This window comes from Pristiophorus japonicus, chromosome 17 (assembly GCF_044704955.1).
Source record: "Pristiophorus japonicus isolate sPriJap1 chromosome 17, sPriJap1.hap1, whole genome shotgun sequence".
NCBI classification, from domain to species: domain Eukaryota; kingdom Metazoa; phylum Chordata; class Chondrichthyes; family Pristiophoridae; genus Pristiophorus; species Pristiophorus japonicus.
The window spans coordinates 90,916,197-90,988,285 of record NC_091993.1 but is presented as its reverse complement, the minus strand read 5'-3'; positions in this window follow the sequence as shown (position 1 = coordinate 90,988,285).

Below are 72,089 nucleotides of genomic sequence, written 5' to 3'. Positions count from 1 at the left end.
TCTCCACCAAGCGCAGCTCTCCGCCGGCTGGAGTGGCGGCCGTCCTGCAGGAGCCGCTGCTCGGGAATCCGTACCTCCACGACCGAGGTTTTATGTGGCGGTCGGAAGAGAGGGCTGTGGCTGGTGAGGTGACCAGGGTCAGGGACCGGCTCGATGGCAGAGGAGCGGGCTGGATGGCGCCAGGCATGCTGGCGCGGCGCCTAAATTCAGCCAACGTCCGCCATGCGGCCGAAGCCATCGAGTCGCTAAAAACAGCTTTGGGCCCTGACTCTGTTAGGTGCATCGAGGAGGCTCAAGCACGTGGGGAGATCCCGTCCGAACTGACCCCCGTCCGGACGGAATTCCTCATTGGCGCCAAACCCCGGAACCTCCCTCGGGGGCCGGCGCCTCACAACTTGAGCCGCCTCGGGGAAATCCCCTCCGTGCCTTTCAGTTCCGCGCGGAGGGGTTTCCTGTACGGGCTGCTCCTGCACACTCTCAACTTTGCCATCCTCGCCGGCCGTCCGCACACGCCATGGCGTACCATCTTGCCGTCCGGAGGAGGCGGGGGTCACCGATGGAGGGCACTCTATGCGGGAGTCCTCCCACTATTCATCGGGGACTTGGCCTGGAGGGTGGTGCACGGAGCAGTGTCGTGCAACAAATTTTTAAGCCGGTTCACGGACTCCCAGGCTGCCTGCAATTTCTGCGGTCTGGAGGAGTCCGTGTTCCATGTTTTTATTGAGTGCACGAGGTTGCAGCCCGTGTTTCATTATTTAAAGGGGCTGCTCCTGAAATTATGGCTGCACTTCAGTCCCACTCTCCTGATCTTTGGGCACCCTGTGCGGCGGGGAGCGGGTAGGACCGAGGGCGTCCTCGTAGGACTGCTCCTGGGCACGGCCAAGGGTGCCATCAGCCGGTCCAGGCAGCGGGCGGTCGAGGGGTTCGTTCAACCTGACTGCCTGCCTCTCTTCCGCTCTTACATCCGGTCCAGGGTGTCCTTGGAGATGGAGCACGCGGTGTCCACCGGTACGCTCGTGGCCTTCCGCGAGAGGTGGGCACCGGAGGGACTGGAGTGCATCATCAAGCCCGGCAACCAAATTTTAATTTGATTTTACGTTTTAAAGTTTAATTTGTTTTAATTGCTGGTGCTTTTAGTGTCCCCCTCCCCTTTTATAGGGGGCACTGGAGGAAAAAAATTTGATTTTAGTGCCCCAAAAAAAAAAAGAAAAAGAAAAACACAAAAAAAAAACCACAAAAAAGAAAAAAAAGGGCCTTGTAAATGTCTGGTGTGTCATCCAGGTCGGGTGGCACGGATTAATGTTTTATGTTTTTCAGATAAACTCCAAAAAGAGTTTCATGCACAAGGAGCTCGCCTTGGTGCCGTGCTGGACCACATGATCCACCCCGACCAGTCCTACACGGTCCCGGGCCGGACAATCCACGATAACATCCATCTGGTCCGGGACCTCATCCATTATTCCCAGGAGGCTGGTCTGTCGGTCGCCTTCCTATCCCTCGACCAAGAGAAGGCGTTCGACAGGGTGGATCACGACTGTCTGCTCGGAACTCTGCGCGCCTTCGGGTTCGGGACGCATTTCGTCGCCCGGATCCGACTTTTGTATGCCGCCGCGGAGTGTCTGATTAAGGTTAACGGGTCCTTGACGGCGCCCCTTCGCTTTGGGAGAGGGGTGCGCCAGGGATGCCCCATGTCCGGCCAGTTATATGCCGTCTGCGTGGAGCCTTTCCTACGCTTCCTGCGGACGAGGTTGACGGGACTGGCTCTGCAAGGGCCGGGCGTGGAGGTCGTCCTCTCGGCTTACGCCGATGACGTGCTCCTCGCGGTAGAGGATCCCGCTGACCTGCGGAGGATGCGTGAGTGCCAGAAGATTTACTCGGCCGCATCCTCCGCCAGAATCAACTGGGAGAAATGTTCCGGACTCCTGGTGGGTCAGTGGCGGGTGGACTCCCTGCCGGAGGAGCTCAGGCCTTTTGCCTGGAGCACGACCCATCTCCTCTATCTGGGAGTCTACCTTAGCCCCGACGAGGAAGCCTGGCCGGCGAACTGGCAGGAGCTGGAGGCCAAGGTCGCCGTTCGCCTAGGGCGCTGGACAGGACTGCTCCGAGTGCTGTCCTACAGGTGTCGAGCGCTAGTCATAAACCAGCTGGTGGCCGCAATGTTGTGGTACCGGCTGGTCACTTTGACCCCTCCCCCTGCGTTTGTCGCCAAGATACAGAAGAAGCTGGTGGACTTCTTCTGGAACAACAGGAAGCACTGGGTCTCTGCCGCGGTCTTGAGTCTCCCGCTTGGGGAGGGCGGTCAGTCGTTGGTGTGCGTCAGCGCCCAGCTCGCGACTTTCCGTCTTCAGACCCTGCAGAGATACCTTTACGTCGAGCCCCCTCCTAGGTGGCGTGCTCTGGTGATGTATTTCTTCCGCCAGCAGCACGGCCTCAACTACGACACGCAGCTCCTGTTTGTGAGTGTGGGGTCATCAGGACCGCCCTCCGGGAGCTGCCTGTCTTTTACAAGGAACTCATCAGGGTCTGGAACAAAGTCTCCACCAAGCGCAGCTCTCCACCGGCTGGAGTGGCGGCCGTCCTGCAGGAGCCGCTGCTCGGGAATCCGTACCTCCACGACCGAGGTTTTTTGTGGCGGTCGGACGAGAAGGCTGTGGCTGGTGAGGTGACCAGGGTCAGGGACCTGCTCGATGGCGGAGGAGCGGGCTGGATGGCGCCAGACACGCTGGCGCGGTGCCTAAATTCCGCCAACGTCCGCCGCGCGGCCGATGCCATCGAGTCGCTAGAAACAGCTCTGGGCCCCGACTCCGTTAGGTGCATCGAGGAGGCTCAAGCACGCGGGGAGATCCCTTCCGAACTGACCCCCATCGGGACGGAATTCCTCATCGGCGCCAAACCCCGGAACCTCCCTCGGGAGCCGGCGCCTCACAACTTGAGCCGCCTCGAGGAATTCCCCTCCGTGCCTTTCAGTTCCGCGCGGAGGGGTTTGCTGTACGGGCTGCTCCTGCACACTCTCAACTTTGCCATCCTCGCCTGCCGTCCGGACATGCCATGGCGTACCATCTTGCCGTCCGGAGGAGGAGGGGGTCCCCGATGGAGGGCACTCTGCGCGGGAGTCCTCCCAGTATTTATCGGGGACTTGGCCTGGAGGGTGGTGCACGGAGCAGTCCCGTGCAATAAATTTTTAAGCCGGTTCATGGGCTCCCAGGCCGCCTGCAATTTCTGCGGTCTGGAAGAGTCCGTGTTCCATCTTTTTATGGAATGCACGAGGTTGCAGCCCCTGTTTTATTATTTAAAGGGGCTGCTCCTGAAATTCTGGCTGCACTTCAGTCCCACACTCCTGATCTTTGGACACCCTGTGCAGAGGGGAGTGGGTAGGTCCGAGGGCCTCCTCGTAGGACTGCTCCTGGGCACGGCCAAGGGTGCCATCAGCCGGTCCAGGCAGCGGGTGGTCGAGGGGGTCGTTCAACCTGACTGCCTGCCTCTCTTCCACGCCAGGGTGTCCTTGGAGATGGAGCACGCGGTGTCCACCGGTACGCTCGCGGCCTTCCGCGAGAGGTGGGCACCGAAGGGACTGGAGTGTATCATCACGCCAGGCAACCAAATTTTAATTTGATTTTATGTTTTAAAGTTTAATTTGTTTTTAATTGCCGGTGTTTTTTTTAGTGTTCCCTTCCCCTTTTATAGGGGGTACTAGGAGAAAAAAAATAACATGATTTTAGAGCCCCAAAAAAAAACTTTAAAAAAAACAAACACAAAAAAAATACAAAAAAATGGGCGTTGTAAATGTTTGGTGCGTCCCCCAGATCGGGGGGCCACGATTTAATGTTTTTGTTTCCCCCAAAAAGAGTTTCATGCACAAGGACCCCCAGGTCCCTCTGCACCGCAGCATGTTGTAATTTCCCCCCACTCAAATAATATTCCCTTTTACTGTTTTTTTTCCCAAGGTGGATGACCTCACATTTTCCGACATTGTATTCCATCTGCCAAACCTTAGCCCATTCGCTTAACCTATCGAAATCTCTTTGCAGCCTCTCTGTGTCCTCTACACAACCCGCTTTCCCACTAATTTTTGTGTCATCTGCAAATTTTGTTACACTACACTCTGTCCCCTCTTCCAGGTCATCTATGTATATTGTATATTGTGGTCTCAGCACCGATCCCTGTGGCACACCACTAACCACCGATCTCCAACCCGAAAAGGACCCATTTATCCCAACTCTCTGCTTTCTGTTAGCCAGCCAATTCTCGATCCATGCTAATACATTTCCTCTGACTCCGCGTACCTTTATCTTCTGTAGTAACCTTTTGTGTGGCACCTTATCGAATGCCTTTTGGAAATCTAAATACACCACATCCATCGGTACACCTCTATCCACCATGCTCGTTATATCCTCAAAGAATTCCAGTAAATTAGTTAAGCATGATCTCCTCTTCATGAATCCATGTTGCGTCTGCTTGATTGCACTATTCCTATCTAGATGTCCCGCTATTTCTTCCTTAATGATGGCTTCAAGCATTTTCCCCACTACAGATGTTAAACTAACCGGCCTATAGTTACCTGCCTTTTGTTTGCCCCCTTTTTTAAACAGAGGCGTTACATTAGCTGCGTTCCAATCCACTGGTACCTCCCCAGAGTCCAGAGAATTTTGGTAGATTATAACGAATGCATCTGCTATAACTTCCGCCATCTCTTTTAATACCCTGGGATGCATTTCATCAGGACCAGGGCACTTGTCTACCTTGAGTCCCATTAGCCTATTCAGCACTACCCCCCTAGTGATCGTGATTATCTCAAGGTCCTCCCTTCCCACATTCCCGTGACCAGCAATTTTTGGCATGGTTTTTGTGTCTTCCACTGTGAAGACCGAAGCAAAATAATTGTTTAAGGTTTCAGCCATTTCCACATTTCCCATTATTAAATCCCCCTTCTCATCTTCTAAGGGACCAACATTTACTTTAGTCACTCTTTTCCGTTTTATATATCGGTAAAAGCTTTTACTATCTGTTTTTATGTTTTGCGCAAGTTTACTTTCGTAATCTATCTTTCCTTTCTTTATTGCTTTCTTAGTCATTCTTTGCTGCCGTTTAAAATTTTCCCAATCCTCTAGTTTCCCACTAACCTTGGCCACCTTATAAGCATTGGTTTTTAATTTGATACTCTCCTTTATTTCCTTGGTTATCCACGGCTGGTTATCCCTTCTCTTACCGCCCTTCTTTTTTACTGGAATATATTTTTGTGAGCACTATGAAAGAGCTCCTTAAAAGTCCTCCACTGTTCCTCAATTGTGCCACCGTTTAGTCTGTGTTTCCAGTCTACTTTAGCCAACTCTGCCCTCATCCCACTGTAGTCACCTTTGTTTAAGCATAGTACGCTCGTTTGAGACACTACTCACCCTCAATCTGTATTACAAATTCAACCATACTGTGATCACTCATTCCGAGAGGATCTTTTACTCGGAGATCGTTTATTATTCCTGTCTCATTATACAGGACCAGATCTAAGATAGCTTACTCCCTTGTAGGTTCTGTAACATATTGTTCTAAGAAACAATCCCTTATGCATTCTATGAATTCCTCCTCAAGGCTACCCCATGCGATTTGATTTGACCAATCGATATGTCGGTTAAAATCCCCCATGATTACTGCCGTTCCTTTTTCACATGCCTCCATTATTCCCTTGATTATTGTCCGCCCCACCGTGAAGTTATTATTTGGGGGCCTATAAACTACGCCCACCAGTGACTTTTTCCCCTTACTATCTCTAATCTTCACCCACAATGACTCAACATTTTGGATAAATGGTTCATTCTCTGGTTGGTAATCAGTAACTAGTGGGGTGCCGCAGGGATCAGTGCTGGGACCCCAACTATTTACAATCTTTATTAACGACTTGGAAGAAGGGACCGAGTGTAACGTAGCCAAGTTTGCTGATGATACAAAGATGGGAAGAAAAACAATGTATGAGGAGGACACAAAGAACCTGCAAAAGGACATAGATAGGCTAAGTGAGTGGGCAAAAATTTGGCAGATGGAGTATAATGTTGGAAAGTGTGAGGTTATGCACTTTGGCAGAAAAATAATCGAAGAGCAAGTTATTATTTAAATGAAGAAAAATTGCAAAGTGCTAAAGTACAGCGGGACCTGGGGGTACTTGTGCATGAAACACAAAAGATTAGTATGCAAGTACAGAAAGTGATCAGTAAGGCCAATAAAATCTTGGCCTTTATTGCAAAGAGGATGGAGTATAAAAACAAGGAAGTTTTGCTGCAGTTATACAGGGTATTGGTGAGGCCACACCTGGAATACTGCTTGCAGTTTTGGTTTCCATATTTAAGAAAGGATATACTTGCTTTGGAGGCTGTTCAGAAAAGGTTCACTAGGTTGATTCTGGAGATGAGAGGTTTGAGGAAAAGTTAACTAGGTTGGGCCTCTATTCATTGGAATTCAGAAGAATGAGAGGTGATCTTATCGAAATGTATAAGATTATGAGGGGGCTTGCCAAGGTGGATGCAGATAGGATGTTTCCACTGATAGGAGTGATTAGAACTAGGGGGCATAATCTAAGAATAAGGGGCCGCCCATTTAAAACTGAGATGAGGAGGAATTTCTTCTCTCAGAGGGTTGTAAATCTGTGGAATTCGCTGCTGCAGAAAGCTGTGGAAGCTGGGTCATTGAATAAATTTAAGACTGAGATAGACAGTTTCTTAACTGATGAAGGAATAAGAGGTTATGGGGAGCGGGTAGGGAAGTGGACCTGAGTCCATGATCGGATCAGCCATGATCATATTAAATGGTGGAGCAGGCTTGAGGGGCCATATGGCCGAATCCTGCTCCTAGTTCTTATGTTCTTATCATTTCTAAAATTTACTGAAATCTTCTCTCTATCAGTTGGGTATTTTCACCTTTGATTTTTCTTTGTCCTTTTCCATAACTACTTTAAACATGTTATGATCACTATTACCCAGATGTACTTATTTTGTAACACCATTATTTTTGCAAATTCGATAAACAATTATTTTTGTACAAAAGCACATACACAACCCAAACACAATGTAGCCACAGTACTTTCTGCAATCTTTGAGCAGAATAAATTGAATAACTTGTAGAATAGAATGATTCTAAAAATGCAATTCTGTGATCTTCCCTTTTAAAGCTGGCAAATATATAAAACATACAGATAGTCTGACGATATATTTTGGATGCTTTATTTATTACAGTCCTCATCATGCAATGAGCTTTACTGTTTATCAAATGGATCGCTGAGTGGGGCAAACGATCTGACAGCTAAAATATTTCACCTTTAGGAAAATGGTTAATTTGCCAGTTTTGCCAAAAGTTAGTGTGAGAATTCAAGATTAAGCTGTGTAGTATCAGTAGCCTCAACACCGAGAAAGATTTCACAATGGTTTCTTTCCCACGAGCAAGCTAAAAAGACTGTTATTTTGAACGTATGGCAACTATAGTGGAGCAATTGAACAAAATATATTAAGTAGCAATTTTTTTATTAAACTTTAAAAGTGGCAGGACAAGTTGATAAAGCTGTAAAGAAAAATAATACAGGACCTGAGAGTTTGTTAGTAGGCACTCAGAATATAAACAAACACAGAGGTAATGCTAAACCTGTACAAATCATTTGTTAAATTACTATTAGAATATTGTGCATAGCTTTGGCTGTCCTGCTTTATGAAGTATGTCAAGAGCACGGAGAGTACAGAAGAGTTTTATTAAAGTGTTACCAGAGACGGGACACTTTAGTTATGATGATAAATTAAAACAAAATGGGCTTATTTTCATTAGAACAGAGATTAGAAGGATGTCTGAAACAGGTGTGCAAAATGATGATAGTTTTTGATAAGGTGACTAAGGAAAACATATTTTCACTGCTTGATGAGTCACTAACTAGACTACATTTCAAAATTACTTAATTGGCTGTAAAGCACTTTGAGACATCTGAGGTTGTGAAAAGTTCAACATAAATGCAAGTCTTTTTTTCTTTTAGAGGGCATAAATTAAAGGTCATCACCAAAAGAACAAAGGGAGAGGTTAGGAGATTTTGTTTCATGCAAAGTGTTTCTATGACATGCAATAGCTCTACTAGAAACAGTGCTGGAAGCAGAATCCATACTTGATTTTAAAAAGAAAGTGGAAAAAGATTTAAACAAAGAAAAATGGAAAAGGGAATGGGGAAAGAACAGGGGGATGGTATTAAGTGAATAGCTCTCTTGGAGACAGTGGGCTGAATAGTCAACTTCTGTGCTGTGAATAATCACCACCTATCTCACATCAATTGCAGATCTGGTTTTATGGGACAGATGAAATCAATGAAGTAAAAACATTGTTTGATTGCACCAGCCAGGGTTTGACATTCTGTACTTCAAGGAGCATTAAAAAGTTTGTAATGTAATTGAGTAAGTACCAGTTTTGAAAGGCCCCAGTTAAAATGCAAAAGTGGATAATATTTTACTCACTTAACAACAGCTGAATGTTCCTCATAATTGGAATGTCTCAGCAATAAAATATCAAAGCGGCTAGTAAAATCAAAACATCCCATTTTCCAGATTCATTCAGAGGCTTATGTTGAAAAATGCTAATCCTATCCCCTCAGGCACCATGCTATTTCACTCGGATCATTTTCTTGTTACTAAAAATGGAAAATGTCGGAAATATGCAGCAGATTTGTCCACAATTGAAAGTAGAAAGTCAAGCTCAGAACCATTCAAATAAAGGCTCTCCCAAAATGTTAATCTTTCTCTTCAGATGGAGTTGTCCTACTCTGCAATTCCAACATTGTCTGCTTTTATTTCAGTCACAATTTTTTCCTGAATCCCATTTTTTAAATATTTTGAATATTTTATTGCACTCATCTATTTTCTGTCGCTTTTCATTCTGACAATACAGACTTCACTGGTGTGCGTGGTTCTCTTTAAAATGATAAATTCAGTCTTCAAATTCGCAGGTCAACTGTTGGAAAGGTATAACTGCTTCCAAATTCTACCCGTCCCTAACCTTCACATGGTCCATTTCCGACTATTCTCTTCCCTTTCTTTGACTTCTCTGTCTCCATTTCTGGAGAGAGGCTGTAATATTCATGTTATGTATTAATGCTTGGGGGTCATCAGACACCAGAGGGTGCCGAGGTCGGAGGTCATCGGGCTGTACAAATGTGGCATGTGTGCTTGGTCACCTGTATATAAGCTGGGTGTCTTTGTCACGCAGTCACTCTTGGGCTGGAATAAAGATGGATCAGATTGCACTTGAGTGAGTTTACAGTAAGCAGACTCTTGAGTCATTACAATTGGCGACCAGGTAATTTAAGAACCTTCGCATGCACAATGGGCACGGTTGGAATCCTGGAGAGATTCGTGGAGGGCAAGGATTGGACGGATTTTGTCGACCGCCTGGATCAGTATTTTGTGGCCAATGGCATGGAGGCAGAGGCCTACACAGTTAAGTGCACGCCAGTTCTCCTCACCATTTGTGGTCCGAAAATTTACAGCCTCATGAAAAATCTTCTCTCGCCTGTACGTCCGGCGGAAAAAGGGTACGAGGAATTGTGTACGTTGGTGGGTAAACATCTGAAACCACAAGAGGGGATCATCATATCACGCTACCGTTTCTACACGCATGTTCGTGCTGAGGGCCAGGTCGGGTCGGGATTTGTCGCCGACCTGCGACATCTTGCTGAGCCATGTAAGTTCGGGAACATGCTGGAAGACATGCTGCGTGATGTCTTCGTGATAGGCATCAGCCATGATGCGATCCTCAGGAAGTTGTTGGCTGCAGAGACGCTGGATTTGAAAAAGGCTATCGCGACTGTCCAGGCATGCATAACGACGGATGATAATTTGAGGCAGATATTATCGATGAGTCAGAGTTCCACGGCAAGTACTGTAAACAAGATGGCGTCGTTTTCAGGCAGAGCTGCTTACGCGAAACCTGCCACTGCTCAGAGCCTGCCAACTGGTTAGAACCAGATTTCACCCTGTTGGTGTTGTGGGGGCAATCATCGGCCTCATCAGCGTCAGTTTAGACAATACTCATGCAATGGATGTTCGAAAGTGGGGCAGCTTCACAGGATGTGTCCACAACGGAGCAATCATGGTGCGGCTCACCATGTGGTTGATGAGGACCAGTTTAGTGATGGCCTGGATACGCAACCCGAGGAGGAAGTGAATGGACTGTATTCGTTCCTGAGCAAGAGCCAGCCGATAGTCATTAATGTGAAGCTGAATGGCGGCCTGTATCAATGGAGCTGGACATGGGTGCGAGCCAGTCGATAATGAGGCAAAGGACATTCGACAAGCTGTGGGACACTAATGCTGCGAAACCGAAGCTGAGTCCAGTCAATGCCAGGTTGCGTACTTACACTAAGGAACTCATACCGGTGCTTGGCAGTGCAGCAATCGAGGTGTCATATAACGATGTGGCTCACGAGCTACCATTATGGATCGTCCCAGGTAATCATCCAACGTTGTTCGGCAGAAATTGGCTCGAGAAAATCAAGCTGAACTGGAATGATGTCAAGATGTTGTCCTCAGTGGATGATACTTCATGTGCTCAAGTATTGAAAAAGTTTCCTTCTTTGTTTGAACCGGGCATTGGTCATTTTATGGGAGCCAAGGTGCAGATTCACCTGGACTCCAATGCAAGGTCTGTCTATCACAAAGCTCGGTCTGTTCCGTACATGATGAGGGAGAAGATTAAAATTGAGTTTGACAGACTCCAGCGTGAAGGGATCATATCAACTGTCGAATTTAACGAGTGGACTAGTCCCATTGTTCCTGTGTTGAAGAGTGATGGCACTGTCAGGATTTGTGGAGACTACAAGGTTACGATCAACCGATTTTCGAAACAGGATCAGTATCCGTTACCGAGGACTGATGACCTGTTCGCCATGCTAGCTGGTGGAAAGTCATTCGCAAAACTGGATCTGATGTCGGCCTATATGACCCAGGAGCTTGTCGACACTTCAAAGAAACTCACCTGCATCAACACCCATAAAGGACTGTTCGACTACAACAGGTGTCCTTGTGGGATTTGTTCGTCTGCAGCTGTATTTCAGAGGAATATGGAGAGTTTACTGAAGTCCGTTCCTAGAACTGCCGTGTTTCAAGATGGCATTCTGATCACAGGTCACGACACTGCTGAACATCTAAACAATCTTGAAGAAGTCCTACAGCATCTGGACAAAGTGGGACTCAGGCTGAAATGCTCGAAGTGTATATTCATGGCACCTGAAGCCGAATTCCTCAGGAGAAAGATTGCTGCTGATGGCATCAGGCCCACTGATTCGAAAACCAAGGCCATCAAAAATGAACCCAGGCCTCAGAATGTGATGGTGCTGCGTTTGTTCCTTGGGCTACTCAACTATTTTGATAATTTCTTACCAAGATTGAGCACTTTACTAGAGCCACTGCATGTGTTACTAAGAAAAGGCAACAACTGTGTTTGGGGTGCGTCTCAAGATAGAGCCTTTGAGAAAGCCAAGAATCTGCTATGTTCAAACAAGTTGCTTGTTCATTATGATCCGTGTAAGCCTGTGATGCTTCATCATATGGGGTTGGCTGCATACTCCATCAAGCAAATGAATCTGGCAAGCTACAATCTGTTGCGAATGCTTCGAGATGTCTGTCTAAAGCGGAAACAGCTTACAATATGGTAGAGAAAGAAGCTTTGGCCTGTGTGTATAGGGTAAAAAAAAATGCACCAGTACCTGTTTGGTCTTCATTTTGAACTAGAAACGGATCACAAGCCACTCGTTTCATTGTTTGCGGAAAAAAAAGATATTAATACCAATCCATCGTCCCACACTCAAAGGTGGGCACTGACATTGTCTGTCTATGATTACGTCACCTGTCGTAGACCTGGTATTGAGAATTGTGCCAATGCACTGAGTCATCTACCCTTACCCACAACTGAAATGGAGACTCCTCAACCTGCAGATCTACTGTTAGTAATGGATGCTTTTGAGAGTGAAGCAACCCCTGTCATTGCTCAACAAGTTAGGATCTGGACCAGCCATGACCCTATTTTATCGGTTGTGAAACTGTGTGTACTCAGTGGTGATTGGTCTGCCATACATTTGGAGATGCGTGAGGAGACCAAACCTTACAACCATTGCAAGGATGAGCTGTCCATTCAGTCAGACTGTTTACTGTGGGGTAATCATGCCTAAGAAAGGTAGAGAAAAATTTGTACGTGAACTTCATAGCACTCATCCTGGTAATGTCATGATGAAGTCCATTGCCAGATCTCATGTATGGTGGCCTGGAATTGACTCTGATCTGGAATCATGCATGCATCAGGGCAATACTTGCATGCAGCTAAGTAAAGTACCAGCAGAATCGCCGCTGAATCTTTGGTCATGGCCATCCAAACCATGGTCGAGGATCCACATTGATTTTGCGGGCCCGTTCCTAGGAAAGATGTTTTTTGTCATAGTAGATGCATATTCTAAGTAGATAGAATGTGTTATTATGTCATCCAGCACATTTACAGCTACCATTGAGAGCCTTCATATTATGTTTGCTACTCATGGTTTGCCTGACATGGTTGTGAGCGACAACGGATCTTGCTTCACAAGCCTTGAGTTCCAGAAATTCATGAAACTCAATGGCATCAGACATGTGAGATCAGCTCCATTCAAGCCTGCTTCTAATGGTCAAGCAAAGCGTGCCATTCAAATGATCAAGCAAAGTATGAAACGTGTAATTCAGGGCTCACTGCAGAGATGGTTGTCATGTATATTGCTCAGTTGCAGGTCAAGACCTCATACACTTACTGTGGTTCCTCCTGCTGAACTACTGATGAAGAGAAATCTCAAGACCAGGCTTTCTCTTGTTCATCCTGATTTGAATGATCATTTTGAAAATAGACGTTAAAGTCAGCAATCGTGTTGCCGTGTCACGTGACATCTCGGTCAACGATCCGGTTCATGTACTGAACTATGGTCAAGTCCAAAGTAGATCGCCAGCACTGTTACAGCCAAGGAGGGTAACAGAGTGTTTATTGTCATGCTCAAGAATGGGCAAACATGCAGGAAACACCTTAAACTGCGGTACACGGATGAACTGGAACCGAGTGAGGAAGATGCAGTCAGTGACCAACCAACCATTGTTCACTCATCAGAGGACTCTGCTGACATTACTGACTCTGAACCTTCAGTCTCTGATGTGGTCATGACCACTCCCATCAGATTGACTACTCAGCCCTCAGTCTCAACGGGCTCAGAACACTCACCTAGAGCCAAAGTTAAATTGAGACGATCAACTCGTGAGAGGAAAGCCCCAGACTGTCTTAATTTGTTAAGATTTTAAAAGGGGGATGTTGTTATGTATTAATGCTTGGGGGTCACCAGACACCAGAGAGCACCGCGGTCAGAGGTCATCGGGCTGTACGTATGTGGCATGTGTGCTTGGTCACCTCGATATTAGCTAGATGCCTTTGTCACGCAGGCACTCTTGGGCTGGAATAAAGATGGATCAGGTTGCACGAGTGACTTTACAGTAACCAGACTTTTGAGTCTTACAATTCACTATAAGATCACCAACTCCCACAGCTACCGTGATTACACTTCCTCCCATCCACTTCCTCCAAAGCCACTATTCCGTTCTCCCAGATTCTCCATCTCCATCACATTTGTCTGACGATGTCACCTTCCACACCAGTGTTTCCTATATGTCTTTCTTTTTTCTCAACCGAAGATTCCCCTCTACTGTGGAAGATTTCCCACACTTCGACCCTCACCCCTTCCCCTCCCACCCAGAACTATGATACGGGTTGCCTTTGTCGTCACCTTCCACCCCACCAGCCTTCACATTCACTGGATCATCCTCCGCCATTTCCGCCATCACCAGGGTGATGCCACCACCAAACACATCTTTCCCCTCCCCTTTCAGCATTCCGAAGAGACCGTTCCCTCTGCAACACCCTAGTCCACTCTTCCATCACCTACAACACCTGCTCCCCTTCCCATAGCACCTTCCGTGCAAGTACAGGAGATTCAACATCTGCCCTTTCACCTCCTTCCTTCTCACCATCCAGGGCCCCAAACGTTCCTTCAGTGTGCTGTATTCACTGCTCACAATGCAATCTCCTCTACATTAGGGAGCCAAACACAGATTGGGTGCTCACTTTGCTAAACATCTCTGTTCAATTTGCAGTCACTTGCCACTCCCACTCCGACCTTGGCTTCCTACACTGTTCCAATGAAGCTCAACGCAAGCTCAACGAACAGCACCTCATCTTTTGATTAGGCCCTTTACAGCATTCCAGCCGCAACACTGTGCTCAACAATTTCAGATCATAACCACCACTCCAGTTTTCTTGGACAGCAGGTGCTGGTAACAATTTACATCTCCTCTGGACCCATCTTTTTTCTATCTTTATTGTCCCATTACCAGCCTCCTTTTGGCTTGCACCATCATCCGTTTTGTCATTAATCAATTCTGCTCTCCACTCTATCGCACGCCTTCCCTTTTTATTCTTTCATCACCCATCACCCTCTCCTGTACTTTTTCCATGATTCTGTACTTGCTTATAAACTGTTAAATCTCTAACATCTTCCAGCTCTGATGAAAGGTCATCAACCTGGAACAATAATTGTTTCTCTCTCCAGAGTTTCTGCCTATCAAGTTTTGAAAATGCTGAAGATAGATATCTTCTTGCAACCAGGAAAGCTCAAACATTGGCCCAGAAATTGCAGTCGGAGCCTTCCCGAGGGTGCATGCTCTGACCTGAAAAATTTCTACGAATGTATCTAGTGGTCCCGGAGGCGCCTTGGATTCCGGTCGGAGGCCTTCTTTCCACATGCATCACAGCGCATCCATGTCTTCTAGATACGGATGGAGAAGCTGGAGTCACATGGGCCTGGACCACCAATCACTCTGCAGTATTCTCATTGATAATAATGGGAACTTCGATTTTACGAATTCCTATTACTATCAATGGGAATAACCCCCTAAAACACCCAAACACAACATAATAAATAAAAAAAAAACACCACACATATTTAAAATTAATTGAAATTAAAGTTAATTAAATGTTTAGAAAAAATATATATTGGGGAATTTTTTTTAAAATGTGTTTTAATAGGGTTTCAAATAAACTTACCTTAGTGGACACTATAAAAATGTGTATTTAAATTTAAATTTTATATGTTTTAAAACTCTTACACTGGTAAAAGAAGGCTATGCACCTGCTTTTACCAGGCGTAAAAGTTTGAAGGACATCCGCTGGGCACAAGATGGGCAAATAACGCAATCTCGCCCGTGCAAATGTCCTTCTCCCGGGGATGCGGAGGATCTGTCAAGAGATAACTTAACAGATCGGAAAAGCTGGTTTTCGGAGCATTGCGCAACAAAAAACGGCTTTTGCGGGACCTCGTAGGGTCCGTACATATTCTGCACGGACCCGGCGAGGCCAGGATTTCCAGGCCAATGTGTATCTTGTAATTCTGATTATAGTAGGTCCAACAAATCAATTTCAAAGCACTGAAATATACAATAACCAGATTTTAAACTGTTTTCACTTTTGTTACAATAGTGCATGATTTGCTGTAGGAATGACTCCAATGGCATCTGCTGGTAGTTAGACTTGACTTTGCACATCTTGGTTTTTAAATCTTTTGCATTGCAAGTTGCTGAAAGTGCGAGCTGGTAGTGTGGCAGCGAGCGAAAGCAGGGATCTGGGACCTGAGTCAACAGGGCAAGCAGTCACATTGAAGATTGGTGCATGGACTGAGAAGGAAGTGTAAATTAGAGTGGGCGATTTCAATGTCAAATCAGGTACAGAAAGAGAAATCAAGAGAGGGAAAGAAGGACTGGATTAGGAGAGAGAGGAAAAAAGAGACAGAAAGGAAAAGTAAATAAAAATGTAAACATTTTAAATGTCATTTTTAAAATCTCCAACAACAATTAAAATGCTCCGTTGCCTGGCCCACTCTGGAGAAGCCCTACAGTAATCACCAGAACGCATCTCAAGATTCGTTGTGGTCTGCTGGCTGTTCCACCACCTCACCATCATAAGGGCACGGCCTTTACCACAGGCATATGGCGAGCAGCTGAAGAGGGGGAGGAAGTAGAAGAGGAGAAAGTGGAAGGGAGGAGACAAGCCAAACAGTCCATTTCTGCCCGAGCTGTCCATGAACGACTCATCTGATGGCGGTACCAGTGAACGCAACCCTAATTCCATACTCAACAACATAAAAACATAGAAACATAGACAATAGGTGCAGGAGTAGGCCATTCGGCCCTTCGAGCCTGCACCGCCATTCAATATGATCATGGCTGATCATTCACCTCAGTACCCCTTTCCTGATTTTTCTCCATACCCCTTGATCCCTTTAGCCATAAGGGCCATATCTAACTCCCTCTTGAATATATCTAACGAACTGGCATCAACAACTCTCTGCGGTAGAGAATTCCACAGGTTCACAACTCTCTGAGTGAAGGAGTTTCTCCTCATCTTGGTCCTAAATGGCTTACCCCTTATCCCTACCTTCCCTCTTACCTTTCCTCTGTTACTGACCATCACAGCAGCCTATAGGCCACAATGCTGAAATAAAAGCCACTACAGAAGAAACATTTCAATCCAACTTTATATGTCAATCCATCCAATATTACATAACAAATTCAACTAATCATCCTCGTGCATTCCCTTAGTGCCTGTCTTGTGTGTGCCTTTTCCTGTCCTAGTGCTCCTATGAAGTGATAGCCCAGTGGCTGTAGTATGGCTGGTGGAAGGCTGCTGACTTTCAATGGGGAGACAGCAGCTGGTCTTGCAGGACGAGCTCAAGCAGCTCTGGGCCTAGAAGACCCGACTGCGGACTGCACCATCTCGGCATGGGCGGCAGCAGTCTGGGCTGGTTGGCTGACAGGCAACAGCACAGGTACTGGGGCAGTGGCAGTGGTGGGAGGAAAATCCTGTCATCCTGAGGGAGGACAGCAGGTTTGTGCTCCATGGAGACACTGCCACTCACCTGGGTTGGTGCCTCAGTATTCCTAGTAATCAGTTGGAGGACAAATTGCTGTGACACCCTGCAAGCTCCTTTCCACACAGGTAAATGCAGCAACAATGGCAGCACGCTGAGCTTGCATGGCAGTAAGTTGAGCCTGCGTGACAGAAGTCTGAGTACTCAGACAGTGAGTGGCTTCTGCTTGTGCTGCAATGGAAGCTGAGACTTCGGCCATCAGACATTGCATCATGGTTGGGTCCATAAGTGCATTAATGGAGTTGCATTCACTTCCATGTTGGAAATCTTGGGCTCCAAGTTCTGTGCAAATCCCTGTGCAAAGTTGGCGCCGGACTCCTGCATGCTCCTTGACATTGCACTCAGGCTTTCTGGCAGGTCTGCCAATGCACCAAGCATTCCATACTGTGCATACCAGTCAGTGTTCTTCTGTAGGCCACCCCAGCGCAGTCCTCATTTGAGTCCTCTGCAGCAGACCTCATGTGCGACCTTGCCCTCTTGGAAGCTGGCACCTGCACTACCCCTTCCCCCTGACCTGGCTGCAGGCCTCTCGTGCCCTGTGTCTCACGATGTGCAGATCCTGCTGCTAACGTACCCTCTAATCTACGCGGAGTGTCAGTATCTGAGCTGGTGACTGTGAGTGTGAAATTGAGTGACAGTGATGTGTCTTCATCATCAGTGGGCCGAAAACTCCGGCCTTGCCGGCTCCGTACAAAGTGCGCAGGGAGCTGGTTTTCGGGGCACGATGCACAAGCGCCTGAAACCGGCTTTTCCGATCTGTCAAAATTTCTAAAGATGAATCCTCCGCATCCCTGCAGCAAGGACATCCGCGTAGCAGAGATTGAACTATTTACCCAACTCATGCCCAGCGAATGTCCTTCAAACTTTTATGCCTTACTTTTGTAACACTTTTAAAACATATAAAAATTAAATTAAACACTCATTTTTATATTAAAAACCCTGTCCATTAAGGTAAGTTTATTTTAATCCTATTAAAACACGTTAAAACATTCCATATTTTTTCTCAAACATTTAATTACATTTAATTTCAATTAATATGTTACGTGTTTTATTTATTTATTATGCTATGTCTCGGTGTTTTGGAGATTATTCTCATTGATAGTAATGGGAACTCATACATACTGCATAGTGATTGGTGGTCCAGGCACCATGTGACTCCAGCTTGTACATACATATCTGAAAGACATCTCCCCATGCGCTGCGCAGCAAATCTAGGCCTCCCATTGGGATCTTATATTTCTCTGGGACCTCCAGGTACTTTTGTAGATTTTTTTCAGGTCAGAGGCGTTCGTGCGAAGTAGGCCTCCGATCGCAATTCCTCCCCCACCCCCAGTGGCTTTGTGCCCTTCTATTTTGTGCTCCTCCATCAGTGCCTGGCCATGTAGCAGTTCTTAGCTATTTGAAAGGTGAAAGGCACAAGGGTAAGGTTGTGGTGAGGGGAGGGGGAAAGCATGTGTATCTTGTAAATCAGAAGAGATTGTGGGATGAGAGAGAAGTGGGATGTGAGAAGGAGGATTATGTATGAGGGTACTGGCATTTTCTATTCTTTCAGCCCCATGGCTGGCCATGGGCTCAGTAATGGCCCTCCCAATATTGCCCAGCACCGACTCGCCCATCAGAGTCAAGTTATGCAGGCGCGCCTGTCCCCCCTTGGTTAGATCCAGCTGGCGCCAGATGTGAGTCAGCTTGTCTTACAAGAGAAAGGGAATTGTGTGAGTGAGTGTGGTGCAATGAGTTTGGGCGATGTGCCTGTCATGATTGAATAGCTGACAGTATGTGCAAGCTGTGCGATGTGGGTATGAGTCTTGCAGCAGTGGTAAGTGTTTGAGGCTGAGGTGAAGCTATGAATATGAGGTATGATGTTTGGTAACGATTGTTTGTAGGTGAGTGATGGGGATGTGGTGCATTGAGCAGTACATGAGGCAAGTGGTACAGATGGTGGGATATAGCATTTGAAGATGAGTTCACTGACCTGAACCACTCATGTGAGGTCATTAAACTTCTTCCTGCACTGTGTCTAGGTCCTCAGGGCTATACTGCTGGCATTCACCATAACGGGTATTTTCTCCCATTGGATTTTATGCATTTGCCTGGAGGGCCTCCTGTGGAAACAAGACCTCTCTCCTTGGGTCGGCCTCCTGCACTAAGGTGACCAGGGCTGCATTAAAGAACCTTGGAGCATGTTTTCTCCCCTGTTGTGACATCATTGAGGAGGAAAAATAACAACCAGTTGAAACAGTTGTTGCAGGCAAAATGTACCTGCCCCTTAAGAGGTGCCAATTGCCTTTAAGAAATGCAGGCAAGCTTTAATTGGTGCGAACCTGATACGATCTTGAGGCCGCCCCCTTAGCATGCAGCCACTCAGCAATGCGTTCAGCACTGGACTGAATGCCCCAATCACGCTAATCAGCAGGCAGCACGAAGTTAGCGAGTTTCCTGAATTACTTTGAAAAGGCGTGGGTTGATCATGTTTCGTGATCTCTGCGCCCGTTTGAGGGCAAACACATTTTTAGCACAGCACCTTCACGCCATTCAATGCATTTCAATATGAGGCAGCCAGTGTGCTGCTGTTTTCACAAAGCTACTGGTGGAGTGGAGCATCTCAGAAAGCAACTTTTCCATTTCCGCATTTAACCGCACATCTGTCCCTCATCTGAAGTTTCTGTAGCATTTGCGCATAAATAACAGCGAGTGATTAGCCTCCCCATTATTTTTGACAAAAAATGATGTGCCAATATATTAAGAAGAGATTTATTTAAAATATTTCCAATATATTTATAAAAGCACCACAAAATGTGTGTGTGTGCATATGTGCATGTATGTGTTTGCTGTGTGCATAAATGCGTGTGTATAAATCTGTATATATATATTTATGTATGTATGTTTGTATTTCCAATCCCTATAACTGTGGAGCACAGTAGGGTCGCCAACTCTCGTTGGGCATATTCATAAAGATATCTCAGTCATGCCCGCGCTTGGAGGTAGATGGCATGGCTGAGATACTATATGAATATTTTGCATTTGTCTTTACCTCGGAAGATGCTGCCAAAGTCATAATGAAAGAGGAGGTCGTTGAGATATTGGATGGGATAAAAATTGATAAAGAGGAGCTACTGAAAGGCAGGCTGTACTTAAAGTAGATAAGTCACCAGGACCGGATGGGGTGCATCCTAAGATGCTGAGAGAGGTAAAGGTGGAAATTACAGAAGTACTGGCCATAATCTTCCAATCTTCCTTGAATACGGGGCTACTGCCAGAGGACTGGAGAACTGCAAATGTTACACCCTTGTTCAAAAAAGGGTGTAAGGATAAACTCAGTAACTACAGGCCAGTCAGAATTAGATAAGTATCTAGAGAAAAAAGATTTGCAGGGCTACGGGGAAAGGGCAGAGGACTGAAGTGATCTTGCAGAGAGCTGGCACAGGCTCGATGGGCCGAATGACCTCCTACTCTGCTGTAACCATTCTATGATTCTATTCATCCTGTGACCTCCCACCTCCAACCATCCCACCCAGTCAAACAGCCTTTTTCCCCATCTCCAATATTTTGATAATAAATGAATAAAAGTGTTCAATGAAAAAAACATTTTTTTTAATGACCCTATGATTTTTCTCCTATGTTACTCAAAGCAGTGTTAAAGAGATGAATGTTTGATTCCTGGAAACTCCAGGGCAATACCTGGAGAGTTGGCAATCCTGAAGCAGAATTTTCTATACAATTGGCAAATGAGCCAATTGGGATACAGGCCTAGTTTTTCTGGTCTAATTTGTTTGATTTTAAAGAATATCTGGGGCCAATAGAGCCATATGTGGGCAAATGCATTCAAATCACAGTAGAATGGGCCCAAATTGGGCCAGTACAGATTTCTGGCGCACACACCAGAGGTGCGCCGCTTTTGTAGAACTCCAAGGGCGCCAAAAATCTTCGGGCCAAGTTTGGCCGCTCCCCAGCCTCTCTTCCATGCTGGCATAGCGTGGCAACTGAAAACAGTGCCGGGACCTCTGCACATGCGCGCTAGTGTGCGCACATGCGCAGTAGCTCCTAGCCCCCAGAATCTGAGAGTGTGTGATGCAGGCTGTGTGGGAGGGGCCGACGCTCACTGTCTCTATCCCGGGCCGGCCGCTGCCTTCCCACGCTGAGGGCTACAAGAGACAGATTGGTGGGGGGAAGAGTTTTGATCGGGGAGGGAGGAGAAGAGTTTTGATGGGGGAGGGAAGGGGAAGAGTTTTGATCCGGCAGGGGGTGGGGAGGTGGGTTGTGGCGGGGGGAAGAAATTTGATCCAGCGGGGGCAGGGGGGGGTGGGGGGAGAAAAGAATCTTTAAAGATTTTCCAGTACTTTAATATCTAGCTATCTTTACTAAAGATATACTCAGTTTAATCAGGCTGGTATCACCTATATCCTGTCCAGTCTCGCTGCTTGAGATTTAAAAAAAAAACTAGCATTCCTATCATAACACAATCATTTGGAGGCTACCTGCGCTGATCTCTTAATTCACCGCAGGGTTTTTCAGAACGTACAAAAGTGGCCACTTACTCTGGCCTAACTTAGTTTGGAGTAAATTTTAGCTGGCTAAACTTGCTTAAATGGCCAAAACAGGCGTAAGTGGCTGGCAACGCCCCCTTTTGAAAAAAAAACTGAACGGAAAAAAAACCTAATTAACTCACTTACACTGGAGCAACTTTAATGGGAAGAATTGCGATTTTTAAGTTACTCCAAAAAAATTTAGTTGCTCCAAAAAAAACAGAGCAACTCCTGGGGAAACTTGGGCCCAATAAAGCGAATACGGTTTGTTTGAACACTGCCCAAATATCTAGCATTCAATTGTTGGCAGGAGTTGGTGGGGGCAGGGTGGGGGTAATTTTCTCGAAACCATTGTCAATACAGACACTCAGGGAAGCATTGCTGTGCACAGGCTCAAGAAGAGGTATAGATTTTTTTTCCAAAAAATATAATTTTGCAGGCAACACAGAGACTGCCTGCATTCTGATGCTGTGGCAAGCCCCCTCGGCCTGCTGTATTAAACTTTGCCCTCTTTTCAGCATGTCTCCTCAGTGAGGGGCAAGCAGCTCATCTCCAATATGATAATGACCCCAAGATCACAAAGACATTTGGGATCAGGGGTCCCACTGTCCTAACAAAATATCCATTCCAATAAATATAGCTAATATTTATACTGTGAATACTGTGCATTCCTTTCTTTATTCTGTCGGTTTATATCAATAAGTCTGGGTTGAGGCTGAAAAAAATCTTTATTCGCCTATGTTTGGGTCTTGCCAGCTTCATTGCTCATTACTGGACTGTATTCAGCTTCTTATTCTCCAGAGGGACAGGGCACCCAATTGAATTCAAACTACAAATAATCACGTAATCCAGTTGTGCCATGCCAAAAATGGGAATACAAGGTCTTTTTTGTTTGATTTATTTTGTACTATGCCAAACATGCTAAAGTGAAGACAGGGCTTTAGATGTTTCTGATGATGTGATATGGGGCCCAAGTTTCGGGCCGTGCCTAGAATGGCGCAGCCCCGACCTGGACGCCCATTTCTCGCGCCACAAAGTGCGCCTCAAAATAACTTACAGATTCTCCGGCTCCCTACTGGTCCTCTGGAGCCGGGGGCGGCGCAACATGAGCTGTAGAGGGCAGAGCTAGGTCCCTGCGCTGAAAACAGTGCCGGGACCTCTGCACATGCGTGATACAGTGGGCGCGCATGTGCAGTAGCTCCAGGCGCCCAAAACAGTGTGGGAAGGGCCAGAAGCACGCAGCCCCTAGCCCTGGCCGAATGGCCTCACTGGGGCTGCGTGCATAAAGCTGCCTCCCATGACCAGCTCCTGCTTCCTCCCGACCCGACTCGACTCCCGCTTCCCCCCCCCCCGCCCCCGGACCGGACCCGACTCAACCCCCCGGACTGGACCCGACCCGCGCTCCCCCCATCCCCCCACTCGACCTGACCTCCCTCTCTCTCACTTCCCTCCCCCCCCCCCGACCCGAACCGAACCGACCTCCCTCCCACCACCCCCCCGACCCGACCCGCGCTCCCGACCCACCCCCCCCACCCGGACCGGACCCGACCCAAACTGACCTCCCTCCCCCCCGCCCCCGAACCGAACCGACCCGACCCGCGCTCCCTCCCTACCCGAACCAACCCGACCTCCCTCCTCCCCCCACCGACCCGACCCGTGCTCCTGACCCCGGACCCGACCCGACCCAACGCCACCTACCTGTAAATCTGGTGCTGGGGACGGGCCCTGACCGAAGTCTTGGGCCCGGCCGGACCCGGCCCGTTCAGCCTCCCTCCCCCTTCTCCTTCCACCCCACCCCTTTCTCCTTTCCCCCTCCTTCTCCCCCTTTCTCCTTTCCCCTTCTCCTTTCCTTTCCCCCCCTTTCTCTTTCTCCTTCTCCTCTCCTTTCCCCCCCTTTCTCTTTCTCCTTCTCCTCTCCCCCATCCCTCCCCCTTCTCCTCCATCCCTCCCCCTCTGCCTCCCTCCCATCCCCCTGCCCCCCTCTCTCCCTCTACCCCCCTTCTCCCCCTCCCCTCGCTCCATCTACCCCCCTCCTCCCCCTCCCCTCGCTGTCAGAAAAACAGACACTGACAGACAGAGAGTGAGAGACACACACAGACAGACAGACAGAGAGATAGAGACACTGACAGAGACACACTGGGGGGGGGGGGGGGGGCGGCATCCCAGCACACTGTTGGAGGGCTCCCGGTGCTGCAGTCAGTAAGTAGAAAATGTTTTATTTATTGATTTAAAAAAAAAATTATTTCTTCTTAATTTTTTTTGATTGATTTATTGGTTGATTTATTGATGTTTTTATCATTTATTATTGATGATGGCTCTTTATTTGTAAAACTGAAGTGTTTAATGTTTGTAAACTTCCCTTTAAACCCCCCCCCCATTCCCTACGCCTGATTTGTAACCTACGCCTGATTTTCTAAAGTGTAGACAAGGTTTTTTCGAGCGCACAAAAATCTTCACTTACTCCATTCTAAGTTAGTTTGGAGTAAGTTTTCACTGCCGAAACTTTGAAAACAGGCGTAAGTGGCCGGACACGCCCCCTTTTGAAAAAAAAATTCTGTTTCAAAGTGAAACTGTTCTAACTGACTAGAACTGGAGCAAACTAAATGCCGAGAATTTGAATTTCTAAGATACTCCGTTCTACACCAGTTGCTCCAAAAAATCAGGAGCAACTGAGGCCGAAACTTGGGCCCATAGTAACTGCTACAGTGTAGCACTGCCATGACACGCTTGAACTTGGCCTTTTTGGCTGCCTTTTACCACTATTGATTGAAAGAAAGAATTCCTTCGTTTTATTTTTGATGCCTATTTATAATTTAGACAATTCCTCTGCAGATTCCATTGTGTGTTTCTTAATGCTCTGCAGTATTGCTGGTTTTCATTACATGCAATGGATCTAGTCTTCAACACATTTTTGACATATAAACCTTGCTTACAGTACGTGGGGCTAGAAATTCGGTAGGTTAGCACTTCCCATTAGCACCTGGGAGGGTGGGCACTAACGGGGCGCTAAAGGATTAACGACCAGCATGGTGAATGCAGCGACACACGCGAACTTCAGTGCCGGTTTAGCGCTGGTGCTAACTCGTAGCACCTGTGCCTCTAGTGTCTCGCAGGTCGTGACATCATACAGTGAGCAGTGCCCAGTTAACGCCCCGGATGTAGAATTGACTCTCGCTCGCGCTGACAACACCTGCAAGAGGAGGCATTGTGAATTCGGCTGGCTGCGTAGGGTGCTGGAATTAAAGGGAATGGTTTTCAGTTAGCGCAATCTGGTGCTTGCGCTAAGTTTTTCATGTTTCACTGGTGCAAAGTGTCCAAGTGCTCCACTTTGTGAGAATGTTTGGGGCTGTAATAGCAGTTGCGCAGATCGCTTTGCAAAATAGAACTGCCACCAACTAGCTTGTGCAGCATCATTGGCCCTTCACTTTAAGCGAGGGAAGCAGACTCTAATGCCGTTACCAAGGCGCTCGAAATTGTTTCGTGCTCTGCCGCTACCTAAGAGAAGTGGTTAGCGCTTGATTTAGCACTCCACTTCCCTCTTGGAGCGCTAAAACTGAATATCGCTGGTGTTATATATGCAGACTCTCTGTGTAGTCACTGTATAGTTGCATAAGATGGAGACTTGTTACCTGATGTACTTGCAATAAGGTTTACACTGTGTATATAATATGCTGGCACCACTAGAGGGTGCAACTGGTGGAGGCCGGGGTTTCCTGCCCCTGTGGCAGAGGCTGTCCACCAGAGGGCACTGCGGTGGGAGACCTAAGGGTCAATTGCATAGGTGTGCAGGGCCCAGTATAAAAGGCTGCCCAACATGCTTGTGCCTCACTCTGGAGTTACAAATAAAGGACCAAGGTCACTACAGTTTGAGTACAACACATTGCCTCGTGGAGTCATTCATAAGTGCATTACAGACATAACAGCTTGAGGAGAGAATGATTAGCACATGGCACTACTTCTCCAATTTTTCAAAATTCTATGCCCCAACTGGGATGCTACAGAATTTCTAGCCCTTGATACTTAAATTGTAGTAGCAACATCATCACAGTGAAAAGGCACAAAGGAGCTCAGATCAAACTTGTTGATCTAATAACATGAAACAGAATACAAATAAATAGAATAAGCCTGCCATTATATCACTTCTTTAAAACTGAGTTCTATTTTTTCCATGCATTTTAAATGCAGTTTTAATCCAGAAAGCCTTCAAGCTAATAAAATAAATGGTTAGTAGAAATTTTAGCAATTCAAAAAACGGTCACATTTAAAGGAAAGAACTTGCATTTATTTAATGCCTAAAAAGCTTATCAGCCAATGAAGTGCTTTTGAACTGTAGTCACTATAGTTATGCAGACACATGCAACAGGCAATTTGCGCACAGTGAGGTCCCACAAACAGCAAAAAGATGAATGGCCAGTCAATCTGTTTTGGTGGTGTTGTTTGACGTGGTGAAGGAAGGAGGAGAGGGGGAGAAAGTAGGCCTGGATGCCACAGAATTCCCCTGTTCTTATTTAAATTGTGCCATAAAATCTGCTACATCAATCAGAGTTCTTCCTCCCCACAGAACACAACAAGTAATTTATACCATCTATTTATAGCAACCAGACACAATCTTTTATTTTACAGTCTATGTCAATATTACTACTTAGATGTGGGAGTTTTTTTTATGATGCAGCGTCTGTGGTGAATAATTACAATCCTTCACCGGCTTATTGATTCAAGACCTGTGACATTTGTGGCATCAGTGTAATAGTTCCTCAGGAGGGTTCAACAATCAGGATCAATAAGATGGAAATTGGCTAAATTTGCAAATACACTAAACTGATGAAATGAATGCAATCCACTGGGGGTCATAGTAGCAGCCCCGCACAGCCCACTTCTATCTTCTTCAAAAAATCCACAAACAGGACTGTCCTGGTCAACCCATCGTTTCATCCTGTTCATGCCACATCAAACTAATTTCTTCCTATCTCAACTCTATTTCTCTCCCCTTGTCCAGTCTCTTTCTACTTATATCCGTGACTCTTCTGATGCCCTCTGCGATTTTAACAGTTTCCAGTTTCCTGGCCATAACCATCTCCTTTTCACCATTGACAGCCCATTTGTCTACACCTCTATCCCCCACCAGGACATCCTAAGCGATCTCTGCTTCTTCCTTGAACGGAGGCTCAATCAGTCGCCATCCACCACTGCACTCCTCCGCCTGTCTGAATTTGTTCTCACATTGAACAACATCTCCTTTGACTCCACTCACTTCCTTCAAAAAATAGGTGTTGCTATGGGAACCCAAATGGGTCCTAGCTATGCCTGCCTTTTCGTGGAATATGTCGAACATTCTTTTTCCAGTCCTTTTCAGATCCCCTCCCTCACCTCTTTTTCTGGTACATTGCTGACTGTATCGGTGTCGTTTCCTGCTCTCGCCCCAAATTGGAAAATTTCATCAATTTTGATTTCAGTTTCTACCCTTCCCTCCCTTTCACATGGTCCATCTCCGACTGTTCCCTACTTCGACTTCTCTGCCTCTATTTCTGGGGATAGGCTATTGACCGGTATCCACTATAAGCCCACTAACTCCCACAGCTACCTTGACTACTCTTCCTCCCACCCTGCTTCCTGTAAGGACTCTATTCCATTCTCTCAGATTCTCCATCTCCGTCGCATCTGTTCCGATGCTGCTACCTTCCATATTATTGCTTCCGATATGTTTTCCTTTGTTCCCAACTGAGGATTCCCCTCCACTTTGCGTGGCAGGGCCTTCAACCATGTCCGTTCCATTTCCCGGTCTTGTTCTCACCCCTTCCCCTCCCTCCCAGAACCACGATAGGGTTCCCCTTGCCCAGAACTTACACCCCTCCAGCCTCCTCATTTAACGAATCATCCTCCACCATTTCCGTTACCTCCAGGGTGATCTCACCACCAAACACATCTTCCACTATCCGGAAATTTCAACATTCCGAAGGGTCTGTTCCCTTCCACAACACCTTGATCGACTCCTCCGTCACCCCCAACACCCACTCCCCTTCCCACGGCACCTTCCCATGCAAGCACAGGAGATTCAACACCTGCCCTTTTACTTCCCACCTTCCCACTGTCCCAGGCACCAAACATTCCTTCCAGGTGAAACAGCAATTTACTTGTACTTCTTTTAATTTAGTATACTATATTCGTTGTTCATGATATGGTCTCCTCTACATTGGAGAGACCAAAAGCAGATTGAGTGACCACTTTGTGGAACACCTCCATTCAATCCGTAAGCTTGACCCCAAGCCTCCGGTGGCCTGTCATGTTAATTCTCTGCCCCACTCCCACCTCTCTGTCTTTGGCCTACTACACTGCCCCAATGAAGCTCAACATAAGCTTGAGAAACAGCACCTCATCTTTCAATTAGGCACTTTACAGCCCTCTGGACTCAACATTGAGTTCAACAATTTCAGATCATAACCTCTGCCACCATTTTTTTTGGACAGCAGCTGTTGCTGATGATTCAGATATTCCCATTTGCACCTCCTCTGGATCCATCTTTTATTCCTTTACTTGTCCCTTTCACCTTGCACCGTTATCCTTTTTGTTATTTAATCTCTCCTGCCTTCCAGCCTATCACGGACCCTCCCTTTTGTTCTTTCCTCCCCTCCCACTTTCCCTGCCTCAGCACTTGCTTAAAACCTGTTACATTCTAACTTTATCCAGTTCTGACAAAATGTCATCAACCTGAAATGTTAACTCTGTTTCTCTCTCCATATATGCTGCCTGACCTGCTGAGTATTTCCAGCTTTTTCTGTTTCCATTTTAGATTTCCACGCATCTACAGTATTTTGCTTTTGCGTTCATAGTTGCAGATTCAGTTTATTCACAAAATGGTATTAAAAGGGAAATTTTCCACATTGGCACTTCTCGCACATGCCAAAAGCACTTATTAAAAACTGTGCATCCCCAGGTCATGGTCTTCCATCCATTCAAACCTTCCCTTCTTACTAGCAGGATACATACTACAGAATCATAGAATGATACCCATTCGGCCCAACATGCTTATGCCAGCTCTTTGAAAGAGCTATCCAATTAGTCCCATCCCATTAGTTATGGGGAGCGGGCAGGGAAGTGGAGTTGAGGCCAAGATCAGATCAGCCATGATCTTATTGAATGGCGGAGCAAGCTCAAGGGGCCAAATGCTCCTATTTCTTATGTTCTTATCCCCTGCTCTTTCCCTAGAGCCCTGAAAATCTTTCCACTTCAAGTATTTATCCAATTCCCTTTTGAAATGTATTATTGAATCTGCTTCCACCACCATTTTAAGCAATGCATTCCAGATCAGAACCACTCGGTGTGTAATTTTATTTTCTTCATGTCATTTCTGGTTTTTTTCTCAATTTCCTTAAACTTGTGTCCCCTGGTGACTGACCCTTCTCCCACTAGAAACAGCTTCTCCTTATATACTGTATCAAAACCCTTCATGATTTTGTACTCCTCTATTATTTCTCCCCTTAATATACTCTGCTCTAAGTAGAAGAACCCCAGTTTCTCTAGTCTCTACACATAACTGAAGTCTTTCCTCCCTGGTACCATGCTTGGGTTAACTATCCTGCCGCACCTGCCCAGATTCCAGATGTGTGCAGCGCAGTGAAGGCCGAGGTTGGGGGCTGGTGGAAAGGGTTCGGAGCAAAGTGGCTACCTGTCCGCTTGCTATCTCTCTGTGCTCCAGGACAGTACAGGGACCCAACCTTTCCCTCCACCACGCCCCCATGGGACATCTCAGCATTGGCAAAGGCAACTATTCTAACCCCCTCTTATATTTTTCCCCACAATGCTGATAGGCAGTCTTTATGAAGGAGGAGAGGAATGAGGACGTGGAGAAGAGGGCTAGGGTGGGTGAAAGAGAAGGGAAGAAGCTTGCAGAGAGGTTGGAGAACACGTACTCTGGTGTTGAAGAGCAACTTGCGCCCATTTCCTACACTACAACAGTGACTACATTCCAAAAGTACTTAATTGGCTGTAAAGCACTTTGAGACAGCCAGTGTTCGTGAAAGGCGCTATATAAATGTAGGTCTTTCTTTTCATTATTGTGATGCCAGATGAGTGGTCGATGGGAAGCCAGAGCCGCACACTTCTGTCCTTCCCTGGGAGTACACTCCCTCCCCCAGTCAGCTTCCAGCTTTGCCCAACCAGAGTCAGAGCCATCTGGCTATCCTCAGCCAGGTACGAGCACGAACACATTCCACTGGGGCGAGCAAGCACTTCAACTTCAGAGGAGCTCAGCAGCTTCACAATCCAGTTTCGGGCAATGGGGAGACACTGAAGGGGTGGACCAGAAAGACCAACTAGAAGGCAGCCACAGACTGGCGAGTCAGTGGAGTATGACTTGAAGGCTGCAGGCATGCAACGGTGTCTGCTGGTGGAGCAGCTGAGGGTCACGAAGACTCTGGGATCCATCAGCAGTAACATGAAACTTCTCAAGTGTCGTCATAGACAGTCCCTCGGAATCCAGGAAAACTTGCTTCCACTCTAAAAATGAGTCCTTAAGTGGTTGAACAGTCCAATACGAAAACCACAATCCCTGTCACAGGTGGGACAGATAGTCATTGAGGGAAAGGGTGGGTGGGACAGGTTTGCCCCACGATCTTTCCACTGCCTGCGCTTGATTTCTGTATGCTCCCGGTAATGAGACTCGAGGTGCTCAGCGTCCTCCCGGATGCACTTCCTTCACTTAGGACAGTCTTTGGCCAGGGACTCCCAGGTGTCAGTGGGGATATTGCACTTTATCAGGGAGGCTTTGAGGACGTCCTTGTAACGTTTCCTCTGCCCACCTTTGGCTCGTTTGCCATGAAAGAGATCCGAGTAGAGCACGTGCTTTGGAGACTTGTGTCAGGCATGCGAACAATATGGCCTGCCCAGCGGAGCTGATCAAGTGTGGTCAGTGCTTCAATGCTGGGGATGTTGGCCTGGTCGATGATGCTAATGTTGGTGCGACTGTCCTCCCAGGGGATTTGCCTGGGTAGGGCCTCAGAGTCTGCTGTAATGCTCAGCTCCAACATCGCACAGTCTGCAAGAACCAATGCAGCAGGCTCTCCGGGAGGAGAAGGCAAGGGAGCAGTCAGGGCTTCCACCGTGATGGAAGCTCAAACAACTGCTCTTGAAGCTTTAGGTGACAGACTGGAGGGCCTGATGAATCATGGCTTCCAGTCACTTTCTAAGGCCCCACAGGATCTGGTGGCTGCCATCATTCCATCTATCAGACTGTTGGCTGGGGCTGCAGACTAAAACTTCAGTGGAAGGGTGGCTGGTGTAGCCCAAGTAAAATCATAGAGAATTACAACACAGAAGGAGGCCATTCGGCCCATTGTGTCCGTGTCAGTCGAAAAAAAGCTACCCAGCCTAATCCCACCTTCCAGCACTAGACCCGTAGCCCTGTAGGTCACGGCTCTTTAAGTGCACATCCAAGAACTATTTAAACGTGATAAGGGTTTCTGCCTCAACCATCCTTTCAGGCAGTGAGTTCCAGACATTCACCAATCTCTGGGTGAAAAAATGTTTCCTCATCTCCCCTCTAATCCTTCGACCAACTATTTTAAATTTATGCCACCTGGTTATCGACCTCTCTGCTAAGGGAAACAGGTCCTTCCTATCTATCCACTCTATCTAGGCCCCTCATAATTTTATACACCTCAATTAAATCTTCTCTCAGCCTCCTCTGTTCCAAAGAAAACAACCCCAGCCTATCCAATCTTTCCTCATAGCTAAAATTCTCCAGTCCAGGCAACATCCTCGAAAATCTCCTCTGCACCCTCTCAAGTGCAATCACATCTTTCCTGGTGTGCTTGCGCTAGAGAGTGCTTGTTGCTGCCATTGCTCCAGACAACAGCACCAGACTAGGCTCTGGCCTTCCAACAGCAGGCATGGTGACACCTGTACACAGCAGGTTGCATGGGGCAGCTCTGGATCTCGCTCCTGGGACGCAGCAAGTAGCATACCTAGTCCAGGAGTTCACGGCCATCAGCCTGGGCTGACCGCAGGCCTATGACTTCTCGTTTCTAAAGTCAAGTGTAAGGTGGCTGTCTGCAGTAACAGGATGAGAATGGCTTCTATGTTTTCTGGATCAGCATAATTTACGCCTGCAAATCTGGCCGCAATTTGTAGAAAGTTCAATGACAAGACACTCACATTTGAAACTAGGGACGGAGCTAGTATTATGGGAAAATATGCATTCTGGTGAACAGACAATCATAAAAGGTCAAGGAGATTTGGGTGTATGGTATTTATGGTCAAAATTCTGCGATCTTTTAGGCTGCATATTTGCTTTGCGCTCCGTTTGCGCACTTCTCTTAGCATAAGTACGCAAGAAGTTCAAGGCCAGTGTTTGCCCACTATTATTGCCAACAGTAATTTTCAAGGTAGAATACGTTTATTTTACTGACTATTTTATAAAGGATTATTAACTTTTGTAAAAAAGCATTTGGCAAAATGAAAAAAGCAAAGTGGCCATGTCCTGATACTATCATACACAATGATGCATTTAATTCAATATTCTGTGATGGTGGTATCTCCTTTATGAATCACATTAACTATAAACCCTTAGAGTGAACGCAACATTATCTCTTATCTTTAAAGTCAGTTTTTCTCCTTATTAAGTTCCATTCCATATGCACTATGCACCATTTCCTGACTGAGATGGTGAAATATGATCTGCCCATTCACAGTGCTGTTTTCCTAATACACATTACGAAATATATGAGAGCAGCCCCGACTCAACCTATTCGGGGCGAAATTGGGGAGCTAATGTTTTCAAACTTAAAAAAAAATTGGAGTTTGCGCTCCAGGAAACAAAATGGAACGCTAAATCAAGCACTTCACTTCCTTCCTGGAGTACAACAGGCAGCAGGTGGGGCAGTAGGTGTGTAGTGCTGCACAATGTGCCATGTAGCACTGCCGCCTTCCGAAGCTCCTTTCCTCCCTTAAAGGGAAGGGCCATCACTGCAGGCTCTGCGAAAGAAGAACTTATCTGTTCCCTGACAGCAGCCACGATCCAGCCCGATCAGCCCGTTGCACTGCAGCACAGTGCTGGGCTGATCGATCGCGGGCAGGACACCGGGTAAAAAATTTGAAACCGAGATTGGAAATTTTAATTTTTACTTACCTCAGCCACCTCACCTTTAATCATCACCCCCGGAGCCTACCGATGGACGCCTCCTGTTGCTGTCGGTGTTCCTGCCTGGCGATGCTGCAGGGGGCGAAATACACGTCTGGAGCACTACTGGGGCAATGTGCACGGCAATGATGTCACGATCTCCGGGCGAAGGGAATTGGGGCGTAACGCCGTACTGTCGGTGTAAAACTCCCGCCAAATTTAGCGGGAGTCGCTGATCTCAGCATCCCCGATCACAAACCCATTTGCATCCCGTTATCGCCCCCTGCAGGCGCTGACGGGAGGTGCAAAGGAGCACAATTTTTCGCCCATGATTTTCTCTCCTTTATTCCCCATGGGGGAAGCTCCACATTTTATTGACACCCTCCTTCATAGCCTCGCTCAGACTGCGGTATTATCACATTCAGAATTAAAACCATGAAATGTTAAGTCTCGAGACTGCAAGACTCTGCTGAACTGGACTGGAGAATCAGCAGCCGTGGTCAGCATTTGGGAAACATTCACTAAGCACCACAAACCCCCCCCCCCCCCTCCCCCCATTCACTGCACAAGGGAAAGTGACTCTGTAATGTGTTAATTTCCTCGTTTGATTAATTAAATCTGATGTCGGGGGGGGGGGGGGTGGGAGGGGTGAAAAGAGAGAGAAAAAACTGCAAATTCTGGAAATCTGAAACAAAAACAGAAAATGCTAGAAATACAAAACCGGTCAGCCAGTATCAGTACAGACACGTGGCAAATTAACATTCTGTCACAATCTTATTCAGAAATAAAAACTGGTAAATATACATTAAAGGAAAAGAAAGACTTGCATTTATATAGCACCTTTCCAGACCTCAGGATGTCCCAAAATGCTTCACAGACTGTTGACATTTAGTCACTGTTGTAATCTAGGGCTATATATACCTGAAACATTAACCTGCTTTTTTGCTCTTTTTACCATTGCTGTGTCAATCACAATTAGGTTTAATTTTTGTAATGATTTTCTACTTTGCTTATGAGCACACAGCAATAAAAAAAAATGGAAAGGCATACAGGCAAAAAAGGGCAGCCTACAAGAAATGAGAACTTGGTGGCAGAATCCGAACATTTCAATATTTAGTGTCTGCCTTTTTAATTAGGTGAAAAACTGACCTCCAAATGAATGGTAGGTGGAGGAGGGCAGAAGAGTAAAGGTGAATTAAACATCAGAAGGTTTTAGGAAAGGGTTACAAGAAGTAGAAAAGAGTGATTATTCAGAAAAAAGGAGTGAGATGACAGTTAAAAATATTTAATGAAAAGACAGAGAGAGAAAATAGAGAAGGAAGAATAGAAGTAAAATGATGACAGGATGAGTACAGATAGTGTTTAAAATGTTTATGTAAATTTGTGTTTAAGGTGTTTAATTTAGTATTTTAAGGTTAATTACAGTAAGAAAACTATTCCTAATGTTTGAATAACTTTATTACTATTCAGTATCACAGTGTGAGGCGAAAACACATTGGCCGCGATTTCGCTGACCTGGGCGGCTCAATGGCGGGAGAGGGCGGTGGTGGAAACGACAATGCTGCCGTGTTAACCCTCCGCTGAAAAAAAATAACTTCCCATAATGGGCCTTGTTAAGCCCGCCCTGTGTGTTTCCCGGTCCAATTAAAGGGTGCGGGTCTGGTGACATCAGCGACTGACTGACGCATTTGTTGCCGGTGTATTTAAAGGGGCCATGGCCCTATTTGATCTCAGTTGTCACTTCAGAGGCTTCAGTGCAGGAAGTGTTTGGAGGTCTTCACAATGAGCTCCCAGAGACAAAGTGCTGCACCTCGCTTCACCTTCTTGTGGAGGGAGTCAGCGCACATGGGGAGGTTCTCTTCCTTACTGATGGTAGGAAGAAGCCTCCAGATTGCACAGGAGGTGATGGACATATCAGTGGTTGTTTGGGCCTGGGTGCAGTGCTGCAAGCAGTTTAATGATCTTCTAAGATCAGGAAAAGTGAGTATAAAGCCACACTTATCTTGATGCTGATGTGCCTGTCATCATGTCCTCACTACTCTGCATTGCCAATGATACGCCTGCACAACGCTACTCACCCCAACATCCCTTGGACCTTCATCCATCCCTCTCTCTCTATTGACATTATCAGATCCCCATCTTACTCTGCACCCCTCACACTCAGCCTCATCCTGAGGCAGTGACAGCAAATAACAACACAAAAGGAGGCAACTTGGTATTGGCACCCCACTGCATCAAAGTCTCCCTCTAAAGCTCTATCCCATTCCCTTCCTTACACTCATTCCATCACTCTCACTCAGCCTTCTCTTCTTTCCATACTTGCAGGAAAAGAGAACACTCAATAAGAGGGAGAGGGAGAGAACAAGAGGAGACGCTCAAGAATTGGCCTATCTGACGAATGCAGAGGAGGTGGCATTGGATATAGCTGGAGTGGTCAACCAGCCGGAAATGGGGACGGAGGGAGGAGCTCATTAGAACAACCTGGTTGATGAATTATTTTCCATATACCGGCATGGCTTTCACCAGTCACCCATATAGGATCGAATGTCAACAGAAAGTGAATGCATCATATGGATAATGGTATGTTTCTGCAGTCGACATTTCATATTACTAACGGATGTCTTTACTCTCACAAGTCCATCAACTGCCCCCTCTCCCCCACCCCCCCCCCCCTCCACTGTCCAGGAGGAAGACCAAAAAGACTTCTCAGAGGAGCCTACAGCCTCTGAGGGGGCAGCGTCCCCTCAGACAAGGCAAGCCAGCACCAGCACAGAGACGCAAACCTTGGTGGGTCCATTGCGAGACAGATTAGTGTTGTCCCCTGTGTAATGCCCTTACTCAATGGCACAAACCCCCCACGAGGCACATTCAATGGACAAGGTCACTCTATGACCTGAACCTTTATTCACAGGACCAAGAAGTGATGACCCTGCATGGGACCTCCCTTTATATACCTGGATGACCAGGTAAGGAGTGTCTCCCACAAGTTCACCCCCTGTGGTCAAGGTGTGCATTGCTTAAGTATATACAGTATTGCAGTGGTGTTACATTGAGGTCACATACATGACACCCTGGTGTCTCACACATCACAGGTGAGCAAGAGCAGAAGGTGGAGACAGTGACAGCAGTGAAGACTCCTCATCGGAGGATGCAGGAGTCTCCTAGCTCTGCTCGGCTGCATGCAGACACTGAGCCTTGGGGAACATCCAGGAAGAGGACGATCCTGGAGCTGCAGGAACAAGTGCTGGAGGCTCTGACTGGTTTCGCAACCGCAGTGACTGCAAGTGTGCAGAGAATGGAGGAGTCCATCTCCAACATGAGCACCACCATGGTGCAGTCACTGGCAACTATAGCTTCTTCCATGCCACCTGCAGAGAGGAATCACATCGGCAGTGTTGTGGAGTATTAAAAATATAACACTCTATACAAAGGTTTGTAGATAGAGAAAAGAATTGTTTATTAAAACCTGATTAATCAAGGGAGAACCGGTTGCATCAGTGCCCCTACTGAATGCTCTAATCACCGGTCTCGTGGGACAGGCTACGCAGTTACACTTTATACAGTCGAAATACAGTCAAAATGGTGAAACTACGCGGGGAAGTGTCCCATTGATTATTTGCCACCAGTCCCCACCCACTTGCTACTAATGCATTGGTTCATACAGTTACAGCAATATCATTGGTTACTACAGTTACATTAATTTCATTGGTTACAGTAATTTCTAATGATTTCATTGGTACATTTATTTATGGCCACTGTTGCTAGGGAAAAGCCCCCTACAGGTTATATGTTACATTTCTGGGAACGTATTCCCAGGCTAGCTCTCAGACTGTGTCCTTGACAGATCCATCTGGCTATACTGATTTCAAAGGGGTTTTGTTTCTGTTATCTCGTGTGACTGGAACATGGCGGCCTCAAGCTCATTATTTTTGTGAGCTGTCTACATAAATCTTGTCGGTGCTCATAGAAGTGTTATCTCCTCAGAGAATTCTGTAGTTTAGTTCCACTCCAGCGGGGAGCTTGTTGACAGTGAGGTGGTGCATGGCAGCGAGGAAGATTGAGAAGAGGGTTGGAGCGATGACACAGCCCTGTTTGACCCTGGTCCGGACATGGAATGGGTCTGTATTGGATCCGTTGGAAAGGATCACAGCCTGCATGTCATCGTGGGGCAGGCAAAGAATGTTGACAAACTTTTGGGGCATCCAAAACGCAGGAGGACTCTCCATAAGCCCTCACGTGCGACAGTGTCAATGGCCTTTGTAAGATCGAAGAAGGCCATGTATAAGGGCTGGTGCTGCTCCCTGCATTTTTCCTGCAGTTGTCGTGCTGCAAAGATCATATCTGTTGTGCCCCGTAGGGGACAAAATCCGCACTGTGACTCCGGAAGGAGCTCCTCGGCCAAAGGGAGAAGACGGTTGAGGAGAACTCTAGCGACAACCTTCCCAGTGGTTGATAGCAGGGAGATTCCCCTGTAGTTGCCGCAGTCGGATTTGTTCCCCTTTTAAAAAATGGACACGATCACTGAATCTCTGAGATCTCCCGGCATGCTCTGCTCCCTCCAAATGAAAGAGATGAGGTCATGGCGGGCCCTCACAGGCTCCAAAACCTAGAGGACGACCGCCAAAGGCGCTTAAGCAGGTGCAGCAGGAAGGTGAGGAGGCTACCTCTATCTCTGCTGAAGCCACAGGGGCAGCACATTGTAGAATCACTCGGAAAAGGAAGATTCCACACAAATAGTCACAAGGGTAGTCACTCCCGTGTGTTTTTCAAAATTATTGTGAAGTTTAAGTTCTATTAATTTGTTGCAATAAAACATTTAGTTCTCAAACTTTGCAGTCCTTGCCAAATGTGTGTGCACAAATTGAAATAGCAGACTGAACAGTCAGGGCTCATTTTAGCTCCAGCAACAGTGGTGACAGTGAAAAGAGTGGACTGTGGGACTGCTCTGTGGTGTTGGTGTGGGGTGATGCCAACCTGTGGTCAGCTACATGTCTGTGCTGCATAAAGTTACGTAAATCTAGCAATAATTAGGCCATCCCTGGCGTGATGGCAGCAATATGGTCACGTACTGGTCGCATTCACACCTCCGGCTTCTCCAGGTCTTCCTCATCCTCACTTTCAACCTCATGCTGCTCCTCCTTCCTCATCCAGCGCTAATCCTCGTTGCTGCAGTATGTTGTGCAGGGTGCAGCAGACGACGACAATTCTGGTCACCCTGGCTGGTACATACTGAAGGGCTCCTCCAGATCTGTTCAGGCATCTGAAGCGCATTTTGAGCATGCCTATTGTCTGCTCTATGACACTTTCCATGGAGATATGGCTTTGGTTATATTGGGCCCAAGTTTCGAGCTGCGCCTAGAACGGCGCAGTCCCGACCTGGACGCCCGTTTTTCGCGCCACAAAGTGCGCCTAAAAAAAACTTCCAGATTCTCCAGCTCCCTGCAGGTTGTTTGCCACTCGGCGCAGCGCAGCAGGGGCTGTAGGGGGCGGAGCTAGGTCCCTGCGCTGAAAACAGTGCCGGGACCTCTGCACATGCGCGCTACAGTGGGCGTGCATGTGCAGTAGCTCCAGGCGCCCAAAACTGTGTGGGAGGGGCCGAAGAATGCAGCCCCTAGTCCTGGCCGAATGGCCTCACTGGGGCTGCGTGAATAAGGCTCCTCCCACGGCCAGCTCCTGCTTTCTCCTGACCCGACTCGACTCCCGCTTCCCGCCCCCCGCCTCCGGACCGGACCCGACCCGACCCGACTCCCACTTCCTCCCGCTCCCCCCCCTGGACCGGACCCGACCCCGACCCCGACACCGACCTGACTCCCGCTTCCCGCTGCCCCCGGAACGGGATCGGACCCGACCCGATCCCCCGGACTGGACCCGACCCGACTCTCGCTTCCCACTTCCTCAGCCCCCACCCCCCGCCCCCCGCCTCCGGACCGGACCCGACACCGACACCGACCCGACTCCCGCTTCCCCTCCGACTGGACCCGACCTGACCTCCCTCTCCCTCCCTCCCCCCGACCCGAACCAAACCGACCTCCCTCCCACCACCCCCACGACCCACGCTCCCCCCGACCCGACCCGACCCAACGCCACCTACCTGTAAATCTGGTGCTGGGGACGGGCCCTGCCCGAAGTCTTGGGCCCTGCCCGAAGTCTCCCGGGCCCGGCCCGTTCAGCCACCCTCCCCCTTCTCCTTCCCCACCCCCCCATCTCCTTCCCCACCCCCCCTCTCCGTTCCCCCCCCATCTCCTTTCCCCCCCATCTCCTTTCCCCCATCTCCTTCCCCCCTCCCCCCATCTCCTTCACCCCCTTGACCCCCTTCTAATCCCCCTTCTCCCCCCCTTCCCCCCTCCCCCTTCTCCACCCTCCCCTTCTCCCCCCCTCCCCTTCTCCCCCCCTCCTCCTTCTCCCCATCCCTCCCCCTTCTCCCCATCCCTCCCCCTTCTCCCCCATCCCTCCCCCTAAAAATCAGGAGCAAATCATGTCGAAACTTGGGGCCAATGTCCCTCAGCCTAATTTCTTGGCCTCCTCAAAGGTGTCATTAGCCACGACTTCAGGGGATAGCCCTTGTCTCCAGGCAGCCAGCCGGTAAGACTGTTTGGCAGTGCAAAGAGCTGAGGGACGGTGGACTGGCGCAGGATGTAAGAATCATGGCAGCTGCCAGGCAACTTGGCACACACATGGATGCTAATCTTCCTATGGTTGCAAATCAGCTGCATGTTGAGGGAGTGGAAACCCTTGCGGTTGGCAAATACTGTTGGGTTGTAACCTGGTTGCCACATGTGTGCAGTTGATGACGCCCTGCACGCGTGGGAAGCCAGCCAGAGCAGTAAAGCAGAGCGCCCGCTCAGTAACACTGGCTTCATCAGTGGCAAAGTTGTTACAATTGGCGGACTTGTCAAAGAGGGCATCGGTGACCTGTGTGATGCATCCATGGGCGGCCGACTGCAACATGCCGCAAATGTCTGCTGCAGATGCCTGGAAGGAGCCTGACGCAAAGATGTTGAGGCCAAGGGCGACTTTGACAGCTACTGGTAAGGGGTGTCCACCCCTTCCTCTGGGCTGCAGGTCTTGCTCCAGCAATCTGCAAATGTCAGCGACAACCTGGCACGATAGCCTGAGCCTGGTGCTCAGTCATGTTGAGGAAGCTCATCCTCTGCCTGTATACCCTGTGTTGGGGGTATCGCCTCTGGCGCTGCAGCCCTGCACTGCCCTGTCCTGTGCAGCATCAGGTGGTTGAGGAGAAGGTTTAACACTCTTGTTGTTAATGCAGCTGGTGTGTCTGGTTCTGCAACTGCGGCTGATCATCATCAGATTCTGAGGACCAAGGTGAGAGAGCATAAATTGTGCCCATTCTGTTGTACTATATGGTAGCTAAGTTGAGGTGACAGAAGAAATCTGACAATGGTGAGAGAGGTTGTTCCAAGGAAGTGACAGTTTAACCCAAACACTTCCAACGTGCTAAAGCTCAAATGTGTATTCCAAATCCTGAAGGCTCCAGCTTCTAACATTGGAAAGTGAACAACGATGAAATGGTAACTTTTATACAACATTTGTATCTGTTAACCATTCAGAAGAATGGATACTCATTGAAAACCTGATCTGATTCCCGAGCACTGTGAACCTCATGAAAAAGGTCAGATAATGCTAAGTAGAGGGTAAAATGCTGTTTAATTGGCTTTTAACAACCTCTTAATGATGTAACTTGCCTCCCCCGCTACTTGGTATCAGGTCTGTTAAGCACTGACAGACCCGACCCCTGGGAGACTATGTGTGGAGGTAGGTTGACAGCGGGCTCCCGACCTGCTGTCAAACTTTTCTATTTTGATCGTTGACCCGCTTCCAAACCCGCCCTCTCACACCGATTAAATTCCGGCCAACCTATCAGCCTAGGGAGATAAAAAAAAACCTCCAGCAGGCTAACAGTTAACTATCCTTCCAAAATACAATAAGGCACAAAGATGAACAACAGACGAGCCTCCATACTTCAGCTGCAGATTCAGATTTAAATCATAGGAACAAAATCAAATTCAATTTTAATTGTGAGTTTTCTTAATTAGTGAAGCTCAATTTCAGATAATTAGAAACAAGGAAAAGATATATTCATTTAAATAGCACCTTATCACTTCATCAAAATGTCTGAAAACTCTTCACAAAATGACTTACTTTTGGCGTGTAATGACTATCATATAAAATAATAACTGTCATAATTACTGTTATGTAGTGTAACTACTGTTATGTAGAGTAATAACTGACTGTTATATAGAGTAATGATTGTTATATAGAAAACAAGACATATTTGGATTTGATTACTTAAATTATATGCAAAGCTGAAGTCCCAAAAGTCAACCTAATTTCACACAGAGAATATTCTTCCAAATTAATATGAGAGAAAAGGTCATTTCCAATTACTCCATATAATAGCTCTAATTTCCCTCTGCCTTTCACCGGCTCCCCCCACCACCCCGACCCCCAACAAGTACATACCACCTGACCTGAATCCACCCTCTATTTCCAGGTTTGGGTAATGTGGATAGGCCCATTGCATCCCCCACGTGCAGGCCCACCCCTGGGCAGGAGGGCTACAGCAGCTGTAATGGTTGCCAGCTTCCAGGCCTTTGGCTGTGACCAAAAAACAGCAGCCAGAAAACCTCCACGTTCTCAGATCTCTAGGATAGCAGCAAAAGAAAAAGGGGCCACGTATCTTTATGACTAGTTGAATGGGTTTGCTGTTGGTGCAGTGTGGTTGCTGTTACAATGTACTGCGGCCTGATTCTCGGATCAGAGCCAAATGTTGAAGCAGGTAGTCTCACTCTGCTTCACTTCAGTCTAGGCCCTGGCATCCAATTTACACTCAAAATTAGTGTCTGTGCAAACTTATTAATGATGTGAGTAAACCTTCTGGAAGTATAGAGAGTAACATTGTGAGTAAATAAATTCTGCAGTATAAACTGTGTTCCTTAGACAGTGAGCTTTAGGAGGTTATACTACAATTTATTGGGAAAGAGAAAAGAAAACTCTGGGGCCAAATTTGGGCAAGGCCTCCGCCCGATACTTTCGGCGGGGTTTTCATCGCCGAGGTCTCTCGAAGGTTGGCGGGTGGCAAATCAACAACAAACGGCGCCAATCTGGGCTGCAACGGGCGAGAGGTCTCATTCTCGGCGGCAGAGGGGCTTGCCACCCAAGTGCCGCCGAGGATGGAGTCGGGTCGAGGGAGGGTCGAAGAGGTAAAACTAAAAATCATCACCAGCGACAAAAAAACACCCGAGGACTTTCAGGGGACTCCAGGTAAGTATTTGTAAAGAAATAATTTAAAAAACGTTCCACTTACCTTTTTTACAGGATCTTGACACTCACCATTCAGGTCAGAGCAACCTCCACCCCCGTCTGCCGCTGACTCCCGCCCGCACCAATCTGGCATCTCGACAAGCAGGAGTCTACTTATGCGCATCGGCTGTCCGCTGGTGTCGGCGGGCGCTTCGCGACAGCTCCGCCCTCCCACCCGCTCCAGGCAACATTGAAAGTGGCACTGGGCGGTTCGAGCTGAGGAATGTCGGTGGCAGTGGGTAGCAGTGAGCGGCAGCGGGCGGGAAGTTCATCAAAATCGGCCCCATATTTTCTAACATTTGTGCAGGTCTAAGTTTTCATTGCTTTGTATATGTTAAGTATGGAAGAACCCTACAAGACTGAGTACTGTGAGCTAAAACTGATGTGACCTTAGTCTCTTTAATACAACTCCAGAGTGCCTAAGCAGCATGGCAGACGACCTTTTTATACTCGCTTGCACGAGGTGTGCAGGTGACTCTTGGGCCTCCAACAGTTGCGCCCTCTGGTGGCAAGTCGTACACGGTTACAATGTTTACATACATAACATCACTCCCCCCCAAAGTCTTTGATACAAATTATTTACAAGTTGAGACGATCTGGGGCCCTATGCTCCCTGGTTGATCGTCTGAGTTCAAACTCTGCATGGGTGAGTTGGACGGACCATTGCTGCACTGCGGCGCGGCTGGTCTGACAGGATTGTTGGGAATGGTGGGTTCATCCTCTTGATTGACAGCGAGGTGGATTACTGGTTGGGTGTGTGTTGGTGGATCGATGATGGTGACGTCCTCTTCAGGTTGTTCCTGGTTGTCGGTGAACCGCAGTTTGGTCTGATCCAAACGTTTTCTGCACGTTTATCCATTCAATAGTTTGACTATAAACACTCTATTCCCCTCCTTGGCCAAGACATTGCCAGCGACCCATTTATGACCATGACCGTAATTAAGGACAAACACAGGGTTTTTAACATCAATGTCACGCGATGCAGCCGCGCGATTGTGGTACATGTTTTGCCGGTGACGCCGGGTTTCCACATGATCATTTAGATCCGGGTGGACTAGGGAGAACCTGGTTTTGAGTGTTCTCTTCATTAACAATTCTGCAGGGGGAACCCCAGTGAGCGAGTGGGGTCGCGTTTGGTAGCTGAGCAGAACCCGAGATAAGCGGGTCTGCAAGGAGCCTTCCATCACGCACTTCAAGCTCTGCTTGATAGCTTGGACTGCCCGTTCCACTTGACCGTTGGATACGGGCTTAAATGAGGGAGACCTGACATACTTGATGTCATTGCAAGTCATAAACTCATTGAATTCTGAGCTGGTCAAGGACATCGGGCAAGCCATATGTGGTGAACATAGCCCGGAGACTTTCAATGGTGGCAGTGGATGTGCTGGATGACATGATTACGCATTCAATCCATTTAGAGTAAGCGTCCACTACAAGTAAAAATATCTTTCTGAGAAAGGGACCAGCAAAATCTACGTGGATCCTGGACCACGGTTTGGAGGGCCATGGCCACAGACTCCGTGGAGCCTCCCTTGGTACATTGCTCAATTGTGAGTACGTGTTGCACTGGTGTACACATGACTCTAAGTCCGAGTCAATGCCGGGCCACCAAACATGCGACCTGGCTATAGCCTTCATCATGACTATGCCTGGGTGGGTATTGTGTAGGTCATGTATAAACGTTTCCCTGCCTTTTTTTGACAAAACCACGCAATTACCCCATAAGAGACAATCCAACTGGATGGACATTTCATCTTTGCGTCGGTGAAACGGCTTTATTTCATTTTGCATTTCCCCGGGAATGGCCGACCAGTTCCCATTTAGGACGCAACTCTTTATTAATGATAGCACAGGATCCCGGCTGGTCCAGGTCCTGATCTGGTGAGCAGTGACGGGTGACCCCTCGCTCTCAAAAGCATCCATGACCAGAAGCAAGTCTGCGGGCTGCGTATGCAACCGGTTGAAGTTTGCCCGATACATTGGTTTGCTGTAACACATAGTACGAAGATGCATCACAAGCTTAACATTAATCGTTTACATGGGTCAAACAGTACAAGTAACTTATTAGAACAAAGTAGGTTTCTGTCTTTTGAGATTTATCCCAAATCCAGTCGTCACCCTTACATAGGAACATGTGCAACCCGGGTAGAAAGTTACCAAAATGGTTGAGGAATCCCAGGAACGAACACAGCTCCATCACATTCTGTGGTCTGGGTGAATTCTTGATGGTCTCGGTCTTTGAGTCCGTTGGTCTGATGCCGTCTTCCGCAATCTTTCTCCCCAAAAACTCGACCTCTGCCGCCAGAAAAATACACTTGGAGCATTTCAGCCTGAGTCCCACTCTGTCTAGTCAACTTAGAACCTCTTCCAGGTTGTGCAGGTGTTCGGTGGTAACACGACCGATGATCAGGATGTCGTCTTGAAACACAACGGTGCACGGAACCGATTTCAGCAGACTCTCCATGTTCCTCTGGAAGATGGCAGCAGCCGAGCGAATCCCAAAAAGGGCACCTGTGGTATATAAACAGTCCTTTGTGCGTGTTGATGCACGTCAATCTTTTCAAAGATTCAGCCAGCTCCTGTGTGATGTAGGCAGAGGTTAGGTCCAACTTGGTGAATGCTTTCCCCCCTGCTAACATTGCGAACAGGTCATCCACCTTGGGTAGCGAGTACTGGTCCTGTAACGAGACTCTGTTGATCGTTACCTTGTAGTCTCCACAGATTCTGACCTGCCATCACTTTTCAACACCGGAACAATTGGACTGACCCACTCGTTGAACTCAACTGGCGATATGATTCCCTCTCGTTGAAGTCTGTCCAGTTCGATCTCGACTTTCTCCCTCATCATATATGGAACCGCTCGAGCCTTGTAATGAACGGGCCTTGTATCAGGGACTAGATAGATCTGCACCTTGGTGCCTGTGAAGTTGCGACGAAAACTTGCTCAGCACTTGGGCGCACGAGGCATTATCGACTGAAGATAGTGCTTTGATGGCGTCCCAGTTCCATCGAATCTTTCCCAGCCAACTTCTGCCGAATAGCTTTGGCCATCGCCTGCTACAATCCAAAGAGATGAATCATGCACAGCTCCATCGTATGATATCTTAACTGCCGCACTGCCAATGACTGGTATGAAATCTTTGGTGTAGGTGCACAGCTTTGTCTGAATCAGGCTCAGTTTGGGCCTTTGTGCCTTGTTGCCCCACAGTTTCTCAAAAACCTTCTGGCTCATAATTGATTAACTCACCACCGTGTCCAACTCCATTGATACCGGAATACCGTTCAATTTGATTTTCAGCATAATGGGAGGGCTCTTGGTGGTGAAGGTGTGTACCCCATACACTTCTTCCTCAGGTTGAGTTGCCTCTCTTGTTTGTTCTGCATGATCCACGCCGGATCGATCATCTTCTGCCGACTCTGCCACGTGGTGAGTCACAGCACTCTTGCACATTTGCTGGAGGTGCCGCATTGTTTCGCAGCCTTTGCACACGTAGTGCTTGAATCGACATTGATGGGCTCGATGATTACCCCTGCAGCGCCAACATGGTGCTAATGGATTTGCATTTACGCCCACTGGTGGACTCTGAGTCTTCCTAGGTCTTGCAGCTGCAGGCGTGTAGGCCCTGCCATATGCAGTTCTGCCTGCTAACAATGTTATTTTATGCACAGTACTTGCCGGTGAGCTTCAGTGCTGGGAAGATATCTGTCTGGTGTTATTGCTCGTGGATATGAATGGCTGGGCTATCGTGATGGCCTTGCTCAGGTCTAGGGATTCAGCGGATAGCAGCTTTCGAAGAATGACCTTGTGGCCGATGCCAGGCACAAAAAAGTCCCACAGCATTTCCCCCAAAAATCCAGCAAATTCGTAAGTTCCCGCAAGGCATCTTAGGTCGGCGACATAACTCGCCACGTCCTGGCCCTCGGAGCGGTGGTGCATGTCGAAGCGATACCTGGCCATTAAAGTGCTCTCCTTCAGCTTGAGGTGTTCCCGAACCAGCGTACACAACTCTGTATATGTCTTCTCCGTTGGTTTCTCTGGTGCTAGCAATTTCTTGATGAGGCCGTATATTGTGGACACTCACACGGTGAGGAGAATCGCCCTGCGCTTGATCGCTTTATCATCCCCATCCAGCTTGTTGGCCATGAAATACTGGTCGAGACGCTCAATGAAGGCTTCCCAATTATCACCCTCTACAAATCTCTCTGAAATACCAACCGTAGACATGACCGTGAAAGTTCGTAATCTGTTACTCATCGCCAATTGTTAAGTATGGAAGAACTCCACAAGACTGAGTACTGTGAGCTAAAACCGATGTGACCTTAGTCTCTTTAATACAACTCCAGAGTGCCTAAGCAGCATGGCAGACAACCTTTTATACTCCCTTGCACACTCCATATTACAAAAAGGATATAGCAGCACTGGAGAAGGTGCAAAAAAGATTTACAAGGATGATACCAGAGCTGAGAGATTATATCTATCAGGAAAGATTGAACAGTCTGAGGCTATTTTTTTTAAGAAAAGAGAAGGCTAAGGGGTGACCTGATAGAGGTCCTTAAGATGATGAAAGGGTTTGATAGGGTAAACATAAAGAAGATGTTTCCATTTGTGGGGAGACCAAAACTAGGGCCATAAATATAAGTCACAAATAAATATAATAGGGAATTCAGGAGAAACTTCTTTACACATAGGGATGGATTTTCGGCTCCTCTCTGCTCCGTTTTTCTCCCCGAAGCGGCAGCAATGGCGGCGGTGAGGTGTTTTGGCCGGGCAGTCAGCCTCCAGCGCCCTGCAGCGATCCTCGGGTCTGGTTTAGCGGCGGCGCTGAGCAGCACTGACCGGAAGAGCTGCGCCCGGTGAGCAACGCCCCTGGTGAGTCTGAACTTCAGCCCGACCGGCTGGGAAATCAGGCCGTCCAACGATCCCGACAGCAAAGAGGGAAGTAATGGAGTAATGGACTCCTAAGATAAGTGTGATTGTTTTTTCTTTAAATTTTCTTTGAGAATTGTGTTGTGATGTCATGGGCAATGTTTTGGGAATGTTTTTGTGGGTTGTTTTCCGGTTTCCCCCCCCCGCCCCGAGGAATCTCTTGGAGTACTCCCATCTTAAGCTCGGGAGCTTCCCATCTTAACGCCCCAACGCGTCCCTTAGTGCTGTGCCCCCTGACTCAGGGCCCAGCTGCCTAAACGTACTTACTGAGGCGCGAACTGTTCCCGGCTGCTAACTTTCCCGTCCCGCCGCCATTATCGCCCTAAAAACATCAATAGTCAAAAATCCAACCCAGAGAGCGGTTAGAAGGTGGAACACACAATCACATGGAATAGTTGAGGCGAATACCAAAAATGCATTTAAGGGGATGCTAGATACACACTTGGGTGAGAAAGGAATAGAAGATTATGCTGACAGGGTCAGATGAAGAGGAGTGGGAGGAGGCTCCTGTAGTGCATAAATGTCAGCATAGACCAGTTGGACTAAATGGCCTGTTTCTGTGCTGTACACTTTGTGTAATTTTGTGTAAAAGGCAGGAGTGATAAAGCTGGCAATAAGAAACAAAGGTGACTTTCAATTGGACTTTCCAATGGAAAGGAAAATCCAGAAGGTGTATAACGGGCAGTGATTCTGCTGAAGTTGAAGTTGAATTTTCCACTCGTGAACTCCACTCAGTATAAAGGATGGAGGGGAACCCTATTGCTGAGTTCTCAGTCTCCCAGAAACATGGTTGCCCTGATGGTTACACATTATTTTATTGTCTACTTTTCTAGACCACTGCTTTTGCTATAGAAAAGTTTCTGAGAATGTTCTTGGTTCTGTCATTTACATCATAAAATCAATTAATAATGATGCAAGATGGCCTCATGACCAACTTATTTGACTGTCAGCTAACTATTCATGCAATATATATATATAATTACATAATACCTGTGCAATTTCTTCTGCTACAGATTATATTTAAATAATGACTGTTTAGTTTTCCACTGAACTAAATGGTGGCCAAGTTTTTAAGATCTGCGACAGATTAAACATCAACACACAACAGGACTATTCCCATACCCAATCAATGCATATATACTGAAGTTTAGTGTTGACGTTCCACTGGGGTTCTCCCGATTAACCAACATGGGGCCAAAATTGATGGCCTTACCACCCATTCCTCTGGTCGAACCGCCAAGTGCCACTTTCATCATGGCTTGGAACGGGCGGGAGGAGAGAGCCGCCAGGAAACGCCCGCCAACATCAGCGGATGGCCGATGCGCATAAGTACATTCCCGCCTGCCGAAATGCGATATTCATGTGGGCAGGAGTCGGCAGCAGAACGGTAGTGGACTGCTGAGTGAAGGCAGCTCTGTCCTCAACGCTAAGTGTGAAGGTGCTATAAAAAAGGTTAGTGAAGTTTATTTAAATTATTAATTTACAGGTACTTACCTGGATGGGGGCCCCTGAAGGTCGTCAGATGTTTTTTTTTGTTTTTGATGCTTTTTATTTTTAGTTCTTCGACCCTCCCTGGGCCCGACTCCACCCTTGGGTGGCACTTGGGTGGCAAGCGCCTTTGCCGCCGAGAATGAGAACAAGATTGGTGGCGTACATCACAGATTTGCCGCCCGCTGACCTTCGAGGGATCTGAGTGATGCAAATCCCACCCAAAGAACCGTCAGGGACCTCGGCGACCATCGGCGGTCCTTTGGGTGGCACTTGGACAGGCGGAGGCCTTCATCAATTTCGGCCACCATAAACTTTAGTGAAGATCTATGGAAATCCCTGAGAAACTCAACAAACAAGGGTTTCGCTGGATCTTGGCGGTTTCCACAGATCTTCCATCAAGTTAAGGCAGAATCACAGCGCAAATTCAACTCTATATATTATACAAGAATTGCAGCATTGGTTTTCATCTTGAAGTACCTAACATTGTTGGTATATCCATCATATGAGGGCGCAAAAATTACACATTCAATATTTAATTAAAAATACCTACATTATGCAGCAATATATTTGATTAGTTTGACTAATTAGCTTAGAGACATGCTTGGCAACATTTTTAGTTAACTGAAACGTAGAATTATTAATCACCCAAATTGTCAAATCAAATTAGAAATTTGGCTTCAGTCAGCTTTCAGGCACACACAATCACATCTTATAAGGCTGCAGGTGGAGCGATAATGGACAGAGATTAAGCTGACCTTTGTAAATTCTGCATGTATTGAGCAGTAATTACATCTTTTGGAATCTATGCTATCAAAAGACCATTGTTAATCACAAAGTCTGCATCTGTAATAGTGATGAGTGATAGAACAGTGTAATGTAAAAGGATATTTTCCATATCAACAATGAAATGAATAATGCATAAACATTCACATTAACTCTTGTTTAGCAATATTATGCATTTGAATGTAGAATAATCTGCAACTTAAAGATTGTATAGGGCTCAATTTTCCCCAATGATTTGCGCAGTTTTTTGGAGCAGGCTGCTGATTTTGGCCTAAAGTTTAAAAAAAAAACAGTTTTCCCAATCAATTTGCGCCAGCGTAACTCAGTTGGTTGCAAATTTTTTAGGTACATTTTTTTTCAGCCAAAGGGGACTTAACCTGCCACCCACACCAATTCTGGCCATTTAGGCAAGTTTGGCCAGCTGAGAGTTACTCCAGTTCTGCTCAGGTCAGAGTTTGTGGCCTCTGCAGAAAAACCTTCTGGAGAGTTAAAGAAATCGGCGCAGGTAAGGAAATCGGCGCAGGCAAATGCAGATTCCTGGACAGCAGCAACAGGAGGAAAGGTAAGAGAGAGGAGGAGAGAGAGAGGGGGGGGGAGGGGGGAAAGAGGGGTTGGAGGAGAGAGAGGGATTGGGGAGAGAGAGGGGTTGGGGAAAGAGAGAGGGGGGTTGGGGGGGTTGGGTGGAAGCCTTTTGGGTGTAGATAGGTGCGGGGACTGGGAGGGTGAAGGCCATTCAGCCTGGGCTATGGGCGGGGGAGCGGATCGGGAGGCCACTCGGCCTGGGATAGGAGCGGGGGAGTGGACCTGGAGGTCATTCGGCCTGAGCTAGGGTTGGAACCAGCAAGGCACACGGGGTCAGGGGTGGGGTGGGGTGGGAAGCAGGACCAGCAAAGCGCTCGGGGTTGGCGGAGGGAGCGGGACCGGCAAAGCACTTGGGGCTGGGAGCTGAACCTGGACCAGCAAGGGGCTTGGGGCGGACTAGGAAGCAGACCAGCAAGCCCTTCGGCCAGTGCCAGTGGTGGGGGAGCTGGACCGGCACCATCAAAGCACTGGGGGCTGGGGGTGGATGGGACCGGCAAGGCACTCGGGACTGGGGAGGGGTTGGGGGAGCTGGAACGGCACCGGCACCGGCAAGGGGCTTGGGGTGAGCTAGGGAAGCAGACCGGCAAGGCACTCGGGACTAGGGTTGAGCGGGGGAGCAGGAGGCAGAGGAAGCAAACTGGGAGGCCCTTCGGCCTGGGATAAGGGCGGGATCAGCACCGGCATCGGGAGGTAAGTTGCTGCAATGTATTTCAATGTGTTTTTAAGTTGATGCAATGTATTTTAATGTGTTGCGAGCTGGCTGTATGTTTCACTTTCCAGCCTCAGCTCGAATTGTGTCCCTAGTTACCGTGGCAACCCGATCTTTTTGGCGCAGATCAAGGCTCCACCCGCAAAACTAAAGGACAGGTTAGGCTGTGCCAAAATGAAGAAATCCAACGGGGAAATTTAAAACATTATTTTTTGCCGTACTTGAGCCCCAAAAAAACGGGCGTAACTCTTCAAGTACGCCAAAAAAAAGCTTTGGGGAAAATTAAGCCCAATATTTTTCAATATTTCAGAAACATTGGAACAAATCAATTCCTAGCTTTTCAAATTGCTGATTCTAAACTGTCCCTGAACTAAGTGTAACAATTGTAATATAATAATACAATCCACATTTAGAGGGCAAGGAACTCGCTACCCCTATTTTTTTTATAGGAACATAAGATCAGGAGCAAGCTATTAAGTCCCTCAAGCCTGTTTCGTTATTCAATGAGATCATGGCTGATCTGTGCCCTAACTCCATATACCTGCTTTTGGCCCATATCCCTTAATACCTTTGGTTAACAAAAAATTATCAATATCAGATTTAAAATTAACAATTGAGCATCAATTGCCATTTGTGAAAAAGAGTTCCAAATTTCTACCATCCTTTGGTGTTTCCTAATTCCATTTCTGAAAGGTCTGGCTCTAATTTTTAGAATATGCCCTTAGTCCTAGAATCCCCAACCAGCGGAAATAGTTTCTCTCTATCGACCCAATTAATATCTTGAAAACTTTGATTAGATCACCCCTTAACTTTCTAAATTCTAGGCAATACAATCCTAATTTATGTAATCTCTCCTCGTAATTTAACCTTCTGGTAAACCTACACTGCACTCCCTCCATGGTCAATATATCCTTCCGAAGGTGTGGTGCCCTGAACTGAGCACAGTACTCCAGGTGTGGTCTAACCAGGGTTTTGTATAGCTACAGCCTAACTTCTACTCTCTTGTATTCTAGTCCTCTAGATATAAAAGCTAGCATTCTATTAGCCTTCTTGAATATTTTCTGTACCTGTTCATGACATTTTAATGAACTATGTACCTGGACCCTCCAAGTCTCTTTGGACCTCCACTAATTTTAGCTTTTCACCATTTAGAAAGTATCCTGTTCTATCCTTTTTAGGTCCAAAGTGGATGACCTCACATTTGTCTACATTAAAATCCATTTGCCACAATTTTGTCCATTCACTTAATCTATCGATACCTAAAATGGTGGGGAACCAAAGATCTAATGAGGATGACGAACTTAATGTGGGTGAGAAACTTATAAGTAGAGAAAAAGTACTAGTGAAACTAATGGGACTAAAAGGCGACAAATCCCCTGGACCTGACGGCTGACATCCTAGGGTTCTAAAAGAGGTGGCTACAGAGATAGTGGATGCATTGGTTTTGATCTTTTAAAATTCCCTAGATTCAGGAATGGTCCCAGCGGATTGGAAGGTAGCAAGTGTAACACCGCTATTCAAGAAAGGAGGGAGGGCGAAAACAGGGAACTTCAGGACAGTTAGCCTAACATCAGTTGGCGAGAAAATGCATGAATCTATTGTTAAGGAAGTGATATCAGGGCACTTAGAAAATCATAACATGATTAGGCAGAGTCAACTTGGTTTTATGAAAGGGAAATCGTGTTTGACAAAATTATTAGAGTTTTTTGCAGATGTAACTAGCAGGTTGGATAAAGGGGAACCAGTGGATGTAGTATATTTGAATCTCCAAAAGGCATTCGATAAGAACATGAAAGATTATTACACAAGATAAGAGCTCATGGGATTGGAGGTAAGGTATTTGCATGGATAAAGGATTGATTAATGGACAGAAAGCAGAGAGTAGGAATAAACTAGTCTTTTTCAGGTTGTAACGAGTGGGATGCCCCAAGGATCAATGCTGGTGCCTCAGCTATTTACAATCGATATTAATGACCTAGATGAAGGGGCCGAGTGTAATGTATCCAAGTTTGCAGACGATGCAAAGTTAGGTGGGACAGTAAGCTGTGAGGAGAACACAAAACTTCTGCAAAGGGATATAGATAGACTAAGTGAGTGGGCAGTAAGGTGGCAGATGGAGTATAATGTTGGGAAATATGAGGTAATTCACTTTGGTAGGAAGAATAGAAAAACAGAATTTATTTTAAATGGTGAGAAACTTTTAAATGTTGGTGTTCAGAGAGATCTGGGTGTCCTTGTGCAAGAAACAGAAAGCTAGGATGCAGGTACAGCAAGCAATAAGGAAGGCAAATGGCATGTTGACCTTTATTGCAAGGGGGTATGAGTATAAGAGTAAGGAATTCTTACAGGGTCTTGGTGAGACCACATGTGGAGTACTGTGCACAATTTTGTTCTCCTTATCTAAGGAAGGATATACTTGCCTTGGAGGCAGTGCAGCAAAGGTTCACTAGATTGATTCCTGGGATGAGAGTGCTGTCTTATGTTGAGAGATTGTGTAGGATGAGGCTATACACTCTGGAGTTTAAAAGAAAGAGAGGTGATCTCATTGAAACATACAAGATTCTGAAGGGGATTGACAGGGTAGATGCTGAGAGGTTGTTTCCTGTGGCTGGAGAGTCTAGAACTAGGGGGCACAATCTCAGGATAAGGGGTAGGCCATTTAAGACAGAGATGAGGAGGAATTTCTTCACTCAGAGGGTTGTGAATCTTTGGAATTCTTTGCCCCAGAGGGCTGTGGATGCTGAGTCTCTGAATAATTTCAAGGCTGACATAGGTAGATTTTTGGAGTCTAGGGAAATCAAGAGATATGGAGATCGGGTGGGAAAGTGGAGTTAAGGTCGATGATCAGCCATGAGCTTATTGACTGGCGGAGCAGGCTTGAGGAGCCATATGGCCTATTCCTGCTCCTATTTCTTATGTTCTTATGTTGATATATCCCTTTATAATTTTATGTTTCATCCACACTACTTACAATGCCACCTATCTTTGTGTCGTCGGCAAATTTGGATATATGACTTTCTTTGCCATCAGCTAAGTTGTTAATAAATATTGTGAATAGTTGAGGCAACACTAGACACATCCTGCCAATTAGAGTACCTACCCCTTATCACTACTCCCTGGGGTCAAAATTCAGGGTCTCAGAAAGACCGGTTACTGCGGCAGCCATGCGTCGGAATCCCGTGTGCGCCGTTTTGTGGTCAACTGGCCGACCCAACTCAAATTCAGGTTGGGGATTTTTCAGCCTGGACCCGATTCTGCCCTGATGCTGATGACCGTGGCAAGTGCATCATCTGAATGTGTACCGCTGCTTTCGCTCACCTTAAAAACCCACCGACCGAAATTCAGGTTGAAAAATCATAACCATACCACGTGGTGCGCCCGACAGCTTTCTGTGTCGGTGCACCTTATCCCCAGTGAATGTGGCCCAGCAGCGCGGCAGCCCATCAATTGGTGAGCCCACTGTCATGGCCGCCAAGTGATAATTTTTGCCGGCCAAATTCCTGATCGGCCGTTGGGTGTCAGGTCGCTGGCCCGTCCGAAACCCTCCCTGGTGGCCCAGTGGCTGAAGATGAAAACTGACAGATTCTCTCCCCTTTAACGGAGGGGAGAGAGCATGGTGACGCACATGTGCTGTGACATCACCACGACTCCATCGCTGATTGACAGCGGCAGAGTCCCGGTCCTGACCCAAATTCAGCCCCTCAGCTTGCCTTCCTGTCTATGTCCCATCCCCACTATGACCGATTTCCTTTGGGACTTTGTAAAAATGTTAAAGTCCTAAAAGTCGATCATCCGGCCGCATAATGGATCCGTGCAGGAAGAACATTAAAAAAAAATCATAGGTGCGCCAGCTTTCTTGCACTACTAAATTTCGGCCCTCCTGTTTCCTGCCGCTCAGCCAATTTCCTAAATGAGTCAGTAATTTGCCTTCAATTCCATGGCTTCTACCTTAGTTAACAGTTTCTTAAGTAGGACTTTACGAAATGCCTTCTGAAAATCCATATAAAATAACATTCATAAGCATTCCCCAGTCCACTACTTTAGTCACCTCCTCAAAAAATTCTATCAGGTTTGTCAGGCATGACCTACCTTTCACAAATCCATGCTGGCTCTCTCTGATCAGCTGAAAATGTTCGGGGTGTTCAGTCACCCTATCCTTAATTATAGACTCTAGTAATTTCCTGACAACAGATGTTCGGCTAACTGGTCTATAATTCCTTGGTTTCCCTCTCTCACCATTCTTAAATAGTGGAGTGATATGTGCAATGTTCTGAATCGAGAGAACTTTGAAAGATTATCTTTTTCTTCTTCATGTTAGGGCTGGATCTAAAGCAGAAATCTGCCCTCTTTTCGGCACTTGTTTGCATCCTCACTCAGACATAAGAACATAAGAACGAGGAGTAGGAGTAGGCCATTTTCCCCCTCGAGCCTGCACCGCCATTCAATAAGACCATGGCTGATCTCAATAAGATCATGGCTGATCATGCTGCAAGCATAGCTGGTACCAGTGGAGATGGGGATAGAAACATAGAAACATAGAAACATAGAAACATAGAAACATAGAAAATAGGTGCAGGAGTAGGCCATTCGGCCCTTCTAGCCTGCACCGCCATTCAATGAGTTCATGGCTGAACATGCAACTTCAGTACCCCATTCCTGCTTTCTCACCATACCCCTTGATCCCCCTAGTAGTAAGGACTTCATCTAACTCCTTTTTGAATATATTTAGTGAATTGGCCTCAACAACTTTCTGTGTTAGAGAATTCCACAGGTTCACCACTTTCTGGGTGAAGAAATTCCTCCTCATCTCGGTCCTAAATGGCTTACCCTTATCCTTAGACTGTGTCCCCTGGTTCTGGACTTCCCCAACATTGGGAACATTCTTCCTGCATCTAACCTGTCTAACCCCGTCAGAATTTTAAATGTTTCTATGAGGTCCCCTCTCATTCTTCTGAACTCCAGTGAATACAAGCCCAGTTGATCCAGTCTTTCTTGATAGGTCAGTCCCGCCATCCCGGGAATCAGTCTGGTGAACCTTCGCTGCACTCCCTCAATAGCAAGAATGTCCTTCCTCAGGTTAGGTGACCAAAACTGTACACAATACTCCAGGTGTGGCCTCACCAAGGCCCTGTACAACTGTAGCAACACCTCCCTGCCCCTGTACTCAAATCCCCTCGCTATGAAGGCCAACATGCCATTTGCTTTCTTAACCGCCTGCTGTACCTGCATGCCAACCTTCAATGACTGATGTACCATGACACCCAGGTCTCTTTGCACCTCCCCTTTTCCTAATCTGTCACCATTCAGATAATAGTCTGTCTCTCTGTTTTTACCACCAAAGTGGATAACCTCACATTTATCCACATTATACTTCATCTGCCATGCATTTGCCCACTCACCTAACCTATCCAAGTCGCTCTGCAGCCTCATAGCATCCTCTTCGCAGCTCACACTGCCACCCAACTTAGTGTCATCCGCAAATTTGGAGATACTACATTTAATCCCCTCGTCTAAATCATTAATGTACAGTGTAAACAGCTGGGGCCCCAGCACAGAACCTTGCGGTACCCCACTAGTCACTGCCTGCCATTCTGAAAAGTCCCCATTTACTCCTACTCTTTGCTTCCTGTCTGACAACCAGTTCTCACTCCATGACAGCACACTACCCCCAATCCCATGTGCTTTAACTTTGCACATTAATCTCTTGTGTGGGACCTTGTCGAAAGCCTTCTGAAAGTCCAAATATACAACATCAACTGGTTCTCCCTTGTCCACTCTACTGGAAACATCCTCAAAAAATTCCAGAAGATTTGTCAAGCATGATTTCCCTTTCACAAATCCATGCTGACTTGGATCTATCATGTCACCTCTTTCCAAATGCACTGCTATGACATCCTTAATAATTGATTCCATCATTTTACCCACTACCGATGTCAGGCTGACCGGTCTATAATTCCCTGTTATCTCTCTCCCTCCTTTTTTAAAAAGTGGGGTTACATTGGCTACCCTCCACTCCATAGGAACTGATCCAGAGTCAATGGAATGTTGGAAAATGACTGTCAATGCATCCACTATTTCCAAGGCCACCTCCTTAAGTACTCTGGGATGCAGTCCATCAGGCCCTGGGGATTTATCGGCCTTCAATCCCATCAATTTCCCCAACACAATTTCCCGACTAATAAGGATTTCCCTCAGTTCCTCCTCCTTACTAGACCCTCCGACCCCTTTTATATCTGGAAGGTTGTTTGTGTCCTCCTTAGTGAATACCGAACCAAAGTACTTGTTCAATTGGTCTGCCATTTCTTTGGTCCCCGTTATGACTTCCCCTGATTCTGACTGCAGGGGACCTACGTTTGTCTTTACTAACCTTTTTCTCTTTACATATCTATAGAAACTTTTGCAATCCGTCTTAATGTTCCCTGCAAGCTTCTTCTCGTACTCCATTTTCCCTGCCCTAATCAAACCCTTTGTCCTCCTCTGCTGAGTTCTAAATCTCTCCCAGTCCCCGGGTTCGCTGCTATTTCTGGCCAATTTGTATGCCACTTCCTTGGCTTTAATACTATCCCTGATTTCCCTTGATAGCCACGGCTGAGCCACCTTCCCTTTTTTATTTTTACGCCAGACAGGAATGTACAATTATAGTGCAGTTTGGGCAAAGTATGGGGAACCTTGCATGTTCCTGACCTTGAATGCTTAATATTAACACTAGATTCCTGAAATAATAAAGTATTTCCTACATTAACATCCTTCACCTCGACGAGGGTAAAATAAAAGTCTATTTAAAAAATGAGAGCTGTTTAAAGAGGTCTTCTTTCACTCCCAATTTCAGGCATTAACTTGTGAAGTGATGCAATGATGCAAGAGGCAGAGAGGGAATCCCTTCCAAAGTCATCTCTCATTATGAGGCTATTTAACTTCCCAGTTCGGCTAGATTTTTAAAAAAAAATGACAACATGGGTTAGATTGACTTCTGCAAAGCCTGGGCAGTAATCTGGTAGAGCAAACTGCACGCCCTTTATAGAACCCAACTGATATTCATTTCAGAGATTGCTGGTAATCTCAGCGGGTCAGGCAGCATCTGTTGACCCGAAACATTAACTTTGTTTTTCTCTCCACAGATGCTGCCTGACCCACTGAGATTTCTAGCATTCTCTGTTTTTATTTCAGATTCCAGCATCCACAATATTTTGTGCTGTGTGAATATTCATTTCACTTGGAATGAAAATCAGGCAGGTTCTATAAAGGGCAGGCAATCTGCTCCACTAGATTACCATGCAAGCAGTGGAAGGAAATGTAGCCCTACATAGATGCCATTGTTCATTTTGCACCTTCCCATTAGGTTTATGAAGGGATGGTTGTTTTAATAATGTAGTGTTTGTCTTGAGTTTGGTAAACCTGGGTTGGCTCTGATCAACAGAACAACACTTTGCATGAACGGAATACTTATTTTACTAAATGGAAAATATAGTTCTTGACAATGTTCTTTAGAAGAGAGCTTCTCCTTTTTGTGAGTGAGCCTCTTGGAGTTCCAACATATCAGAGGCATTCAAAATGGCCGGTATTCAAAATGGCATACCGGACAGTGAAATTCCAGCTGCCTATTATAGAGCTTCGCAGAAATTTTAATCCTTCCTGGTCCTAGAACATGACTGAAAAAGTTCAATCTTGGATGGGACTTGATTTGAACTTGATGATAATTAGCCTGAGATGGACCCACTGGACAAGTTGCGGTCTTAAGCATCTTTTCAATGAGACGTTATACCGAGGCCCTGTCTTAAGTGGACACAAAAGATTCCATGGCACTATTTCGAAGAAGAACAGGGGAGTTATCCCAAGTGTCCTGGCCAATATTTATCCCACAATCAACATCACTAAAAACACTGCCACGTTTCCTACATTATAACAGTGACTATACTTCAAAAGTCGTTCATTGGCTGTAAAGCACTTTGGGACTACCTGAGATCATGTAAGGCGCTGGATAAATACAAGTCTTTCTTTCTTACAAATCACAGTTGATGTGTGGTGCAGCAAGATTAATAAGCCTATTCTTACAAATCATCCAAAGTTAAACAAATATAACTCAAAGTTTGTTTCTGTTACCCTTAACTGATTAATGCATTTAAGTGAAAATAAATTGGATCTGATCCTATAATAAGCCTGTACGTTTTTCCTTTGCCACAGAAATGTTTTATGAAAATGTTTCTGTGGGAACTTCTGATATCATTGTGGTTATAGTTAGCAAAAACTATCTGTCATGCAAACAGATCCCGCCAAACAAGGAAGGAGTCTAGTTCTGGGGAATAAAGTGGGGCAAGTGGAGTATGTTTCAGTGGCAGAGCATTTGGGGAACAGCGATCATAATGTCATCAGGTTTAGAATAGTTATAGAAAACAACATAGTACAATCAAACATAAAATACTTAACTGGAGGAAGCCATATTATTGGAGGAAGCCTAACTTCAGTGAGTTGAAAATAGATCAGGCCCAGGTAGATTGGAATCAAAAATTGGTAGGCAAAGCAATAATTGAACAATGGGAGGTCTTCAAAGAGGAGATGGTTAAGGTATAGAGTAGACACATTCCCACAAGGGGGAAAGGATGGGCATCCAAAGCTAGAGCTCCCTGGATAATTAAAGATATAGAGGTTACAGTGAAACAGAAAATAGAGGGTAATAATACAATAGACAACCAAGCTGAATATAGAAAGGACAGAGGAGATTTAAAAAAGGGAATGAGGGGCAAAGAGAGAGTATGAGAATAGATTAGTGGGTAATATAAAAGGGAACACAAAAAGTATTTTATAAACATATAGCTAGTAAAAGGATAGTCAAAGGAAGGGTGGGGCTGATTCGAGACCAAAAAGGAAATATTCTTGTAGAGGCAGAGGGATGTGGTACTAAATGAATACTTTGCATCTGTCCTCACTAGAGGATAGGATGCTGCCAATATGGCATTAAAGCATTGATATTGGATAGAATAAAAATAGATAAAGAGATGGTACTTAAAAAGTTGGCAGTCCTCAAAGTAGAAAAGTCAGCTGGTCCCAATGGGATGCATCCAAGGTTAGTGAGGGAAGCAAGGGTGGAAATTGCAGAGGCTATGTCACAATCTTCCAATGCGCTTTGGATATGGGGGCGGTTCCAGAGGATTGGAGGGTTGCAAATGTTACACCCTTGTGGGTAGAGGGATAAATCCAGCAACTGCAGGCCAGTCAGCCTAACGTCGGTCATGAGGAAACTTTTAGAGACAATAATTCGGGACAAAATTAATTGACATTTGGACAAGTACAGGCTAATAAATGAAAGTCAGCATTGATTTGTAAAGGCAAATCATGATTGACTACCTTGGTCGAGTTCTTTGATGAAGTAACAGAGAGGGGTGATGAGGGTAGTGTGGTTGATGCTCTGTATATGAACTTTCGGGCAGTCCGGGGGGTTCATGAGAGGCGGGAGTTTGTCGAGAGGCAGCGGCCTATAAAGGCTCAGCAGTCGGGCAGTCCGGGGAGTTCGTGAGAGGCAGCAGCCTATAAAGGCTCAGCAGTCGGGCAGTCCGGGGAGTTCGTGAGAGGCGGGAGTTCGTTGAGAGGCAGCAGCCTATAAAGGCTCAGCAGTCTGGCAGTCCGGGGAGTTCGTGAGAGGCCAGCTGGTGCAGCTGCAGCAGGAAGGCAAAAAAGTAGAAAGAAATCGAAAGGTGACGTCACAGCCAAGGGGGTAAGTGATTGGCTGGTGATTGGTAGGTATTTTGTCTTTTTCTTTTCTCTATCAGTAAGTAACCTTTAGCATTGTTGTTGCCAATTTAAGTGTATCTAAGGGTTAAGTCATGCCAGGACAGCTCGGACATGTGTTATGCTCCTCCTGTACTATGTGGGACGTCAGGGACGCATCCGGTGTCCCTGACAACTACGTGTGTGGGAAGTGCATCCGCCTGCAGCTCCTGACGGACCGCAGTGCAGCACTGGAGCTGCGGGTGGATTCACTCTGGAGCATCCACGATGCTAAGAATGACGTGAATAACACGTTTAGCGAGTTGGTCTTAACGCAGATAAAGTTTGCACAGCCCGCTAGGGGATGGATGACCAACAGGAAGAGCAGTGCAAGGAAGGTAGTGCAAGGGTCCTGTTGAGGGGGATGACTCATCAGGAGAGGGCAGCAGCAGCCAAGTTCATGGCACCGTGGATGGCTCTGCTGCACAGGAGAGCAGGAAAAAGAGTGGGAGAGCTATAGTGATAGGGGATTCAATTGTAAAGGGAATAGATAGGCATTTCTGCGGCCGCAACCGAGACTCCAGGATGGTATGTTGCCTCCCTGGTGCAAGGGTCAAGGATGTCTCGGAGCGGGTGCAAGGCATTCTAAAAAGGGAGGGTGAACAGCCAGTTGTCGTGGTGCATATAGGTACCAATAATATAGATAAAAAACAGGATGAGGTCCTACGAGATGAATTTAGGGAGCTAGAAGCTAAATTAAAAAGTAGGACCTCAAAAGTAGTAATCTCAGGATTGCTACCAGTGCCACGTGCTAGTCAGAGTAGGAATCGCAGGATAGCTCAGATAAATACGTGGTTTGAGGAGTGGTGCACAAGGGAGGGATTCAAATTCCTGGGACATTGGAACCGGTTCTGGGGGAGGTGGGACCAATACAAACAGGACGGTCTACACCTGGGCAGGACTGGAACCAATGTCCTAGGGGGAGTGTTTGCTAGTGCTGTTGGGGAGGAGTTAAACTAATATGGCAGGGGGATGGGGACCTATGCAGGGAGACAGAGAGAAGTAGAATAGGGGCAGAAGCAAAAGATAGAAAGAAGAAAAGTAAAAGCGGAGGGCAGAGAAACCCAAGGCAAAAAGCAAAAAGGGCCACATTACACAAAAATTCTAAAGGAGCAAAATGTGTTAGAAAGACAAGCCTGAAGGCTCTGTGCCTCAATGGGAGGAGTATTCGGAATAAGATGGACGAATTAACTGCACAGATAGCAGTTAACGGGTATGATGTAATTTGCATCACAGAGACATGGTTCCAGGGTGACCAAGGCTGGGAACTCAACATCCAGGGGTATTCAACAATTAGGAAGGATAGACAGAAAGGAAAAGGAGGCGAGGTGGCATTGCTGGTTAAAGAGAAAATTAATGCAATGGTAAGAAAGGACATTAGCTTGGATGATGTGGAATCGGTATGGGTGGAGCTACAGAATACCAAGGCAGAAAACGTTAGTGGGAGTTGTGTACACACCACCAAACAGTAGTAGTAAGATTGGGCACAGCATCAATAAAGGTACGGCAGTTCTCAAGGGTGAATTTAATTCACATATTGATTGGGCTAACCAAACTGGTAGCAATGCGGTGGAGGAGGATTTCCTGGAGTGTATTAGAGATGGTTTTCTAGACCAATATGTCGAGGAACCAACTAGGGAGCTGGCCATCCTAGACTGGCTGATGTGTAATGAGAAAAGACTAATTAGCAATCTTGTTGTGCGAGGCCCCTTGGGGAAGAGTGACGATAACATGGTAGAATTCTTTATTACGTTGGAGAGTGACACAGTTAATTCAGAAACTAGGGTCCTGAACTTAAGGAAAGGTAACTGCGATGGTATGAGACGTGAATTGGCTAGAATGGACTGGTAAATGTTACTTAAAGGGTTGACGGTGGATAGGCAATGGCAAACATTTAAAGATCACATGGATGAACTTCAGCAATTGTACATCCCTGTCTGAAGTAAAAATAAAACGGGGAAGGTGGCTCAACCGTGGCGAACAAGGGAAATTAAGGATAGTGTTAAATCCAAGGAAGAGGCATATAAATTGGCCAGAAAAAGCAACAAACCTGAGGACTGGGAGAAATTTAGAGTTCAGCAGAGGAGGACTAAGGGTTTAATTAAGAGGGGGAAAATAGAGTATGAGAAGAAGCTTGCCGAGAACATAAAAAATTACTGCAAAAGCTTCTATAGATATGTGAAGAGAAAAAGATTAGTGAAGACAAATGTCGGTCCCTTGCAGTCGGATTCAGGTGAATTTATAATGGGGAACAAAGAAATGGCAGACCAATTGAACAAATACTTTGGTTCTGTCTTCATAACCTTCCGAATGAACTAGGGGACCGAGGGTCTAATGAGAAGGAAGAACTTAAGGATATCTCTATTAGGCAGGAAATTGTGTTAGGGAAATTGATGGGATTGAAGGCCAATAAATCCCCGGGGGCCTGATAGTCTGCATCCCAGAGTACTTAAGGAAGTGGCCCTAGAAATAGTGGATGCATTGGTGATCATTTTCCAACAGTCTATTGACTCTGGATCAGTGCCTATAGATTGGAGGGTAGCTAATGTAACACTACTTTTTAAAAAGGGAAGGAGTGAGAAAGCGGGTAATTACAGACCGGTTAACCTGACATCAGTAGTGGAGAAAATGTTGGAATCAATTATTAAGGATTAAATAGCAACGCATTGGGAAAGCAGTGACAGGATCGGTCCAAGTCAGCATGGATTTATGAAGGGGAAATCATGCTTGACAAATCTTCTGGAATTATTTGAGGATGTAACTAGCAGAGTGGACAAGGGAGAACCAGTAGATGTGGTGTATTTGGACTTTCAAAAGGCTTTTGACAAGGTCCCACACAAGAGACTGGTGTGCAAAATCAAAGCACATGGTATTGGGGGTAATATAATGACGTGGATAGAGAACTGGTTGGCAGACAGGAAGCAGAGAGTCGGGATAAACGGGTCCTTTTCAGAATGGCAGGCAGTGACTAGTGGAGTGCCGCAGGGCTCAGTGCTGGGACCCCAGCTATTTACAATATACGTTATTGATTTGGATGAAGGAATTGAGTGTAATATCTCCAAGTTTGCAGATGACACTAAACTGGGTGGCGGTGTGAGCTGTGAGGAGGACACTAGGAGGCTGCAGGGTGACTTGGACATGTTAGGTGAGTGGGCAAATGCATGGCAGATGCAGTATAATGTGGATAAATGTGAGGTTATCCACTTTGGGGGCAAAAATGCAAAGACAGAATATTATCGGAATGGCGGCAGATTAGGAAAAGGGGAAGTGCAACGAGACCTGGCTGTCATGGTTCATCAGTCATTGAAAGTTGGCATGCAGGTACAGCAGGCGGTGAAGAAGGCAAATAGTATGTTGGCCTTCATAGCTAGGGGATTTGAGTATAGGAGCAGGAAGGTCTTACTGCAGTTGTACAGGGCCTTGGCGAGGCCTCTCCTGGAATATTGTGTTCAGTTTTGGTCTCCTAATCTGAGGAAGGACGTTCTTGCTATTGATGGAGTGCAGCGAAGGTTCACCAGACTGATTCCCGGGATGACAGGACTGACATATAAGGAGAGACTGGATCAACTGGGCCTTTATACATTGGAGTTTAAAAGGATGAGCGGGGATCTCATAGAAACATATAAGATTCTGACGGGACAGGACAGGTTAGATGCGGGTAGAATGTTCCCGATGTTGGGGAAGTCCAGAACCAGGGGACAAAGGGTAGGCCATTTAGGACTGAGATGAGGAGAAACTTCTACACTCAGAGAGTTGTTAACCTGTGGAATTCCCTGCTGCAGAGAGTTGTTGATGCCAGTTCATTGGATGAATTCAAGAGGGAGTTAGATATGGCCATTGCGGCTAAGGGGATCAAGGGGTATCGAGGGAAAGCAGGAAAGGGGTACTGAGGGAATGATCAGTCATGATCTTATTGAATGGTGGTGCAGGCTCGAAGGCCTATTCCTGCACCTATTTTCTATGTTTCTTGTTTCTAAATGTGTTTGACAAAGTACCACATAATAGACTAGTTTGCAAAATTAAAGCCCATGTTATTAAAGTTATAATGGATACAAGATTAGGTACGGAAGAGAAAACAGAGAGTAGTGGTCAATGGTTGTTTTTCAGACTGGAGGGACAAAATTAATTGGCATTTGGAAAAGTACAGATTAATAAATGAAAGTTAGCACTGATCTGTTAAAGGTTAACTTGATCGAGTTCTTTGATCAAGTAACAGAGTGGTGTTCTTTGAGTGCGGAATTAGGAGCACTGCTGTTTTTGATACATCTTAATGACCTGGACTTGGGTATATGGGGCATAATTTCAAAGGTTAGAGATGATACAAAACTCAGAAATGTAGTAAACAATGAGGAGGATAGTAACAGACTTCAGGAGGTCTGACACATGGGCAGACACATGGCAGAAGCAATTTAACACAGAGAAGTGTGAAGTGATACATTTTGGTAGGAAGACTGAGGAGAGGCAATATAAACTAAGTAATACAATTTTAAAGTGGATACAGGAATAGAGAGACCCAAGGTTGTACATACACATGTCTTTGAAGGTGGAAAGGCAAGTTGAGAAGGCTATTAAAAAAGCATACAGGCTCCTTGGTTTTATAAACCGAGCCATAAGAGTAAAAAAAAATCAAGGAAGTTATGCTAAAACTTTATAAATCACTGGTTGGGCCCCAGCTCGAGTATTATGTCCAATTCTGGGCACTGCACTTTAGGTAGGATAACAACGCTTTCGAGAGGGTAAAGAAGAGATTTACTAGAGTGGTACCAGGGATGAAGGACTTCAGTTATGTGGAGAGACTGGAGAAGCTAGGGTTATTTTCGTTAGAGCAGAGAAGGTTAAGAGGAGATTTAACAGAGGTGTTTAAAATCATGGACGGTTTTGATGAGTTAATATGGAGGAATTGCTTCTAGTACCTGAAGGGTCGGTAACCAGAGGACACAGATTTAAGATGATTGGCAAAAGAACCAGAGGTGACATGAGGAAACATTTTTTTACACACGGAGTTGTTGTGATCTGTAATGCACTGCCTGAAAGGGTGGTAGAAGCACATTCAGTAGTAGCATTCAAAAGAGAATTGGATAAATACTTGAAGGAAAAACCTTTACAGGGCTATGGAGAAGAAGTAGGGGAGTAGGATTAGTTGGATAGCTCTACCAAAAGCCAGCAAAAGCATGATGGCCGCCTTCTGTGCTGTAGCATTTCTGTGATTATATAAGAAGAATGTTACCGTGTGGAATAGGATCTTAAAAATAAGTCAGGCTGATGTAAATGGTGAAAGTTAGCAAGCAGTGAACACTAATTTACATTCGAGGTAAAGAGGTGCGATGTCACGGTAATATTCCTTTGATGTAACATCAGAGAATGGAATGGAAAGGCTAAAATTACAAAGGGCAATTGAAGAGAAATCTATCATGATAATATATAATAAATTAAAGAGCTGAAGATAAAGTGTGAACATGAATTAGTGATCAACTAACAAAGATTAGAGAATAATTAAATAGAAAACTAGGTTTCTTTTCAGAAGGATTAATTCAACTCCCATGAAGCCTTTATATTAGTAATCCAGACAAAGGTTACAAAAGCATTAGTAAAATACTATTGTCCTATCATCCTGACAATTATGTTAATCCGCATTATTGGTCATTTGTACTTTCTTTTTTTTTAAACTTTCAGTTAATGTTGGAAAGAATTCATTGCTGTTATGCATGGCTGTCTGCATATAAAATCATGTCTAGAATTAAGGCTGTCAATGTTCCTTTAGGTCAATGTAACTTTTAAAAATTAATCTGAATTTCAGAGCATTAAAATTTGAGAAGCAGTCAAGAAGTGAAAAGTTGTGATCAGTCACTTACACTGATGGCATTGAAAAGAACATTGTAACAGTGAGAATAAATTAAAAGAAGCAGGAGCACTTATAATATTATTGCTCATTAAGGGTGAACTTTTGTTTTTTTCCACAGAGAAAGAAAGGCGCATTCTCACTTCTAACAAAATGACAGCATGTAAGCAACTGTGAGGCCCTTTTCAAAGGGCTGGTCTCCATCTCACATATTGCTTCCATATTCACCTTAGTCATAAGATCACATGATATCTGCAATATATTTGTGGTAGAAGCAAAATATCTTCTTAGAGACATGCCAATCAGAGATGTGCCCTCTTCCCCACCATCCGCTGATACACAACGTAGGCAGCCCATTATTAATTCATATTCACGTATGTTTACAAATGAATCTGCTTTTACATTCTCGTGGTAATTTTCCAAATTTGGAATATTGCAGGGTGCTTTGCCCACTGAAAGTGTTTAATGAGAAGCTCAGTTGTGTGCTGCAGATGATTTTCTGACCATTATTTTAGCGGGGCAGGTAAGCGGCAGAGAAATATTTTAGGAAGAAAGAACCATGTTGAGGCAGTAAAAGCTAAATAATAAAGCTCGCAACCAGCTGGAGGAACAGAAAGATCTAGCGGCAACAATACTTGGAACTTCAAAAGGTGGGAGTGCAGATAGAAAAGGATATTAAAAAAGGCAAATAGGATTCTGGGTTTCTGTGTCGGCACATTGAACAGAAAAGCAAGGAAGTGATGGTGAACATATACAAAACGTAGGCTAGGCCGCACTATTGGGCAAACCATTAGAGGAAAGATATTAGAACTAAGGAAACGGTACAGCAGATTCACTGCATTGATACCAGGAATGAGATGTTGTGGTTATGAAGAAGGAAAGTTAAAGAAGATCTATTGGAGGTCTACTGGTGTAAGTGGTGAAAGATTACTGGTTAGTAGATTAGACGTCATAGATTAAGCATTAGTACTAGAAGAATGAAGTGGGAAGTTAGAAGATGTTTTTCCACATAGCAGGTCATTACAATTTGGAATGCTTTAGCACAAGTGACTACTGAAGCAGAGATTATAGTATAATTTGAAGAAATTTGAGAAATATTTGAAAAAGAATATGAAAAAGATATTGGGAAAGGGGAATGAAATGGGATTGAAGCAGCTGACTACAGTTGGCAAGCCAGCATAGGCACAGGGACAGTGGACTGAATGGCCTCCTGCTGTGCTGTAATTTCAGTGGTCCAGAATATGCAGTCCGTGTGACAGCGAACTTGTAGCGTTCGCCTTCATTCCGCCTTTGAAACTAACCGTAACTTCAGGATGTAGCGTGTGCACAGCCTAACACAGAAATCCTGAAGTTGCGGTCTGTCAGTCACTGCTCCTCCACAAGCTGCGCTGTGCGCCCCTCCCTGCCCCTGTAGAGCTGGCAATCCGTGAAATCTCTCAAATCATAGAAACTGACAAAAACTTCAACTCTTCGGTTCTCCAACTGTTGGTGGGACCACACCTGGAGTACTGCATACAGTTTCGGTCTCCTTATTTAAGGAGGGATATACTTGCATTGGAGGCAGTTCAGAGAAGGCTCATGAGGTTGATTCCTGAGATGAAGGGGTTGTCTTATGAAGCAAGGTTGAGCAGGTTGGGCCTATACTCATTGGAGTTTAGAAGAATGAGAGGTGATCTTATTGAAATGTAAAAGATTCTGAGGGGGCTTGAAAAGTAGCTGCTGAGAGGATGTTTCCCCTTGTAGGGGGAATCTAGAACTAGGGGGCATAGTTTCAGAATAAGGGTCACCCAATTAAAAAGGAGATGAGGATTTCTTCTCTGGGTGTCGTGAATCTTTGGAATTCTCTGCCTCAGAGAATTGTCGGAAGCTGGATCATTAAATATATTTAAGGTAGAGATAGACAGATTTTTGAACAATAGGGAATTAAGGGTTATGGGGAGCGGGCAGGGAAGTGGAGTTGAGGCCAAGATCAGATCAGCTATGATCTTATTGAATGGTGGAGCAGGCTCGAGAGGCCTAATGGCCTCCTCCTGCTCTTATTTCCTTTGTATGTTCTTAGGTATGTTCCTCAGTAATTATACTGTTAAAGTCCCGACTAAAAGTTAGATCCAAAGGGATTAGGAGTAACTGGGGTTGTAACAGCATATTGAAAGCTAAACAAAGGGTGTGGTCCTGAAAAACTAATTTTAATTTTGTGCAGTGTCAAATTTATCCATTTTAATATAAATTAACATTTTTAAGAGAAAACATTTTATTTTAAAGATTGTTCATCTTTATTTCAGGTTTGCCTTTTCCCCGTGTGAGCGCCCCAATTTTTTGCTCTCTCTCTAACATGTTTATAAAAGTTAGAATATTAAGAGCTTACTCACTTCCTTGCTCGCTGTCTCTGAGAATTCTGAATTTTGATTGGCTGCTTAGACAGATTGTTGATGTCACAACAGCTCACACTATGGGATCCCTACTAAACTCCGTTGATTTGAACTACACATCGGAAAACCCAAACTTCTCGACACAGAATCACGAGATCCTGAGCAAATTCTTACTTCAAGGCCAGCGGTGAACGCCTTTGCTTCACCGCTGACCGCAAATTTCGGGCCATTGAGTTCTATAAATCTATGCATACAAGTACAAATGTCAATGGTCAGAATTGGCTTGCAGTTAGATGTTAGTCCTAAAGTAACAATGTTGGGCCTAGAAATATATAGTATTCAGACAGCAATATTTCTTGCTAAGGTTCCAGTATTTCCAGAGATTCTCCTGGAAACTCTCTCTCTCTGTAGAGACATTGTTTTGCAAATCATAGTAAAGTTGATTTGTTCAGACCATAATTGCAGCCAAGAACATTTTTGTCAAGATGCACTTATTTGTTAAAGGAAATTATATTTGCATTTATCTTTTTCAGAACAGGTTGCTCATGATTGATTTTATTGTAAACATTAAGAGCTACATTAGTTTTCAATAGTAAAAGCGTTGCCTTTATAACTGTGGTGTCCTTCGGATGGGTGCCTACTCTTGATTAGCCTTTCTGCAAACTAATCAACAAATTTACTGCTTTATTCATCAGTTTTAAGTTGGCCTTCTCTGTTTTAAACCATACCATTTAGAAGTTCCTACCATTTTCATTCAGAGTATCAGCCAAAGTAAAATAATTATACAAGTTTGTTGTTCAATAATGGCATGATGATCTATTTTGCTGGGCGATGTTTTGTTTTTAAGTATTATCATGCTTTCCTGAACTGAATACTTCTTCTTACAGTCTTCAAGTTAATTGTTTTTCTTATGCTGTTGTCTATCAATACACTATAAAAATTAATTGCAGTGTTGTTAATTGATTAATTAATGGGTTGAATAGGGTAGATGTCGAGAAGATGTGTTCAGTTGTGGGGAGTCCAAAACTAGGGGCCATAAATATAAGATAGCCACCAATAAATCCAATAAGGAATTCAAGAGAAACTTATCTGATCAGAGAGTGGTTAGAATGTGGAACCTGGTACCACATAGAGTAGTTGTGGGGATTAGCATAGAAGCATTTAAGGGAAAACTAGATAAGTACATGAGGGAGAAAGGAATAGAAGGATATGTTGATAGGGTGAGGTGAAGTAAATAGAGTGGGAGGCGGCTCGTGTGGAACATAAACACTGTGGCATGTTGGCCCAACAGACTGTTTCTGTGCTGTCAATTCTATGTAATATGTGATTACATTTATTTCATTTGAGCTGGATACATTTGCTACCTCATGTGAAAATTAACCACAGAGAAAATGTTCCAGCAACTTTTCTGTACTCAGTTAGCAGTGGAGACCGCAGCATCCATGGTTTAGAGACGGGGGGAAATAAATCAGCCAGGGACTCTTGCTGGAAAATGCACATGTGGACTTGTCATGGTTTGTTGCAATGCTCCCACATTCAAATAGTTTGCTGACACTCAATGAGAGGAAGGAAGAAAATTGGACAGGGGAGAGAAGGAAAAATGTTTTTTATTTGAGTGACTTTTGTGCTAATTAATCCAGTGAATGGAACTTTTACATGGCAAAAAAAAGTATATACTCGAGGAGATCTGTTGGTTTAAAGTAGGTCTTGAGCTGTAACTGTGATAGTTTCAAGATGTCATAATTTACAAGATAATTATGGAGGAGGAAGGCCATTTGGCCCTTTTAATTCATCCATCCAGGGAGATCCAAATGTCCTCCCCCAATTGGGGCATTTGTTCTTTAAAGGATTCCAGAGTTTTTGTCCCAACTAGTGGATCACTCTTTGTGAAGTAAAATGTCCTTAGTTCTAAAGTATCCTTCTCTAGTTTGAGCCTGTGTTTCCTAATTGTACCCTTACTGTTTAAATTAAGCAATATTCCAGGTTACCTTTTCATACCCTCAACAATCTTATATACTTTTATAAATTCATCTCTCAAACATGTGCTTTCTAGACTGAAGTTTATCCAGTCTTTCCCGATGAGCGGTTGGAATCTACTCTGCGCTACTTTCAGTGCTTGAATGTCTGTCGTATCTAGGTAACCAGAACTGCATGCAGTATTCAAGGTGCAGTCTGACCTATAAACGGTGATCATTATCTCTTCTGACGTATATTCTATTGGTTTGACTATATAGCTCAACATCCTGTTGCTTCCCTGCATTAGTTAGACATGATTAGTGTTGAATCATTTATTCCTAGATCTCTTTCATCCTTAATTATTTCAACATCATTCATGGGTTACATGTGTCATTTATGGTTTCTGCACTTTACGGGAACATGAGTAGGCCATTCAGCCCCTCAAGCCTGTTCAGGCATTTAATTCGATCATAGCTGATCTGTACCTCAACTTCATTTACCATCGTTTGATCCATATGCTTTAATACCCTGTACCTGACAAAAATCTAATGCTCTAAGTCTTGAAAATTTTAATTGACCCAGTATCCACAGATTTTTGGGGGAGAAAATTTCAGATTTTCTAGGTGAGTGAATGGAGTGTGAATTTCGAATGAAAAAGAAAGAAAGGCTTGCATTTATACAGCGCCTTTCACAGCCTCATAGCACCTCGAAGTACTTTACAGCCAATGAAGTACATTTTGAAGTGTAGTGACTGTTATAATGTAGTAAACGTGGCAGCCAATTTGCACGCACCAAACAGCAATGAGATAATGACCACATAATCTGTCTTAATGATGTTGATTGAGGGATAAATATTGGCTAGGACACCAGATAGATCTCCCCTGCTCTTCTTTGAAATAATACAATGGGATCTTTTACATCCAGCTGAGAGCAGACATCTTAGTTGAATGACTCATTTGAAAACAAAAAAAAACAAAAAAGGGGGGGGGGAAAAAAAAAAAAAGGGCCTTGTAAATGTCTGGAGTGTCACCCAGGTAGGGTGGCACCGTTTAATGTTTTTATGTTTTGCAGGTAAACTCAAAAGAGTTGAATGACTCATTTGAAAGACAGCACTTTTAACAGTGCTGCATTCCCTCAACACTGCACTGGGGTGTCACACTAGATTTTTGTGCTTCTGACTCAGAGGTGATAGTGCTACCCACTGAGCCACAGCTGACACTATTGTGCTTGGGCTGCTCAGTTTCCATCTATTTCTTTGATCTCCAACTTCATGTTCTTTGACTCAGATGTGTTCTTAACCTTTGACAGCTCAGTGCTACTAAATATTTATCTGCATTGTCCATAACTTCAGGTATTTTCAGATGGTTATTTTGCCTTCTTGCTTGTTTTTGATTTTCATTAACCCCAACAGTCATCTTTTTATATCACAATTAGTGTTTCAACAGTCTTTCAATAAAATTTGCCTTGATTCTAGGCTGGTTCTTCTTGGTGACATGTCGCCTATCCTTGTTACTTATACTCCTTAAGCAATTCTGCTATTTGTTATCCTATTTTCCTATTAATTAATTATTGAAGTGGTGGCAAGTATGTGATTGTATTTTTATTTAATTCTTCGAATCATTTCTCTTATAATTGCAGTTTAGTCCTGACCCTGTTTCTTAAAGGAGGAGGTCCGAGCATGACCTCAGGACGTCCCAAAGCATGTTACAGCCAATAAAGTACTT